The sequence below is a fragment of the Pan troglodytes genome, chromosome 1 (assembly GCF_028858775.2).
Source record: "Pan troglodytes isolate AG18354 chromosome 1, NHGRI_mPanTro3-v2.0_pri, whole genome shotgun sequence".
NCBI lineage: Eukaryota > Metazoa > Chordata > Mammalia > Primates > Hominidae > Pan > Pan troglodytes.
The window spans coordinates 37,423,662-37,495,226 of record NC_072398.2 but is presented as its reverse complement, the minus strand read 5'-3'; the positions used below and the strand labels follow the sequence as shown (position 1 = coordinate 37,495,226).

Below are 71,565 nucleotides of genomic sequence, written 5' to 3'. Positions count from 1 at the left end.
TAACTCATCCAATTTCCCACAGCACAGGGAGTGGTAGAGCCCAGAATTGAACTCTGATCTGTGTGATCCCAGAGGCTGAGCCTTTCACCTCTGCCCTGTGTGGTCAGAGGGTTGAGCTGAGGCCCCAGGAACCTAAGCAGCTGAAAGTCTGCTTTGTTACCAAGACACATTCATCCCCAGCAGGATCCTCTCACCCTGTCTGAATCCAAAAGGGATTCTGTTCTTCCACCAAAGGCCTGGCTTCTGGACCCACCTAGGCCCATGAAGACTCTGGTGTACAGGAGTCTCTAGCTGGAGAACCAAAGAGGAGGAAGAAGCTGCTGGGGGCTCTGTGGGCCAGCCCTTCCCACCTCCAGAGCCCAAACATACTGTATGTGGGGCTGAGAGGAAGCAGAGGCCTCAGTGGCGCAGGCAGTGGGCTTGATTCCTAAGGGGCCACACTGTGCTCTCAACTTCAAGGCAACGCCCTGCCTGCAGGCCAGTGTCCCTGTTGGAGCCTGTCAGGGACTCAAAGTCCTGACAAAGCTCAAAGGCGAATGTCTTCTATATCTGGAGAGGCTGAAACTGCCCTCACCAACAACAGTGAGACATATGCTCTGTTCACACTGGCGGCTTGGGGCCTGGGGTCAGCTCCACAGAGTCCCACAGAGTCCCACAGGGCCCCACAGGCAGTGACTACACAGTGCACTTGTGTGCACTTGCAGGCACACGCACATTCTTGGGATGGAAGTCAGAGGCAGAAGGCAAAGGCAGGAAGCCATCAGTCCCTTTAGCCACAAAGGATCCACTCTCTAGGCAATTGGAGAAAGAGCTCCAGAATGCTGGACCTTCCAGAAACAATCTCTGCATCCCACCAACCGTGGCTCCAGGGGAGCACAAGGATCAACTGCAAGGGGACTTTGTGGGGAACACAGGGCCCAGCAGGCTGGGGAATCTCCTCGCACACTCACACTCGCTGTATAGACACCCATTCACACCTACCCACACTCACCACACACAGGCTCACCTCCACACACTGCCGCACATAGGTCATGCACATACTGCAGACACCAACACGTGTGTTCACACACACACACCCCATGCTCACATATGTTCTCATGCATACATTCACACATACCCACACACACACGCACACACCCACACACACATTCACACACAACCCCACACTGGCTCACACATGGCACACATACACATTCACAGTCACTCATGCAGACTCAGCACAGGTTTGAGCCAAGGAGTGGCATAGAGACAAGACCTTGTTCATTTATAGTTTCTGTGAGCGTGGGGGAAGTAGGGCTCTGCCCCCTCCCGCCCTTGGAGGTGTTCAAGACAAAGGGACGCAGAGAAATACCCAGGAGGGCTTCCCCACACCAGCAGGGAGGCGCCCAGCCTTGGTGGGCTGGCCTGGGCCACCTCCAGAAAGGTCTCAGGAGCTGCCTTTCTCCCCGTTTGTCTGAGGATGAACTGGGCCTTCACTGCTGCTCCTGCCCCTGGGGCTCAGGTCGGGGCTGGACACCACCACAGTCACCCCCCGGTCACGGCTTCTTGGAATTGCTGGGGAAGGGGAGGTGGCACTGGGGAAGGGGAAACACCGATTTCTCAAGGGCTTATGAAAAGCACATAAATGGAAAGAGCTTCTCAAGTTGCTGCTCTTTTCCTGAAGACAATTCTGTCTTCACCACAAGGTCTCTGGGAGCCATATCCCTGTGTTCCCTTTATGGTCAGTCCTGCCCCCACCCCAATATGAGCCCGAGGAAGGTCTTCCCGCCTAATCAGCCAGAGACCCTGAGCCCCCAAGAGGTTTGCCACAGGAAGCCTACCTACCCACCTTCCTGGGGCCTCCCAAGACCCCCTCCCCCGCCCCCGCCACCCCATAAGCACAATGTTGTAAGCTTTGGGTGAGGTTGGGGGCTCTGGAACCAGGAGCAGGAGGTGCTCCTGGGCTGGCTGTGAGGCAGCTGGGCCTCCGGGTCCTGGCATCCACCCTCCAGACCATTTATTTCCTCAAGCTCCTTCCCAGGCAACTCATCCATCTGGGCATGCCCAAGCCACCCTGCGTTCAGGCCCCCCTGTGCTCAGGCCCAGCAGCCATGGCCCTACAAATAGGACCTGTGTATTTTGTATGGTCCCTGGATGTTCACAGGGCCACAGCCCTAGCCTCGGATCCCCCATGTCTGGGCCCATCCGCCCATTGTTCCTGCCTGACTGTGTTCTTGCCAAGAGCTGCCACAGGGAGCCAGTCGGGGGAGGTTCCCATAGCTTCTTCATGCATCCTGGAGGAAGCCAGTTCCGCTTCTGGATTCCCGGCCACGACTTCCCAGAACTCAGCATCTACACCTCCAGCCCAGCCCTGCTGCACAAGAGCATGGCTAAGAGAGGACTGATGACTTCTCAGAGAAGGGCCTCCCCACCTCCTGGGAAGCAAATGGGAGAACCTATGCTCCGACAGGCCAGTTGCTTCTGACAGGAGAAAGGGGGAATTCCAGTGTCACCCATCATTGGCCAGTGACTTCACAGATCAGTTTGGCTCTGGGACCGTGCCTGGCAGAACGCCCTGATGAAGCCCAAGCCTCCTCTGTGCTTGCCATAGCCTCAGCCTCAGAACAGGCAGCACAGACTTTAGGCCCTGGCCCCAATGTTAACATGTGTTTTTCTTTCTTTAACCCTATAATGGATCAGCAGCAACTCCTTGCACCCTGGAGCCTCCCTTCACCCACCCTCCACCCCTTTACTCCCGCTGCCCTCACCCTCTTGGGCTGGCTGTCTGGGCTGGTTGTTAATCAGACTTTGCATTTCTCATGCTCACTTTGATCCCAATTTTAACCAGCCCAGCCCTCCCCAGTGGGGTGCCTGGGTCTGGAGTCAACTCCTCCCTAGGGTGAGTCTATGGAAGAAGTAGGAAGGCTGCAGAGAATTTGGGTCTCTCTTTGCTTGCCATGGGTCTCAAACTCTTATTGGGATTCTGTGATACTTAGGGAGTTGGCAATGGGTCCCTTCAGAGTGCAGAAGCGGGGCATGTCCCACCATGCTAGGCAATGCTACTTATTCATTCATTCACTCATTCATACAACCAACAATATCTACTGAGTGCCAACCTAAGGAGGCAGTAGTCTAATGTGGGGACAGGCCCACAAACAGAGATCAAATTCAATGGAAGCACATGGTTAAGGAAGGTAAGACCCTGCTGCTTATTCCTGGAGAAATGTCAAATAATTTACTTACAGTCTCCCAGACTGTAAACTCCTGGAAGGTGGGCACCATATCTAATTTTTTGTTTCCAGAGCCTAGCACTACGTCTAACACACAAGATTTCCTTAATAAAGGATTGATGAACTGGGCATGGTGGCACATGCCTCTAGTTGCAGCTACTTGGGAGGCTGAGGCAGGAGGATTTCTTTTTCTTTTTCTTTTTCTTTTTTTTTTTAAGAAGGAATTTTGCTCTTGTTGCCCAGGCTGGAGTGCAGTGGTGCGATCTCAGCTCACTGCAACCCCTGCCTCCTGGGTTCAAGCAATTCTCCTGCCTCAGCCTCCTGAGTAGCTGGGATTACAGGCCCGTGCCACCATGCTCGGCTATTTTTTGTATTTTTAGTAGAGATGGGGTTTCATCATATTGGCCAGGCTGGTCTCCAACTCCTGACCTCAGGGGACCCACCCGCCTTGGCCTCCCAAAGTGCTGGGATTACAGGTGTGAGCCACCACGCCCAGCCTGCAGGAAGATTTCTTGAGGTTAGGAGTTCGAGGCTGCAGTGAGGTATGATTATACTTGGAGCCACTCATAGCAAGACCACATCTGTAGAAAAAAAAGATTGATGGCTGGCTGAATGAATGAATGCATGAACTAATGAAAGTATTGAAGTTGTAGACCCATGGGCCATGCCCTCTGGAAGGAGGCCTCCATCTAGGGAAGGGCAGATAAGTACACTCCTGCCCACCCTCCTTTTAAAAAATGATTGAGTACAGAATTACAGGTTTTCACACTTTACAAGGGAGAAGGTTGGATGCCAAGAAACTCCAGGCAAAAGTGAGGGTTTGTAGCTGTTGGAGAGAGAAGAGGCAATGGTGGCCTTGGTGTTTATTTAAATGTGAATGGAGTGTGAGCAGGATGGGCAGTGAGCTTGGGGTAACTCACATTCTCATGCTCCTCCAAAACCTTTCAGAAGAATGCCGTTTGGTCATGGTCTTTCTTATCCTTCCAGCAGCCCCCAGCACACCTCTACATCATCTGTGAGTGTGTGCATGTGTAAATATATCAACCATCACAAAACTCAGTTCAGTTCTATTTAACCCAAGAGTTATCAAACTTTTACCAAGGGCCTACTTGTGATAAATATATCAACAAGACACAGTCATGGTTCTCAAGCCCCTGCTCACAGCCTAGTGGGTCTGGCAGACAAGAAGCCAAAATGTTAAGTACAGGGTGGTCCAATGCTCAGCAAATCTGATCTGTCAGAATAGAGTCTATTGAGAAATGGAAAGCCCCATGAGGACGGGCGCTTGTCAACCTCATATTTCCAGCCCAGGCAAAGCACCCCACAGAGACAGAGTACAGGCTCAATGAGAGTAGCTTAAACAAATGAGTACTGAGTGTGAGCTGATTTCAAAGAACCAAAGGAAACAGTCAAATCAAGATAAGAACCAGAACAACTGGCCCCAAAGGAAATGAAGCTAATTCAAGGAACTCTATGATAATTTTAATTTGTAACTTCAGAGCAACCCAAGAAGATATGAATGGAGGCTATAAACCAAAAGCAGGTTGATGTGGAATAGGAACAATTAAAGAAGAAGAAAGTTTCTTGGAAATTAAAAGTATAATCGCTAAAATGAAAGATTTACTACAAGGGCTAGAAGAAAAAGGTGAATCAATCTCCCAGAATATAAGCCAGGAAGACAGAAATGGAGACAGAGAACCAACCTAAGAAGTCCAAACTCCAACAGAGAAAATAAAAGAGAAGAAGTTATCAAAGAAATAATGAAAGAAAGTTTTCCAAATCTGAAAAAGGACTGAAACCTTCCAGTTTGAAGGGGTCCATCCAACAAATACCATGAAAGAAAAATGGGTGGGGGGAAAGCCCACATCATAGGTATATCTTCATTAAATCACTGGGGTCTTCATATGCAAATACAAATGATATTTTGTCCACAGACCATTAGCAGCTCCCATCTGCCATACTTCTTGTGGTGGACAGTGTCCTGAGCCATTCTAGCCCAACAATAAGCTTTGTGGGCATCTCTGTCTACATGAAAGAGCAGACATATGCTTGTATAGACATCATCCCTCACCTGACTTGGTTTTTTCTAAGGGCAATAAAGCAAATAGGCTGCAGTTTGCTTATCTATTTATACTCATATTGTCATTTCCCTTGCAACTGTCCCCCCAACACTAAGTAACTTTCTATAACCTTCTTCTGAGAGGTTAAAAACATGGACTCTGGGCCGGGCGCGGTGGCTCACGCCTGTAATCTCAGCACTTTGGGAGGCCGAGGCGGGCGGATCACGAGACCATCCTGGCTAACACGGTGAAACCCCGTCTCTACTAAAAACACAAAAAATTAGTCAGGAGCGGTCGCAGGTGCCTGTAGTCCCAGCTACTCGGGAGGCTGAGGCAGGAGAATGGCATGAACCCAGGAGGCAGAGCTTGCAGTGAGCCAAGATAGCGCCACTGCCCTCCAGCCTGGGCAACAGAGAGAAACTCCATCTCAAAAACAAAACAAAAACAAAACAAAACAAAAAAACATGGACTCTGCAGCCACACTGTCTGGGTCTGAATCCTGTCTCTGCCTTTTACTAGCTTGGGCAAGTTATTTAACTTCTCTGTGCTTCAGTTTTCTCATCTATAAAATGAGAATGAAAATAGTACCTACCTCTGAAGGTCACTGTGAGGATTCAATCATTAATGTCTTAAGTGCTTATAACAGCCCCTGTTCTAACAATAAGCACTAGATAAGTGACTGCTATTATTACTTAAAAGCAAAGAAGTAACCAATAGAACAATTGCAAAATATCATCAAAATAGCCAGGTGGATGGAGGAGTGCGGTGGGGAGTGAGCAGTGCTGGAGATGAGCTAGGTTCCTGGTCTTCCAAGCCATGGCATTGGTGCCCCCTGTGGATGACAGACCAATATGTGCTGCTTTAAGTGCACCATTTGTAGCTATGGAAGGGATCTTCAGTAGAACTAAAACCAGAAAAGATGATTCCCTCTGGAGGTGGGACTCAGGGTGCCGGGGGAAGATTTCTCATTTTAGGCCCTCTGTGCTGTTTGATTTTCATATATATATATATATATATATATATATATATTAAACACACACACACACACACATATATATATATATAACTTGTATGCTTTAAAGACAAGTAGTCTTTCAGTTTTAAAGAAGTTGCTAACAAAGCCTTCCAGGGCCAGTTGTATGCTGCAGCAGGCTCCCATCGGCTCATGATTTGAAAATCCATGGGCCGTGGTGGAAGTATTTACACCAAGGGACTTAGCAAATGCTACAAGTCAGGGCTTTCTATACAGAGACTTGGTTTCTCAGCACATCACTAGAAAAGCCAGTTATCCCTATGGTAACTTAATCTTTTTGACACCTCCTGCTTAAAACTCCAAAGATCATTCAACCATTGTGGAAGTCAGTGTGGCGATTCCTCAGGGATCTAGAACTAGAAATACCATTTAACCCAGCCATCCCATTACTGGGTATATACCCAAAGACTATAAATCATGCTGCTATAAAGACACATGGACACGTATGTTTATTGCGGCATTATTCACAATAGCAAAGACTTGGAACCAACCCAAATGTCCAACAATGATAGACTGGATTAAGAAAATGTGGCACATATACACCATGGAATACTATGCAGCCATAAAAAATGATGAGTTCACGTCCTTTGTAGGGACATGGATGAAATTGGAAATCATCATTCTCAGTAAACTATCGCAAGAACAAAAAACCAAACACCGCATATTCTCACTCATAGGTGGGAATTGAACAATGAGAACACATGGACACAGGAAGGGGAACATCACACTCTGGGGCCTGTTGTGGGGTGGGGGGAGGGGGGAGGGATAGCATTGGGAGATATACCTAATGCTAGATGACGAGTTAGTGGGTGCAGCGCACCAGCATGGCACATGTATACATATGTAACAAACCTGCACATTGTGCACATGTACCCTAAAACTTAAAGTATAATAATAATAATAATAAATAAATAAATAAATAAAAATAATTTTAAAAAAAACTCCAAAGATCAGAAGGATGGTGAGCCCCTCTCATGGTCTGTGTTCATCCTGAAACTCAAGTGGACATAAAATTTCATCCTTCTGCTCTTCAAGGTGCTTCTGGTCAGCCTGAACTCCTGAGAATTCTGGCATGGCCAGTTGAGCCAAGGTGCCATCCTACTGACATTCTGCTCCTGTCATAGTAACAGAGATTTGGGACACTGGGTGCCATTTACTCATTTATCCAAAATACACATATTGAGTATCTATCACATGTCAGGTGCACTAGACCAAGGGAGCCCTAGTCCCAGCCACAAACCCCTTAGGGCTGCCTTCTGCCTCATTGATAGAGCAAAGGCCCGAGAAACTTCGTAGCAGCTGGAAAGTGATGCTGCCTCCGGAACATCGGAATCACCTGGGCTTGTTAAACGCAGATGGCTGAGCCCTACCTCACCTCCCACCCTCAGTTTCTGAATCGGTAGAAATCACAGGTGGGGCCAGAAAATGTCACATTTCTCACAAGTTTCCAGGTAATGGTGATGCTGCTGGTTTGGGGACTGCACTTTAAGAAATACCAGTTCTAGAAATTCCAAACCAGACTGTGATCCTCCAAGGCAGGAGAGAACAATGAGGGGAGGTTTGTGTTTCTACCCTTGAGCTAATTTACTTAATTACTGTCTCGGCTTAATTACTGCCCTTAGCCAGTGAAAGGATTGGTTGAGAGCAGTTCCTTGATGTGGACTACAAACACACTTGTGAAAATGCACACACATTTGCATTTACTCACAGGCAATTCCAGTCTTCAGCGATAATCCCTCCAGGTCTTTAGCACTGTGGTTAAGTGTGTGAGGCCTGCAGTCTCAAACCCTAAACTTCAGTCCCAGCCCTGTCACTTGCCAGCTGTCAGACTCTGGGCAAATCCTCCACTCTCTCTGAGCTGTCATTTCTTCAACTGTAGGCTAATAATAGTATCAAACTCACAGGACTGTTCTGGGGCATCTGCTGAAGTGGGCGATGCATGGAAAGCACTCGGTACTCAGAACATGTCCAGCACCTGGAGGCCAGCATTAGCCTTGACAGAAATAACAGTACTGCTGCTACTGATTTGTGTTTCTAACTAAATATTAATATTTGTACTAGAGGTAGTTTGGCAGGGGCGGTGTTCTGGTTTTTTTGTGTTAATTTTTTTTTTCTTTTGAGATGGAGTCTCGCTCTGTTGCCCAGGCTGCAGTGCACTGGCACGATCTCGGCTCACTGCAACCTCCACCTCCCGAGTTCAAGCGATTCTCCTGCCTCAGCCTCCTGAGTAGCTGGGATTACAAGCGCCCGCCACAATGCCCGGCTAATTTTTGTATTTTTAGTAGAGACAGGGTTTTGCCATGTTGGCCAGGCTGGTCTCGAACTCCTGACCTCGTGATCTGCCCACCTCGGCCTTCCAAAGTGCTGCTGGGATTATAGGCATGAGCCACCACACCCAGCTGGTGTTCTGTTTTTAATGTGTGCTCTGTGTCTGTCACCAGACTAGTATTGGGGGGCTAGGGCAGTCACCTTCTTCCTTCCTCTGTGTCCTCTGTGTTCTCAATCCAGTGCATGAGATAGAAGGAACAGAGAAAACTTGGAAAACTCAGTTGTTCTAGGTCCATGCTGCAAATGCAGAAGGAGTTAAGAATTACAGAGATGTCTCAGAAATTTCCTTTCTCTAAAATAGCTATTTTTTTAAAAAAAGGATGGGAGAAATTTAGTTTGTATATGTGTTTGTGTATTTCTTACTGTCTGCTCCCACTCACCATGTATACTGTCAAAAGAGGTTTTAAAATGTGTGTTGTAAATTCCATGTGGTCAAGGGCTATGTCTGTCCCATGTGCCACTGAATCCCCAATGTCAAGCACATTGCCTGGCACAGGACTGGCATTCAATGTATGCTGGGTGGCTTGAATGAATACTGACCCAAGGGAAGGGACTAGACACAGAAGCTTCAGGAAGAAAAGAATGAATTATGAATACTTGAAACTGGATTTCTCCAGCTGGTGACGAGGTGGTCCTGAAAGAAAGAGCTGAAGCAGTAGCTAAGAGCAACGGGTGTGGGCACTTGCTGGCAGGTGGTCTGTAATCCTGAGCTAAGTCAGGACCTCCCAGTGAAAGCAATCACAGCTGCTGATGGCCCAAGGCCCGGTGGAACCACTCCTCCTTCCCACAAATGCCATTTCTGTCTTCGCTCTTGCTGTTTCCTGGATCTAGGATTGCCAGATTTAGCAAATCAAAATGCAGAATGTCCAGTTAAATTTAAATTTCAGATAAATGATGAACACCTTTTTAGTATAAGCATGTCTCATGCAATATTTGGGACATGTACTAAAATTGTTTTACTGTTCATCTGAAGTTTAAATTTAACTGGGTGTTCTGTATTTCTTCTGGCGACTCTGCCTGGGCCCAGAGTACCCTCTTCAACTTGTGCACTGGGGGAACTTCTCCTCCTTTCAGGAGCTTCCTCTAATACTCCACTCCACCCTAGGCAGAACTCACCATTCTAGCCTGTGCTCCACCTCATACCTGGTCATCACACACAGATGGCCATCTCCCTCCTGTGGCCCCCTCTGCATCCCCTGCCTGTGGGTAAACCTGTCACTTAACACCCCAGAACATAGAAGGGTGAGTGTTGAGAAAAGGGATGGGAAAAAGTCAGAAATACATAGAGGATAAAGAGAGCAAGTCTTAGACTTTGTAGGTGTGTCCTGCCTTTCATGGGTGAAAGGCACTCTAGCACTTGATTTCCTTACATGATTCTTTGTAGATTCTCTGAATGGTGAAAAAGGGAAGATGGCTTACCAAAATCCAACGGCAACTTTCTTCCCTAGCAACTCAAGCCGTCCTTCAAGGTTATGTCATCCCATACCTATAAGCATTCTCTACCCTATGATGATCTGAACCTCCTGAATGATTTGATTAAGCAGAAGTACTCTCAGTGGGCACAAAATAGTAGAAAGAATGAATAAAATCTAGTATTTGATAGCACAACAGGGTGACTGTAGTCAATAAGAATTTAATTGTAGATTTTAAAATAACTAAAAGCGTATAATTGGCTTGTTTGTAACACAAAGGATAAACGCGACGGGATGCATCCCCATCTACCCTGTGATTATTACACATGTATGCCTGGATCAAAATTTATCATATACCCCATAAATATATACACCAACTATGTACCCACAAAAGTTAAAAAATAAAAATTAGGCCAGGCACGGTTGCTCACGCCTGCAACCCCAGCACTTTGGGAGGCCGAGGCAGGCAGATCATTTGAGATCAGCAATTCGAGACCAGCCTGGCCAACATAGTGAAACCCCATCTCTACAGAAAATACAAAAATTAGCCGGGCATGGTGGCACACACCTGTAATCCCAACTACTTGGGAGGCTGAGGCACGAGAATCACTTGAACCTGGGAGACAGAGGCTGCAGTGAGCCAAGATCGTGCCACTGCACTCCAGCCAGGGAACCCTATCTCAAAAAATAAAATTAAATTAAAATTAAAAAAAAAGAAATGCACTCAATGGAAAGAAGAAGATGGCCAAGGACATAAATCTCAAATGGCTTTGTCATAAGAGAATTTGGGAAGTAGGGGAGTAGCTGATGGGGAGACCACAGGCTGTGCCCATTCTCACACCTTCAGAATCCCGGAGGGAGTCGTGTGGCCACAGGCTATCCTTCTCAACAGGTTTCACAGGCTTTTCATAGGCAGCAGGCATTACTGGGATGTGTTCCTGCAGATAGAGGGCTCCAGGCGCCCTCCCCACACTGCCTCTCTCATGAGTCACCGCCTCCGGAAGGATAACAAGGCTACAGTATCGCCACTGCAGGGGGCCCCCCACCCCGGGACGGGGAGGCTGTCAGCTTATCTCCACAGCCCTGGTGCCACACACTGCATCCACAACTAATGGCCAAGAAGCCAGCATATGACCAAGCCGCCTCACCTCTGCACTGGGCAGCTCCTAGAGGACCCAGCAGCCAGGCTTCCTAGCCACAGGCCAGCCCCAGGACCCTCTCCGTGCCCGGTCGACATCGCTGAGGTTGCCCCCCTCAGCCCTGGGCTACTGTGGAGCTGGAGGGAGTTTCCAGAAGCAACCCCAGTCAGAGAACTGACTCCAAAGCCCCCTGCACACCCAGGTCCCCGTACCTCCTCAACCCTGCCCAGCCATTGACCCTGTTCCTTTGGCTGCCAGGGCTCTGTGTACCCCCACCCCACCCCAGCTGAGAATCCAGAGCAAGGCCCTTCTAGACCAGTGATCTCAGCTGCCCAGGCTCCAACCAGGGGATTGCTGGGTTTGGACCCAGTGGAGGATGCAGCTAAAAAGGGGGCCCTCCAGAGGCATTGGGGAATGGGGAGGGAGTCAAAATGATCTTCCTGGCCCAGAGCCAGAGAAGTCCCATAAATGTCTGTGGGGGTGGAGCGTGGCTGGAGGGCAAGGAGAAGAGAGTGGAGGGGGTGAGATAAGATGACTCTGTGATGTACTTACATGCCGACGTTCCCCAGCAGTGCCAAGTGTGTAAGGCGTTGCTCTCAGAGCTACTATAATTATATCCCAAATGGAAATAATAATAATAATTCCCTGATACATGTTGCCACTAGAGCCAGGCTGTTGAAAGAGTGGGAAGAGGGAAAGAAACTCCCTTTCTTCCAGAACAGCCTGTCACGCTCCCAGATCGTTATTCCTAGGCCCGGTCAGACCCAGCTTCTTTCATACTGATTCCCCCACTCCAATTCAGGAGACTTTCAGGGTGCAGGGGTAGGGGTGACAAGAAAGGAAGTTATCTACACCGGTCTAAGCACTCGCTGGCAGATCCAGAGGCAGGGGGCAGGTTCTCTGGCCCCATCAGGAAAGGGAGCTGTGAACTAAGCCCTTTGTGCTTTTTCTTGATCTTCCTTGGGACAGGGCTGGCTGGGTTGTGGCTACTGCCTGTGACTCCAAATCAGAGAAGGCAACTCTCGCCCGTGAGTATGGACCCCGGCCTCATCCTCTACCTCCTCTCATCCTCTCCTAACCCCAGACAGACAGCCAATGTCGAGAAGAGAAGCAGAGGAGGCTAAGCGGAGACAGCAGGCAGACCCTTGTCCCGACCCCTTAGTGACTGTCCTTACTCCTGGGTTGGGATGTCGAAGCAGAGGCCAGGAAGCCCTGGGAAGACACACACACATAAAATGGAAGTCAGCATCAAACCCTTGACTTTTGGTCCATCTCCCACGGCCAAGGCTCCTTGTAACTGAGATGGGCAAGGGAAAGGGAAGATTAAGAGAGGGAGGGGCTAGGCATTGTGGCTCACCTCTGTAATCCCAATACTTTGGGAGGCCAAGATAGAAGGATTACTTGAGCCTAGGAGTTCGAGATCAGCCTGGGCAACGTGGAGAAACCTCATCTCTACAAAAATTAGCTGGGCATGGTGGTGCACACCTGTAGTCCCAGCTACTTGGGAGGCTGAAGTGGGAGGATTGCTTGAGCCCAGGAGGTTGAGGCTGCAGTGAGCCAAGATCATGCCACTGCACTCTAGCCTGGGAGACAGAACAAGACTCTATCTCAAAAAAAAATGAGAGGAATGACCTCCAATGCCCTGATGGAGAGAGAGGAGGTAACCGCGCAGCCTACTGAGTTTCTGCTGCTGAGCTCATTGGCAAATTTTGACCTTGGCCTTGGCAGACATGCCTGCTGCGGGCAGTGGGGCCTGTGGACAGAGGAGGGCAGGAACAATAGTTTATAGCTTTGTTTTATGGGAGGAAGCAGCATTGGGCCCAGTTCCTGGAGACTGTCCAGTGAGCTAATAGCTGGGGCACATTGTTGGCTTCAGGGTAAAAGCACAACAGAGGTTTCTGTGTGGGCCCACCACAGAAACCACCGATAGTGCCCCATATACAGCTCTACAACCACATTCTCGCCCAAGCTCCACACAGTCCCCCGGGGCCTTGCTCAGAAAGGCCACTGCCAAGCAACGCATCTAAGCGCAGTGTGCTTTTGAGGCTTGGAAATTCATGGTGGCAGCTCTGCCACCCGCAGCCAGGCTGGTGGCTGCCGAGGCCTAGAAAGGACAGGGCATCCACCAGGCTAGGATGGGAAGGCTGTGAGTAGGGGTGAGCCAGGAGTCAAGGTTGGAGGAGCTGCTCCAGGCTGCGGTGGGATCAAAGCTACCATAGCCCCCCGACATCCCCGACCTGGCTGCTGGTCAGTAGAGGCTAAAGGAGGCTGCCCGACATCGCCTTCCTGTTCCTCCTCCCATGGAATTCCCCTCGGCAAGGGCCACCAACAGCACAGCCACCCCGTGCAGGGGGCACTGCCAGACAAAAGCGCTAATGGCTGCAAGCAGAAGTTGCTGCCAGTGGAGTCTTGTGCCAAGATAGGTACTGGCAGCCGAGGTACCCTTGGGCCACACCCTGTGCAGTGGGGATTGTGGGTATACCATCCCAAGCTGTGAGTTTTCTGTGGTTTTCCCTAAGAAACCACAGGCTCTGTTACAGGCCTGGGATTTTTTCCCCTCCTGCTGCAGAGTCATGCGTCAGAGGGGGTTCTCTGAAAGCCATCTCTCCCACCCCACCCAGAGGGAGCCACGTGGCCTGGTCCCGGAGGAAGACAGTGAGGGGGCAGCCTTCGTCGGGCTGTGCTCCGAGGCACGGGCCCGTATCTGTGGCTGGGCAGGAGAGAAGGTCTCCGCTGGCAGCTCACTCAGCCCCGCAGCTCCTCTCTCCCCACACGGGAAATGCAGCCAAGGCCACAGGCCTGTGCCTGGCTGGAGAACGCTCAGTGTTGGCAGCATGCTTGAGAAGCTTGGGCTGTTCCCCTCACCTCTGTCTTGGGAAGCTTCCAGGGGAAGCTATCTCTGGGGGAAGGGCTCCACAGACTGTGCAGTTGGGTTCAGAAGGTGCAGAGCTCAGCCATTGGGAGCTGGTGTCTCAGCCCAGCCACTTCCTACGTGTGAAACTTGGGTGAGCCACCTGGCCTCATCAGGTCCCAGCTTTGTCAACTGTGGATTGGGGAATGTCAGCCTGCACGGATTAACTAAAACCATACCTATAAAGCAGCCCTTAGTGCCTTGGCAGCACATAGGGAGGGGCAGGAGGAGGGAGATGAAGAGATGAACTCAGACAGGTCAGGAGATCAGTGGGTGGAGACTAGAGCCAGAAGGAGACGCAGGAGAGACCGTGAGCAGGAGAATGCAAGAGCTGGGAGATGCGGAGCGCATGGGAAGTGAGGCAGATGGGACGATCCTTCACGGCAGTCATCATTCATTCATTCACTCATTTAACACATATGTATTGAGTGCCAGCTGTGCAGCAGGCCCTCTGGACACTTGAGTGAATGTCCTGTGCAGCAGGCTCTGGACACTTGAGTGAATGAGGTAGTGCCCCTGCCCTTGGAGCCAAGGGCTCTGTGATCCACTGGACCCATAGAAGATGGGTAGCTCTTACTTCTGGGTCCCTTTCCCACCTACACACATATCTCCAGGGGAGACTATTCCTCTGGCATCAATAAATGGAAAACTATTTCACTAAAAAACTGTCATTACATCAACCTCTCCAGTGTCAATGTTTATTCCATGGGCAGCTCCCACGGCAGGGTGAGAGTGAGGCAGCAAGACCACAGGCAGCGTGGCCCCCAGGGCTGCCAACACGTGTCCCTGGAAAGCCTTGTCTCTACTCATAAGGATCTGCTCTTCTCCTGGCTACCCAACTCCCACCCCAAAATGCCCAGGGCCACAGACTGGAGAGCAGAGGGAGGAAACCCTCAGAGATCTAGGAACATGGCAGGAGCAAGAGCCCAAAGCTTGGAGACAAAGGCAGTATGGAAGATTGCGGAGAACTCTGGAGACCAAGACAAGGGTTCTTGGTTGAAATCTGGGCTCTGACACTGACAAGCTGTGTGATCCTGAGTATGTATACTCTCTGAGCCTCAGTTACTTCACTGTCAGATGAAGATCGCATTTCCCGTGGTAGCCATAGGAGCTGAAATGTCTGTGAGTGTGCAAGCCCCAGCATCAGAATCCAGCTCTTTATAAGCAGAATCAAGGGAAAGAAATCTGTATCTTCCTCCCTGAAGACACATGCACAATTAGCTGCTGCCACAGGCATTCAGGAGCCCATTTCCAGGGTGCTCGACCACTGCCGGGCCTAGCAGCCTGGGCTTCCATACTGTAGTCAATAGGGCTGGACCTCAAGAGTTGGAGACCAGCCTGGGCAACATAGTGAAACCCCATCCCTACAAAAAATTTAAAAATTACCCGGGCGAGGTCACATGCTTGTGGTCCTAGCTTTTAGGAGCAGGGAGGCTGAGCTGGGAGAGTCACTTGAGCCCAAGAAGTCGAGGCTGCAGTGAGCTAGGATGGCACCATATCACTGCACTCTGGCCTGGGCGATGGAGCAAGACTGTCTCAAAATAAATAATAACTATAAGAAGGCTGGCCTAGCTTTTTGTAAGAGTGATTACCACCCTCCCCCAGGCTGCTGAACTTGCATAAAAGGATGGGTTAATATTTTGCCCCCAGGAACCTTAAATCTGCACAGCTCTTTTCAGTTTCAAAGTCTTTTCCCATTCGCTACCAACACCGCAGAGTAGATAGGGTAGGTATTAGTAAACCCATTATACAGATGAGGAAACAGAGGCCCAGAGTTGTTAGATAGTTCCAGGGTCACTCAGCCGGGGAAGATCCCCAGAATTGCCATTCGGTTCAGGGCATTTTCTACCAAATTGTGCCGTAGCTCGGAGGAGGACTTCCACATACCAGCCTCCAGCTCATCCATCAGCTGAGGCAGATAGGGACATGTGACAGCCCTGGGGAGGCTTATAATTTGGTTCTCCATCTCTGCATATCCACACAGCCTTTATTCAGAGTCAGTATATGGAAACCCAATTTTTCCTTTCTTTTCTTTTTTTTTTTTTTTTTTGAAGCAAAGTCTGGTTCTTGTCCCCCAGACTGGAGTGCAATGGCGCAATCTCGGCTCACTACAACTTCCGCCTCCCAGGTTCAAGCGATTCTCCTGCCTTAGCCTTCTGAGTAGCTGGGATTACAGGTGCCTGCCACCACACCCGGCTAATTTTTGTATTTTTAGTAGAGACGGGGTTTTACCATTTTGGTCAGGCTGGTCTCGAACTGCTGACCTCATGATCCACCCGCCTCAGCCTCCCAAAGTGCTGGGATCACAGGCGTGAGCCACTCTGCCTGGCCAATAAAAAGCTTTCTTTAAAGGTCAAAATAAGGGATTTATGACATACATCGGGTATAACAAAACATTTTAACCTAATCAAATTTGTCTTTCTTTTCTGTTTTTCCTTCACTCATAAGATTAGTCACTCACATACATCAGGAAAAAAGTAACTCGCAGAGATACAATTACAAAATATTGCTTTAAAATTGCTACAAAACATACTTTAATTTTTTTTCCAGCATTCACATCAGCAAAATAATTCCCACTTCTCTGTGGTTCTGTTCATTTTTGTTTTCTTCTGTAATTTTTGAAACTGGGCAACTTCTCGGAAGATGCATCATCTAGGCGGCTCATAGCTGTAAGAGACCTAAACCTCAATTCAACAATGAAGAAACTCATTGCTTCACAGATCCACAGATCCACAAATCCAAAGGTTCGTGGATTGCCACCTTCAAAGCACCTCAGTCCAGTGGCCCAGCGATCCATGCAGCCGTGTTCTCCTTCAAGCCTTGCTTCATGCACAAGCTGGCTCATCTCAGAGGAGCAGAATTAAAATTAAAAACAGAATTAAACAGAATTTAGGCTGCAGTGACCAGCCTAAAAAGGTGGAGGTGATGCCCATGTCCATCGATAGACGAATGTATAAACAACATGTGATGTATACGGCCAGGTGTGGTGGTGTGCGCCCGTAGTCCCTGCTGCTCCAGAGGCTGAGGCAGGAGGATCGCTTGTACCAGGAGTTCAAGACCAGCTTGGGCAACATGGTGAGACCCCATCTCAAAAAAACAAAGAGGTTAAATGATAAATTTTATGTTATAAATATGTTACTGCAATTTTTTAAAAAATGGCTATAGTAGCCACAGAATTGCCACCACATCCCCCTGAAGAGAAAGACTCTCTTTCAAGGGAAAGGACACTTCTTTTCCAGATACTACTAACAAACCAGCCCTCTCATTAAGGTCACATTCTCTCACTCCTGAATCATCCCTGTGGCCAGGAAGCATGCTCTGCCCTGCTGGGCTCAGGCCCAGGTGCCTGCCCCAATCACTGTAACAAAAGGCCTGTGTTGACCTTTAGACCCATCAGGCCAACCCCAGTGGAGGAGTAGAGTCAGCTGGGCGCGGTGGCTCACACCTGTAATCCCAGCACTTTGGGAGGCCGAGGCGGGTGAATCACAAGGTCAGGAGTTCAAGACCAGCCTGGCCAACATAGTGAAACCCCGTCTCTACTAAAATACAAAAAATCAGCTGGGTGTGGTGGCGGCCTCCTGTAATCCCAGCTACTCAGGAGGCTGAGGCAGGAGACTCACTTGAACCCGGGAGGCAGAGGTTGCAGTGAGCCGAAATCACACCACTGCACTCCAGCCCAGGACACTGCAAGACTCCGTCTCAAAAAAAAAAAAAAAAAAGAGGAGTAGAGTCAACCGCCCCTGCACTATCTGGGACAGGGGCTCTAGGGGGAGGCAGAGGAGCATAGGGATCGGGGAGTAGGGCAGAGTGGACACCTGCACAAAAAAAGGAGGCAGTGAGAAGGGGCAGGGACAATGGAAGCTGGTGGGGAAGCAGAGACTGTGGGCCATCTGCCAACATCCGTTCTTCCCTCTTCCTGGACACAAAACCAGACCACATCTCCCAGCCTCCTTTGCAATGGAAGGGACCTGGATCCCTAAACAACTGTGCCCAAAACTAGGGCCACTCACTCCACCATTGTTACATAGAAGAGAAATTATCATCTTTAAGCTGCAGCAGGGGTGGGCAAACACTCGCGCTGCCTATTTTTGTAAATAGTATTTTATTGGAATACATCCACGATCATTCATCTACATATTGTCCATGACTACCTTCACTCTACAAGGACCGAGTGGAGCAGTTGAAGCAGAGCAGATATGACCTGCGAAACCTAAACTGTTTACTCTCTGGCCCTTTACAGAAAGTTTGCTGGTCCCTGCCCTACATCAGTATTGGATCTCTTTGTTACCGCAGCCTAGCCCTCCCTTGGCTAATGCAGTACACAACCAACACTGCTAACAAGAGGAGATACAACAAAGTGGTTTTGTTTTCTTTTTTCTTTCTTTCTTTCTTTTTTTTTTTTTTTTTAAGATGGAGTCTTGCTTTGTCACCCAGGCTGGAGCACAATCTCGGCTCACTACAACCTCCACCTCCTGGGTTCAAGCGATTCTCCAGCCTCAGCCTCCCCAGTAGCTAGGACTACAGGCATGCACCACTGCGTCCGGCTAATTTTTGTATTTTTAGTAGAGACGGGGTTTCACCATGCTGGCCAGACTGGTCTCCAGCTCCTGACCTCAGGTGATCCGCCTGCCTTAGCCTCCCAAAATGCTGGGATTACAGGCCTGAGCCACTGTGCCTGGCCTTAATTTTTTTTTTTAGAGACAGAGTCTCGCTCTGTCACCCAGCCTTCACCAATGGTGCAGTCATAGCTCCTGGCAGTCTCCAATTCCCGGACTCGAGCGATCCTCCTGCCTCACCCTCCTGAGGAGCTGGGAGTACAGGTGCATATCACCATGCCCGGCTATTTTTTTTTTTTTTTGTAGAGACAGAGTGCATAGCGAAAGCTCTCTCTGTGTTTTTTGTCAACTGTCACACCACAACAATCATCAACACAGAAGACTTCTGTGACCAAATGTGGAGGGTTTTCCCCCACACACCAAGCAGCAGACTCCAGCCGGGTGTCCTCTAATTCAGTCCCAACACAATCTATCCGGAGACAGTGTCAGACCCCACAGGTTGAGGGCTCAGACCCCCAAGACTGCCCCCTCGCCCCACCACACAAACTACTTGCAAGTCCAGGCCTCCAGAGCTTTTGACTGACCAGCTTCTAGTTCAGGTTCCCATGGCCCCCTCTTTGGGTTTGATTAATTTGCTGGAGCAGCTCACAGAACTCAGGGAAACACTTATTACATTTACTGGTTTATTACAAAGGATATCGCAGAGGATACAGACGAAGAGGCATGTAAGGCAGGGTATCAGGGAAGGAGTGTGGAGCTGCCATGCCCTCCCTGGTCACTACACTCCAGGAACCTCCCTGTGTTCAGCTATCCGGATAGAAGCTCCCTGAACTCTGTCCTCTTGAGCTTTTATGGAAGCTTCTTGACATCAGCATTCTTTCCCCCAGGGCATAGGGTGGGACCCTCACATGGGAGAGTCTTAAAATCCACAATCAGAAAGGCGAGGTAATGTTAGAGTGAAAAGAGCGTGGGAGAAGGTCAGAGGCTGCCCCTGAGGCCTAATGCACCCAACATTCTAACAAAAGACTGAAACAAGGGCTATGGGAGTTATGAGCCAGGAACCCTCTTGGACGAAAACCAATCTATTTCATAACACCACACCGGGTGTCCCTATGTTGCCCAGGCTGGTCTCAAACTGGCCTCAAGCAATCCTCCCGCCTTGGTGTCCCAAAGTGTGGGGATTACAGGCATTAGCCATGGAACTCAACCCATCAAAGTGTTTGTTTTTGTTTTGTTTTGTTTTTGAGACATAGTCTCACTCTGTCACTCAGGCTGGAGTGCAGTGGCGCGATCTCGGCTCACAGCAACCTCCGCCTCCCGGGTTCAAGCGATTTTCCTGCCTCAACCTCCTGAGTAGCTGGAATTACAGGCATGCACCACCATGCCTGGCTAAATTTTGTATTTTTAGTAGAGACGGGGCTTCACCATATTGGTCAGGCTGGTCTCGAACTCCTGACCTCGTGATCCATCCACTTCGGCCTCCCAAAGTTCTGGGATTACAGGCGTAAGCCACCACGCCCAGCCTCTCAAAGTGTTTTAAATTCAGTTAATAAACCACTTATTCCCTGGAAACAGCTCCTGTCATGGCACAACCCACTTCAGGAAAAGTTGTACCAGGCAGCCTGTGGGAACATTTTCAATAGAAATGAGTGGACCAGGGACAAATTTTATTCCTACTCAATGGCTGTGTTTTCTTTGGCAGAAGCTAGACCAAGTTTCACATCACAGTTGAGAGGAGACGTGCATAGAAACTGAGTCATCTGGTTCCACACTCGCTCCAGTGATGTTTGAGCCCCAGCATAGATCAGCATGCCAGGAAGCAGCCCACCGGACCCACCCGTGATCATGGCTCTGGACATTGTTTTCCGTGCTTTTCTCAGGCTGGTTTCTGCCTGTCCCAACCCTGGCCATGGCTGACAAGGGGCCCGGGGGCACTGGAGCAGAGAGACCTGCTGGTCCTTGGGGTTTCTTGCAAGGCAGGACTCTACATCCTCCCTTGGGGACTAATTGATCTGTCAGTAAAATGTAAACTTCTGACTCCATGGGTCTGTGAATCAGCTGCCTCTAAAGGGAAATATCCCAGGAGTGATGAAAACTTGAAGATCGAGGATTGGATATAAGCTCAGAGGTGAAGGAGGGAAATTCCTCGGGTCAACTTTAGCAGACTGATCCATGGGGTCTGCCAAGAGACAGGAGCTCGAGGGTTAAACCCAAGCACTCGGGAGTCAGATGTATGAATCTGAATCTCAGCCTCTTGGCTTGCTGTGTAATCTCAGGCAAGTGACTTTTCTGTTCTGTAAATCAGGCTGATAGCAGGGGAACCTCTCTCACAGGGCTGCTACAAAGATTGCATGAGATCTTGCTCAACAAATATTAGCTGTTGGCTCCAGAGTTTAATACCTCTGATCACTACAAGCTTTGAAGGCAAGATAAAATAACTTCAACATGTGAGTACCAGGAGGCCTTGGTGAAAAGCAAGCCTGCCGGGAGATAATGCCTGGCTGGGTCAGGATTCTTGGTGCTTATTGACCACTGGGCACTTCAGAGCAGAACTCATCAAAGCCTCTGTATTGGGACAAGGGCTAGGGTGGAGGGGAGGATTGGGAAGGGAGAGGGGAGACTGTCCTTCTTTCTACTAAAAGTTACTGGCAAGAGAATGGGAATTAACCAGGCCTGGAAAAGTAATTTAGGTATTAGAACTTTGAACTCTTTTTTTAAAAACAAAAGACAAAAACAGCTTTATTGGGATATAACTGACAAATAAAAATTGTGTATATTTAAGGTGTACAACTTGATGTTTTGATATATGTACATATTATGACATGATCACTACCATCAAGCTAATTCACATATCCATCACCTCATACAGTCACTATTTTCTTCTTTGTGTGTGTGAGAGATGAGAACACTTAAGATCTATCCTCAGCCAGATGTGGTGGCTCACGTCTATAATCCCAGCACTTTGGGAGGCTGAGGCAGGCGAATCACGAGTTCAAGAGATTGAGACCATCCTGGCCAACATGGTGAAACCCCATCTCTACTAAAAATACAAAAATTAGCTTGGCGTGGTGGCGCGTGCCTGTAGTCCTAGCTACTCGGAAGGCTGAGCCAGGAGAATCACTTGAACCGGGGAGGCGGAGGTTGCAGTGAGCTGAGATCGCACCACTGCACTCCAGCCTGATGACAGAGTGAGACTCCATCTCAAAAAAAAAAATTATCCTCTTAGCAAATTTCCAGTATATAATACAGAATTGTTAACTATAGTCCCACGCTGTACATTAGATCTCCACAACTTATTCATATTGCATAACTGAAACTTTGTACCCTTTGACCAACATGTCCCCATTTTCCCTCCCCTGAGCCGCTGGCAACAGCAATTCTACTCTCTGCTTCTATGAGTTCAACTTTTTTAGATTTCACATATAAGTGACATTTTACAGTATTTGTTTTTCTGTATCTGGCTTATTTCACTTAACATAATGTCCTCCAGGTTCATCCATGTTGCCAAAAATGTCGGGATTTTTTAAGGCTGAATAATATTGTATTGTACGTATATACCACATTTTTAAAATCCATTTATCCATTGAGGTACATTTGAATGGTCTACCCTCCTAACCAAGGCCAACCCTTTAGCCCAACCAAGCTCTTGGAAAATGCCCAAAGTTGCTGCAAAGCCCCTGGCTAAATCCTTCTCATCCTGAGACTCCGCTTCAGCGTTACCTCCCCAGGGAGGCCTGGGCTGGGTTTGATCCCTAAGTCAACCCATACGGCACTTTGCATTGTTAAAAGAAATACTTAGCCAAATTAAATTTAAAGGAGTTTAATTGAGCAATGAACGATCAGGCAGCCCCCAAATCACAGCAGATTCAGAGATACTCCAGCGCAGCCACATGGTGGAAGGAAATTTATGGACAGAAAGAGGAAAGTGACGTACAGAAAATGGAACATTTTCATATTGTTCAGTGAGTGTCAGGGGCCCCAAAGAATCATGATTCCACAGCATAATCACAGCTAACATGTATTTGGTGTTTTCTATGTACCAGGAATGGCATAAGTGTTGTCTAGTGAATTCACTCAACAACTCTGTGAAATAGTTTCCCTTCTCACTTGGTTTTTAGTTAAAAAAAAAAAATTTGTAGAGATGGGGTCTCACTATGTTGCCCAGCCTGGTCTCAAATTCCTGGGCTCAAGTGATCCTCCTGCCTTGGACTCCCAAAGTGTTGGGATGACAGATGTGAGCCACCATGCCCAGACCCCTTCCCACTTTTGCATCTCTAAGCTGCCACCTTGCTGACCCACACACAGCTGTGGGTGAAATCCAATGGGCTCAGCAGCCATGAGCTAATAGCACTGCTCCTCCTGCGTAGAGAAAGATTTATTGTTTCGAACCTTTTTTCTTAGCTTAGAAAACAAAATCAGTAGGCCCCACTCTTCAATGTTTTTAAGGTATGGTCTCCCAGGTGGATCCTGACACAGCTTTCATCTCTAGGGTTAATTAGGGTCTGGCCATTGCTCATGCGAAGATAGAAGACTAAAACACGCAAATCTAATGCCCCATCTTTGGCTTCCTTGGGAACAGGGGGAGGCTGGGGTGGGATGGAATGGAAAACACAGAGAAGCAAATAGCCCACCCAAGAAAATGTGAGCCCTCCTGCCTTCACTACCTCTGGCCACCAAAAGAGACCAGACAAAGGGGCTAGGGGAAGGAAAGAATTGGGTGGGGGTAAAAGTGGGGGTCTTAGTAAACTCTAAACTCTTAGAAATAAATGTAGAGTTCAGATTCCACCTGGGCTTCCAATGTCCTTCTCAGAGGCAGTCAGGGACCACCAACCAGGGAGCGCATATGAGGGCTCAGCTTGGTTCTAGAACCTTTGTAAACTCATGCTTGCTATTTTGATGATCACTTACATGATTTTCCAGAGGAAAACTAACCCAGGGAAGCAGGGAGGAGAGGCCCATGAGCCTGTGTTGGAGGAAGAGGAAGGGAGGTCAGCACTCCACCTTCAGCCATGTCCTAGCCAGAGAGGGGAGTGACAGCTTTCTCAAAGAGAGGAAACTGGGCAGATCCCTGGGGACTTGATCAAGGATGCAAGGCAGGGGAGCACAGGGGGGCTATGGGCTGAGAGGGGCCTGGAGGGTGGCAGTGGCTGGGCCTAGAGGTGGGCTCCGTAATGACACAGGGCTGGGGCAATGGAAGCGCCTAGCTCAGGAGCATGGTGGATGTGAGTGTATATCCGTCCACCCCTAGCTAGCAATTCACTAGCTGTGTGACCTTCCTCTATCTCCACTGATTGTTTCCAAGCCTGAGTTTCCTCACCTGTGAAATGGAGATAATCCAGCAATTGTGACGAGAAATGTGAGAAAATGCATGTCTGCAGCTATTACAGGGTCTGACCTGGAGTAAAAGCTCCATGAATACTGGCTGTCCTGTGGCCTCCCCCACACGTCCCCCCTGCTGGAAGGCTTTCCTCACCATCTCCCTCATAAACAAAGCCAAGGTCAAGGCTGCAGCCCATGGTGAGAGCAGGGAGAGCTTGTGGGAAGTTCACTGCCCCGCCACGCCCCTGAATGGTGAACCTCTTTCTTTGGTGTGGGCTAATATCCGTGGACTCAGAGGCCCAGAAAGTGCGAGACACGCCAAGGCTCGGTCCCTGGGCGTCTGTTTCCTGAGCAGCCTGGGACACAGGTTGCCCTGGTGAGATGACCCACAGTCAGCACCCTAGGCCTTGGCATTATGCGGGCAGCTGGTATGAGCCCTGCCTCACCCTGCACAGAATTTGCCAGCTTCACAGCATTCCTGCCAGCCCAGCCTGCTCCCAGACCCAGCCAAGTTTCACTCAGGCAGCCTGCATTCCCATTTTGTGCACCTTGTCCTGCCCAGAGGCACCGGCTGCTGAGGGAAGCATGAGGTCCTTGGAAAGGAGCTGCCCCAGCAGGCTGGTGTCCTGGGAGCCCTCAGACTCTTCTACACTCCCGCCACCCCCAGCCCTGCATCCTGCCCCAAGCTGGCTGCCTGCCAGCTTCTCGGGTCTCATTTACTTATTGCTGTTTGTTTTGGAGGCTTCTGGGAAGCAAGGCTCCACCTGAGGAATCTTTGGCTGAGGGGACTTGTGACACCTGAGACTTTGAACTTTCAAGAAAACATAAGGCTCCACTGGCCACTTCCCCGGGTGTGGGGACAAATGTCACTGCAGTGCCGTGGGCTTGCACCAGGCCCCTCCTCCTCTCCAAAGCAGCTAAGGCAGAGCTCATGGACAGGGACCTGCCTGAAGCAGCCGCCATCTGGGGGTCGACGGCTGCCTGGTCTCTTGCTCCATCTGGAAAAAGAAACCATAAGCATTTCATATTTATCTTATAATTCATTTGGATTTGTTTTCATATGAAAGTAACGTCTAAGGGAGGATTAGTCAAGTAAATTGTGCACATGTTCTTGTGATAACCTATTAGCAGATGCCACAGATTTACCCTAGTTTGAGAAACAAAGGTGAGAAGTATCTTTTGTAGGCCAGGTGCGGTGGCTCACACCTGTAATCCTAGCACTTTGGAAGGCTGAAGTGGGTGGATTACCTGAGGTTGGGAGTTCAAGACCAGCCTGGCCAACATGGTGAAACTCCATCTTTACTAAACAAAAAAAAAAAAAATTAACTGGATGTGGTGGCACTCACCTGTAGTCCCAGTTACTCGGGAGGCTGAGGCAGGGGAATTGCTTGAACCCAGGAGGCAGAGGTTACAGTGAGCTGAGATTGTGCCACTGCACTCCAGCGAGATTCTGACTCAAAAAAAAGGAGTATCTTTTGGAAAACCTCTGTTCAATAATTGACTTTTAAATGCACAAAAAATTGGAAATACACCAATTTTTACTTTTTTTTTTTTTTTTTTTTTTTTAGAGACAAGGTCTTGTTCTGTTGCCCAGGCTGGAGTGCAGTGACAAGATCATAGTTCACTTTGGCCTCAAACTTCTGGCCTCAAGCAATCTTTCCACCTCAGCCTTCCAAACCCCTAAGATTACAGGCATGAGCCACCCAGCCCAGACCTCAATTTTTAAAAATTGTAAAATGAACTTTTAAAATCCCTATTAAGGCTGGGCATGGTGGCTGACTCATGTCTGTAATCCCAGCACTTTGGAAGGCCGAGACAGGTAGATAAGGGGTTTGAGACTAGCATGGGCAACATGGTAAAACCCCATCTCTACAAAAAATAAAAACAAAACAAAACAAAAACACAACAATTAGCCCAGCATAGTGGCATGTGCCTGTAGTCCCAGCTACTTGAGAGGCTGAGGTGGGAGGTTTGATTAAACCTGGGAGGTCGAGGCTGCAATGAGCCAAGATCATGCCACTGCACTCCAACCTGGGCAATGAGGCAAGACCCTGTCTCAAAGAAAAAAAATCCCTATTAAATTTGGTAGAATTGTAATTTAAGCAGGTTTATTATAGTGAGTTTGGAAAGAATAAAGAAAAAGAACTAAGTTACTCCCTCACACAGAGATAACTCTTTTGGTGTACATTTTGGTATATTTAAGATATCATACAATATATACTTCTTTGGTCATAGTTAGCACTCTTATCTAAGTATTTCTTCCCAATCAATCAATTAGTGTTCAGCAAGATTTTTTATTTTTATTTTTTTGAGATAGAGTATCGTTCTGTCTCCCATTCTGGAGTGCAGTGGTGCAGTCTCGGCTCACTGCAACCCACCTCCTAGGCTGAAGCGATTCTCATGCCTCAGCCTACTGAGTAGCTGGGACTACAGGCATGTGCCACCATACCCAGCTAATTTTTGTGTTTTTAGTAGAGATGGGGGTTTCACCATGTTGCCCAGGCTGCTCTCAAACTCCTGGCCTCAAATGATTCATCTGCCTCGGCCTCCCAAAGTGCTGGAATTATAGGCATGAGCCACCGTGCCAGGCTGGTAAGATTATTTTTTATTTTTAGTGGCAGCATAGTCCACTGTGTGGACGAACAAAAGTTTTGTTTGTTTTTTGAGACAGAATCTCACTCTGTCACCCAGGCTGGCATGCACTGGCATGATCTCAGCTCATGCAACCTCTGTGATTCTCCTGCCTCAGCCTCCTAAGTAGCTGGTATTAACAGGTGCCCACCACCATGCCCAGCTAATTTTTGTATTTTCAGTGGAGACGGGGTTTCACCAGGTTGGCCAGGCTGGTCTTGAACTCCTGACCTCAAGCGATCTGTCCGCCTCAGCCTCCCAAAGTGCTGGGATCACAGGCGTGAGCCACTGTGCACAGCCTAAAAATTTTTTAACCGTTCATTTTTTGACATTTAAGTTGTTCCTATTTTTTGCTGTTATAAAAAACATTCAATAGCCACTTTTGCATAAACATCTTTGCACATTTATCTGAGCACATACTTAGGATAAACTTCATAAAATTGGAATTGCTGGGTCAAAGGATAAGGACATTTTAAGGTTGTTGGTACACCCTGCCTTGGCTGGTTTCTTCCTTTGCTTCTATGAAAACCATTGCCACCTTGAGATCAGGGACGTATTTGCCTAAATTTTCAGTAGTGCTATGATTTTGTCATTAGATGTTTAGATTATAATTCATCTGGACTAATCATAACACTAATAATAATATGAGGTAATACTTATTGGGTGGGGACTATGAGCTGCACATTGGGCTAAGAAATTCTTATGCATAATCTTTCTTCACCCCTACTATTATGATCAGGGAACTATTTTTATTTCATCTTACATAGGAAGAAACGAAGATTGTGAGTTTAACTTGGGATGAGGCAGGGATCTAGCTTTATTTTTATTTTCCTTCCTTTCTTCCTTACCTTCTTTCCTTCTTTTGTTTCCTTCTTTCCTTCTTTCTTTCTTCCTTTCTTTCTTTTTTTTTCTTTCTTTCTTTCTTTCTCTCTCTGTTTCTTTCTTTCCTTTCTTTTCTTTTTTAAAGACAGGATCTCACTCTGTCACCTAGGCTGGAGTGCAGTGGCGAGATCTCAGCTCACTGCAGTCTTGACCTCCCTGGGCTCAAGTGATCCTCAGCCTCCCAAGTACCTGCAACCACAGGCACGCGCCCCCCGTGCCCGGCTAGCTTTTCTTGTGTGTGTGTATGTGTGTTTGTGTGTGTTTGTGGGCGTGTATTTTGTAGAGATGGGATTTTGCCATGTTGCCCAGGCTAGTAGCTTTGTTTTTCCATATTATTCCAACATCATTTATTAAACAATGAATCTTTCCATCACTGATTTGAATATCCCATTCAGCATACACTACCAATTTCTTTTTATACATAGGATCTGTTCCTGGGCCTTCTCTTCTTTTCCACTGAGCTGCCTGTCCTTTTTCCATTTCACACTGTTTTTTGTTTTTTGTTTATCACTGAAGCTTTAAAATGTATTTTACTGTCTGGGAATGCAGAACCACCCTGTTCTTTTTCTACAAGAAATTTTATGATTCCATTCATACGTAAATTTATTTCCAGGTGAATTCATTTTGTCACATTAAAAGTAAACCTTAGATATTTTATTAGAATTGCATAAGACTTATGCATTTGGGCAAATGGCATTTGACAGTGTTGAGTTCTCGGTGTGGTGTGTTTTGCCTTTTATTTAATGTCCCTCAGTGTCATTCAGCAGATTTTTTGTTATGAGTTTTGCACAGTTCCTGTGTACTTCATTCCTTGGCTTTGCTATTGTAAGTGGGAACTTTTTGCATTATATTTTGTGGCCAGTTCACCCTAGTGTATAGAAAGCTATGAAATGGGTACTAGTGTTTCTCGTTTACAGATGAAGGAGTAGAAATTAAGGGCACAGTGCCAGGTGAGACTCTAGTTGAGGACAGGGCTATTCAGAGGTGCGGCCGTGTCTGAACCTGCCTCAGTCATAACCACCCTCTTGGAAGGAAGCTGCCTGTGCTCTCCAAAGACAGTGTCTGGTCAGACCCAGCTTGGTGTCTGCTGCCTGGCTTGGTGCTCCTGGCTTGGTGTCTGCTGCCTGGACAGTTCCAGATTCAAGGGCAGCCAAACATTTCTGGGCAGCAAGCTCCCTGGCCTGATCAAGCTCTGGGCCATGGCTGTGCCCCGCAAACCCCAGAACCCAATAAAAGGAGTCCCCATTAGGTGGGCATGGCTGCAGGTGACTGTCGCACAGTAGGACTTTGGACCACTTATTTGAAAGCAGCTGTTCTTACTGTTCAGCATCAGAGAGAATCTGATGAACTCTATGGACTCTCAGACAAATGCCCCAAATGCTGTTGACACTTTCAGAGGATGTATGGACAACCCCAAAACACACCCAAGGATCTTGGGTTAAATTAATATTCCTGTGTTAAAACAATGGCCCAGACAGGGATTCTTCCAGGTGGGAGGTGCCCAGGGATGGGGTCACGTTCAGAGGACAGAAGTCCTTGTGTCTGTGTGACCTTGGATGGGTCACTTCCCTCTCTGAATCATTATTTTCTCCATGAGAACAATATCTACCCAGTCTAGTTATGGTGTTGTTTGGGAATCGTCTGGTATCCTGTCTTGTGACAGTGCTTTGAAAACTGCAGTTAAGTAACACAAAGGTAAGAAATGACTCATGCCAGGAAAGGGAATAGCATGAGGCCCAGCTCTGATATGCAAAGGCCTCTGAGATTCTTAGAGAATATTATTGGCTCTCACACCACCAGCTGCTCCCAGTGAACTTGGCCTTCGACCCCAGGAATGGCTGATAAAGGCCTTCACTGCTTTCCACTTCTGAGCTGATGGGACTGTTTTAGCTGACCCAGCTAAAACCATGATTAAGTGGCTGGATATTGGAAAAGAAGTGTCGGGGCTCATGGTTCACAGATACGTTTCTGGGTTGTTATAAAAATTAATAATTAGGCTGGGTGCGGTGGCTCACTCCTGTAATCCCAGCACTTTGGGAGGCCGAAGCAGGAGGACCACTTGAGGTCAGGAGTTCAAGACTAGCCTGGCCAACATGGCGAAACCCTGCCTCTACTAATAATACAAAAATTAGCCAGATGTGATGGCTCATGCCTGTAATCTCAGCTCTTCAGGAGGCTGAGACAGGAGAATCGCTTGAACCTGGGAGGTGGAGGTTGCAGTGAGCTGAGATTGTGCCACTGCACTCCAGCCTGGGTGACAGAGTGAAAATGTGTCTCAAAAAACAAAATTAATAATTAATCCTCTCCTGCATGCTGGAGGGGAACTGCCAGCAGCCTCCGAGTTATGGAGAGCACTCCTGGTCACCAGGCTCCCAGTGAGTCCTGGCTCTGTGTGAGCCCAGGCCAGCCCTCCTCTCTACTCCCCTCCACTGGGTCCCCATGGTAAAATAAGGGGCTGCACTTGATGAAAGTGAATTTGCAACTGAAAAAATATGTAATAATAAAGCCAGATCCCTTCTAAGAGACTTTAAAGGTCTTCCAACTTGTCTTCTTCCTGCTCCCAGTAGATTATGTCCCCTGTCCTCATGCCCCAACGTGAACTTCAGGCCCTGGACACATCAGCTTGCACACACATGTGTGTTTGTGTGGGGGTGGGTGGGTGTGCATGTGTGTCCTTGGGGGAAGCTGGGGGAAAGGGGCAAAAGAGAACCCTCACTGGGAATGTTTTTCTAAATACAAATGGCTGCCCCCTTCTCCCTGGGAAATATCTGAATGGGGTGAGGGATATACTGCTTTGGTCTTCCGACCATCCAGATCCCCATCTCCAGACTCTCCAGCCAGAGGGCAGGGCAGTAGGGGGACTGGCAGGACTATTTTGAACGCCTGGTTCTCAGAACCACCTCCCTGCAGTGCTCCTGTTCAGAGGTCAGAGGTGTGCAGCGTCCTTTCATCCTCTCCTTGGAGAGCAAGCCTGATGAGGCAGGGAATATCTTTCTGACTCCCCGGTTCCTGGCTCCGTGGCAGGCATGCAACAGAAGCTCTCGGACAAATAAATGGGACCTTCCCCCATTCTTTGCCTAAACCTTCTTATGTCCCTTCTCTGCTCCCTCTTTACCAATGTGGGTATCTCCTCTCCTCCCAACTTCTGCTCAAATTGTAGCTTCTGGGGATGCCTCCAGCTGAACCCCCAGGCCTCCCCAGGTCTGTGGCCCCAGCCCTGTGTCCCTGCATCTTTGCTGATCCCAGCCAGAAGCTGCCAGGTATGCATTTTCATCAACAGCAGTGAGGACTATTTATTAATTTATTTATTTTTGAGACAGAGTCTTGCTCTGTCACTCAGGCTGGAGTGCAATGGCGTGAACTCGGCTCACTGCAACCTCTGCCTCCCAGGCTCAAGAGATTCTTGTGCCTCAGCCTCCCGAGTAGCTGGGATTACCGGCGTGTGCCACCACGCCCGGCTAATTTTTGTGTTTTTAGTAAAGACAGGGTTTCACCATGTTGGCCAGGCTGGTCTTGAATTCCAGGCCTCAAGTGATTCATCCTCCTTAGCCTCCCAAAGTGCTGGGATTACAAGTGTGAGCCACCGTGCCCAGCCAGTAAGGACTATTCGTTAAGCAGCATTATAGATCACCTTTGTATGTCTGCTAAAAAAAAAAAAAAAAAAAAAAGGGCACCCTCTCTACCCAGATGAGCAAAGGTATTTTTTCTGATACCTGTAACAAATCTAATATTGCCACAATTGCTACATGATTAGTGAGAGAAGCATTTGATAGGCTAATCAATTGATTCGTCTGGGGTAAATATTCAGTGAATCCAAAGTTCAACTCTAATGAGCCACTTCACTTCTCCTGGGCCCTCTTGGTAATGTGGTACCAGGAACTCTGGAAGTCCTCATGGCATTGCTCAAGGGAGTGGTGGGATGGGTCCCCAGCTGCTCCTTGCACAGCTCTCTGCTCTAGGTGACTGTCTGGTCCATGAGCTGGGCTGGCCCAGTCTGTCTCTGGCAATCCTGGGAACATCTGCTGTTGACATCCTTGGTGAGTGTAACCTCCAGCTTACACAACCCATTGGACACCTCCTCTGCTCTCAAAAACTCTGCTGACCCCCGAAGTATGGTTGTGACTCCCATTAAGCCCAAGACCCACGTAGACCCTATGCCCCCAGCCAGATCCTCATTGGAAACCCCCATGGGAACATGCAAGAAAGTGGATCTCTTCCAGTTCCTCCCACATTACGTGGCATCAAGGGCTTTGGGAATGTCAAACCAAATACTCCCCTGTCCTCAGCAGAGCACCCTCCCCTTTCCCAACGCCCCCCCGCCCCCACCACCACCGGGCTAACGAAGTTCTAAATGGGGGTCAGGGCACAAAATACTCTGTGTTTGCCTTTTCTCTCAATCTATTCAACTGCTCACCCCACCCAACTCCCACCAATCCAGTCCTCTACCCTGGGACTTTAGCCTGCAGTAGGAAGATCAGCCCACGAGTGTGACCACCCAGGTCCCCAACCTCAGCCCATCTTCTTCCCAGTTTCCTGGGCCTGGAGGGGAGCTCTAATCCCTTTAAGTTTTAGCCTTGATATCCTTAACATCTTTGCCACTAGACAGTGGGCCACGGACGAGCTGCATCAGTATCCCCAGAGCTTATTAGAAATGTAGACTCTCAAGCCCCACCATGGACCTGCGGAACCAGGGCTTGTATGTTAACAAGGTGCCCAGGTGATTCACATGCACATTAAAGTCAGAGAAGCGGTGCTGGCTTGCAGCACATCCTGGCGGCCTGTTCTTAGCTTATGTCAGACTCCAGGATCTGGTCCGCCAGGCCTGGTTCTTAGTATGTTAGTGGAACTCAGCAAATTTAGGAAACCCTTCTCTCTCTTGTCAAAGCTTGACTTCTAGATGCTGCAGACTCAACTATCTTGCCTCCATGCCTTGGATGTCCCTGGCTGTATAAGGACATTTTCTTTCTCTTGACATTCTTGCTGTAACAATCCCAGTCCTCCTCAGGGCATTCTTCTTGAAAATGGCACTGGGGAGAGAGGCAAATATACAGAATGGAGAAAGAGAGAAACACATGAACATACTTGAAAACTACTCTCCCAGCTACAATAGCTTTTGCTGACTTGAGCTTGGGGTGATGCCAGCAGGCTACATGGAGGGTAGAGGTGAGAAGGGGTGGCACACACTTCACAGATGTCACAGAGGAGGACGCTCCTTCTACCACACTGTCCCTTGTCTAAGGACACAAAGGAGAAAAGCCTTGCCTTAGCATCCAGAGTGGTTCAATATTACCTGAGCAAGTGAACTGCCTTTATTTTACAGGCCTCTAGGGCATAACTATCCATTGGCCCTTTTTTGTTTTGGCCACTAGGAAGCTTAGAGACAGATTTGTGGTCCAACAACGGTAAGTGTTTGATCATGTCTAATTCTCATGCTGGACTGATCCCTGGCTTCACCCTAGCTTGTCTTCTTCCTCCTTACTTTTAATATATGCATTTTATTATAACCATGTATTCGTATAAGCCACTTTAAATCTCTCCTGAAGCCAAGTGAAATAACTTTATAAGTAGGTACAGTTCTAGGTCCATGACTATGGCGTATTCCCTCTTGATCTTTGCCATTGTTACCATCCCCATTGCACAGATGGGGACACTGAAGCGCAGAGAGGTGAAACAAGCAAGCCAGGCTCAGGGCAATGGTGAGTGTCCAAGCCAGGGTATCTCAGCTCTCTGTGTTCAAAGTTTGGGCCCCAGAAGGGACCACCTGGATCCTGTCTTGGCAGCAGGCAGGCCAACACGGCGCTGAGAGGGAGCTGAGGGGAGGTGTGGGTCAGATTTCTGGCAAGCCCTGAGGCTGTCAGTGAACCGCTGTGGGGTACCCCCAGCATGTGCTTTGGGGCCACACCCTAATGGGGGTCTTCTTTATGTTATGACCACTCCTGCAGTTAATCAACCACAAGGTGGTTGTTGTTGTTGTTGTTGTTGTTGTTGTTTTTGTTTTTTTTTTTTTGAGACAGAGTTTCAGTCTGTTGGTCAAGCTGGAGTGCAGTGGCACAATCTTGGCTCACTGCAACCTCCATCTCCCAGGTTCAAGTGACTCTCCTGCCTCAGCCTCCCGAGTAGGTGGGATTACAGGCGTGCACCACCACGCCTGGCTAATTTTTGTATTTTTAGTAGACACGGCGTTTCACCATGTTGGCCAGGCTGGTCTTGAACTCCTGGCCTCAAGTGATCCACCCGCCTCGGCCTCCCAAAGTGCTGGGATTACAGGCGTGAGCCCCCGAGCCTGGCCTTAAGCACGAAATTCTTAAGGATAGCACTGGGACCAGTGATTCTGTGACTGGAGCTGATGAACTGCTTTGTGGGAATAAGTAGGGGCTTCAAAGATGTGTGCCCATCTCGGCTGCCAGGCCCTGAGTTCTTGAGGTGGGAGCTGACTCTCCACCTTTCTGGCTGATCTAGGCAGGCTAGTTCCCTGAAGACTCAGGGTAAGCTGCCTTCTAGAACGAACTTGGGATGAAGGTAAATGATGACACAGGGCAGCTGTCTGAAAAAGAAAGGTTTATTTATCTAAACCAACAAGAAAGGATTCTTTTTAATTGGAAAAACAATTAAAGAATAGTGCATGTATTCAGATCCTATTTTTCCCAGTGTGTTTTTGTTGTTGTTGTTGTTGTTTTTGAGATGAGGTCTCACTCTGTCACCAGGCTGGAATGCAGTGGCGCAATCATAGCTCACTGCAGCCTCCACCTCCCAGGCTCAGGCAATCCTTCCACTTCAGCCTCCTGAGTAGCTGGCACCACAGGCACACACCACCACGCCCAGCTAATTTTTTGCATTTTTGGGTTTCACCAGTTGCCTAAGCTGGTCTCGAACTTCTGAGCTCAAGTGATCTGCCCACCTCAGCCTCCCATAGTGCTGGGATTACAGGTGTGAGCCATTACACCCAGCCTACGTGTGTTTTAAATACACATACTCAGATGGATCCACTCAGACACACACACAGACCCCCATGCACAGAGACACTCTATCCCCATCCCGCAACACACACACACACACACACACACACACACACACACACAGAGTCTAGAAAGGACCACCAAACACCAAAGTGTTAATAGCTACTTCCGAAAGCAGAGATAGAAACTAGGCTAATGGGTGAGGAATGTTTACCTTTTAATGTTCACTATATATACTTTCCATATTGTTAGAACTTTTTACAACGATGTTGTCACTTCATGATTTAACTGTTTTGTTTTGTTTTGTTTTTTAATAGAGTGAATCATCTGTGAACACTTCCTGTGAATGTGTGACTATGATTATGGAACACTCTGTTGCATGAAGATGGCCAGAGATTGTCTCAGAGTCCGGGCAGTGGGAGGAGGGGGGATTTGTTTCCTGGCTGGGTGGTCGTAGGGCATCAAGGGATGAGCAGCTTTGGTTGTCTGGGATTTCAGCAGCTTGAGGGGAGCTGTAGGGCCCCAGAGCTGTCGCTGTGGCTGTGGTGTCAGAAATGTAAGCAAGGTGCCTCCATGGAGGTTAGCGAGGGTGCCCCTCTGAATGCAGGGTGGAATGCAACCTTTTGCATGGAGGAGGCCCTCAGCAGCTGACCTCTGTCTTCCCTGTGTAGAGGGAGGGAGGCTGAGGCTGGCGCTGAGCGAGGGGTAAAGTAAGCCACGTGTCTCATCAGCTAGCCAGCAGCAAGCACAGCCCTCTGGGAGGGCTGGTTCTATCCTCCTCCTTGGTGTGAAATCCATCAATCTAATAGGGATCCTTATTTTCCCAGCCACCAAGTCACAATGAGCAATAATCTCTTCTTGTTGGTGCATATAAATTTGCTTCATTCTTTTTTAAACAGCTGCCTTGTGTCGCCTTTTGCATTCAGCCCAAGTCCAGCCTAGGAGGACAGCCTTATCTTAAGTCACTGAGGGAACTAGCTTGCCTAACTGAAAGGGCTTTGCCCTGGAAGGAGAAGGGTCTTCTGGAAACATAAAACGTTTCAGGGGAGGGCAGTCCTGAATGAGATGGCTCTAGGGGGTGGGGGACATTGGACCGCCTGAAGGTACTGGGCATCTGGCCTGGGCTTTTGAGGAAATGCAAAGCCATGCTATAGATGATGCTGAGCAAAGGCGGGAGAGAGACGTGGGGGTCCTACCGGGGTCACTTGAAAACCCCTTCTCCGGCCTCCCCCACGCTAACCCATCTCTCCTGGCACGCAAGTCTGGAAAGGCCACTGGCCCTAACCATGCTGGCTCTGCGTCCACCTTCCTCTTCAATTCAAATGGCTTGGATAAAGCCATGGGTTATGACGCTTAACCCATCACTGTGGGAAACTGGATGACTTGGGAAACAAAGCCAACCTTTTGCTGTCTTGCGGAGGCAGGCAGTGGAGGGTTATTACCAAAAGCCTGAGCTCCGGAGCTGTGATCTCTGAGTCTCAGTTTCCCCGTGTAAAATGTGATTCGAATGATACCTACTTCACAGGGGTATTGTAGGGATTGAAGGAAATAATGGGGAGAAGGCATTTATCCAATGCCCGGCATAGACTCTCGCAGTAACTCCCAGTTGCTCAGGCTAGTCGGGGAGGGTGGGACTGCGGCTCTGGCAGAGCCATGGCGCCACCTTGCGGTTCTGTCGGCCAGGACAGTCGGTTAATCAGATTCAAATCCAGTGACCCTTTTTCAAGCGCCTGTGAGTAGGCCTGTGCTGGGTTGAACTCATTATTATTTAAACATGTAAACTGTGTAATGGTAAGTACAGTGCTAGTGTCTAGCAGAACATCTTGGAAAGATCTTACAGTGTGATGCTGGAGAAACATCGTTTGGAAGGAACCCGCTCTCCACGCCCCCATCAAAGGGACCCCCTTCTAAGCTACCATGGCTGCTCAAATACCCCAGACGTTCCCAGCTTCCGCGACTAACTGGAAACAAGGTTTTGTTAGCTTAAGAGCAAGGAGAGGGGATTCATGATCAGATTTAAAATGTCTCCTCAGTTTCCAAGTCCTGCCATATTGCTTCTCCCAGTTTCACTCAAACCCCCGCTCCCCTCCCCAGCCCCCTAGCCCACCACTGGTCTGCTGTCTTTCCTCTCCCCGGACCCGCTCAGGTCTCCCATTCCCTTTGCTTTTCCCCTCCACCCCCACCTCCACTGTAACCTGCTATGGTTAGTCTCCCCCTCTTCCTGCTGCACCCCTCATCACCACCTCTTCTGAAATTGCAAGCCCCCACTCCTGCTCCTCTTTCCCACTTTGCTCTGCTCCTTAACGCTTATTGCTGACATGCCCTGTGGCTGATTAGTTGCTGACTGTCACGCCCCATTTGAAGGGGGCAGTGAGGGCAGGGATTTCAATGTTTCTTCATGGCTGTATCTTCAGCACCTTAGTGCCTGGCTCATAGTGGGTGCTCAATAACTGCTTGTTGGTTGAATTAAGCCATGAATGAAAATAAAGGTGAAATCTGGGATGGGGAAAATTACAGAAGTTGTCCAGCATGCCTCAGGTTTCAAAGTGAGAAGAAAACGTATTATTTTCTAAGGTAGAAAGGAGTTTCCTAGAGAAAGTGGTGGTTTCACAGCCGAGTAACCTGCACAGCCATACAGGACCCCACATGTAGAAAAACCTGGTATTAGGAAGGGCCTGGCACCTGGAGTCTAGTGCTCTGAGGTTGAAGTCTTGAAATTCTTAATACTTGTATCTTTATATTTATTTATTTATTTATTTATTTTTGAGACAGAGTCTCACTCTGTCAACCAGGCTGGGGTGCAGTGGTGTGATCTTGGCTCACTGCAACCTCCACCTTCCAGGTTCAAGAGCTTCTCCTTCCTCAGCCTCCTGGGTAGCTGAGATTACAGGCGTCCTCCACCACGCCCAGCTAATTTGTTTTATATTTTTAGTAGAGACAGGGTTTCACCATGTTGGCCAGGCTGGTCTCAAACTCCTGACCTCAGGTGATCCACCCCGCCTCGGCCTCCCAAAATGCTGGGATTACAAGCACGAGCCACCACGCCTGGCTACTACTTGTGTCTTTGAATTTGCCTTTTGTAAGTGGAGTCCAGTGGGACAATGGGAGCCTGCGTGGTGGCTCAGGGCCTCTCCTCATGCATGATCCCACCTCCCATCAGCCCCATAGACTCCCAGGATGATTCTCAGACCCCTCCCTACCCTCTAGTGCACTGGGCCCCACCCAACCTCCCCTTCCCATGACCAAAAGGGGCCTGGGCACAGGCAAGGGAAGGGTCAGCATTGAGTATCTAGACTCCAATGCATCCCCAGGCAGGTCATGGCAGCGGCTGTTCTGAAGCCATTTCCCCTCTCCCCCATGGCAGCCCCATGGCATGTCTGGTGGCCATGTCTTGACAAGGGCCATCAAGGTACCCTGATCCAAGTATAAAGTCCCAGCTTGGAGGTTTAAAGATCCTTGGAGGTGGCCAAACTGCCATGGGCTGGGGCTGTTGGCCTGTGCAAAAGGAAGATGCCAGGCTCTGCTCCTCCTGGCCTGGCATTGCATAGGTCTGGTGACGCGAGGAAAGGGGAACTGAGCAGGTGTCAGAGTCAGGGGTTCCCAGATGCCTGAGGGTCTGGTGTGTCTGTCTCCTCTGGTCAACTTGAGGCACCCGCAGAGAAGAGTCACAAAATATGAATTGTGAAATTCATTCCGTATCTCAGCTGAATGCTCTGCTATTTGCATTTAAAATCTGCATTGCACGATATAAACGGTAAAATTCATGCTAATCATTTAAATTTTTAATTTTTCTTCACTTAGAATATTAAATAGCAAATAACATCACAATAAGCAGAGAAAGAGAGAGAGAGAAACCTTGGAAGAAAGAGAAAAGCATTGTAGGTACCTTTCAGGGTACTTGTTTCCTGCTTTTCGAACAAGAGTCCCACATTACCATTTGGCACTGGGTCTTGCAAATTTTATAGCTGGCCAGGAGTTATACTCAACATTCATGTCAAGGTGATTCTGTTAGGATTAAAGGTCTGGTAATCAGTTTCTGATTGTGTTTGGATAGTATCATTTGTACTTGATGGAACTATGCTGCCAGCTGTGTAATAATCCTACCTATATAAAGGAGCTATTTCCTCTCATTTATTGTTAACCCTTTAAAACTTGGTCTTCTTTCATTAAGCTAAAAGGACTAGCATTGCCAGGAAAATCTCACAAAGGAAAAGGCACAGCATAGACTGCTAATTTATACTAAAAGTCAGATATATACATATTTAAATATCCATCAAAATCCAAAATAACTTTCCTTCAAGGCTGAGATATGTCCCAACAAGTTTGAGCTTAGATCAGGTTTCTCAAAAGTGGCACTATTGACATTGGGAGCCGATCATAGTCCCAGGAGATACAATTTTTAATGCCATAATCCCGAATGTCATAATCCTGAAGTCCCAAAAGGTCAAAATCCGTAAAGTCTAAAACCTGAAAATCATAATCCTGAAAGAGCAGAATTCCAAAAATGTAATTCCGGAAAATATAATTTAAAAATTCTTTAAAAGATAGTTATTTACTTTTTTTTACATTTACATGTATTTACATTTTTAAAGGGAATTTATTTGAGAAACATATGAAAACACAGAATACTTCATAGGTCACTTTATGCAATAAAATAGGCAATAATAACATACATTTTTGTGCAAGCATAAACATTTATATATACTAATGAAAGTTGCATAATTATATCAGTAATGAACAGACAAGCCATATTCATAAAGAAATAGGTCATAAAAGGGCTGGGCGCAATGGCTCATACCTGTAATCCCAGCCAAGGTGGGAGGATTGCTTGAGCCCATGAGTTCAAGACCATCCTGGGCAACAGAGTGAGACTCCATCACAGGAGGCTGAAGTGGGAGGATTACTTGAGCCTACGAGGCCAAGGCTACATTGAGCTGTGATCACACCACTGCATTCCAGCCTGGGCAACAAAGTGAGACTCTATCTCAAAAAAAAAAAAAAAAAAAAAAAAAAAAAAAAAAGAAAGAAAAAAAAAAGAAATAGGTCAAGAAGGGAAATGTAAATGCATATCCCCATGGTTGGTAAATGTGTGCACCCAGCTTTATGCCTTTGGTCATCTGAAATACCATAACAACCTAAGATTCTTTTGATGAGATCTATCAAAAACAGGATGGGTCACTACTGCATATGCAGCCACCTAAAGAGCCAAGATGTTCAAACATTTTGCCTTTCACAAATGCAGATGTACAAAAAGGACACCTCTTCACTTACTGAGGATGCTTCAATGTTTTTATGTACAGGAACAATGCTTACACACAGTCAATGCTGTGACAATGTACTTTCATGGAGTCAAATTTGCAAAAAAACAGAACTTTCTAAGTCTCTACACAAATTATGCCTCCAGTATCAGAAATGATTTGAAGATGAATTATATAGCATAGCAAATTGTAAAAAAGAATGCCAACAATTTTAAATAGTGAAAAAAAAACATAAAACAGAAAAAAAGAACAAGATAATTTGACATACGAAAAAGTGTATTACAGGAATGTATTATGGGCAATTGCATGGAGATAGTCCATAAGAGCTGGCCAACCTCCACAATCATTAACTATATTTTAAAGTCTTGCATCATGAGGAATAGCTGCTTTTTCTCTTTTAGGGCATGGCTCTACTTGGAGAATATGTTCACATTCATTTTCTACATGGTGCTGTTCTTCCTGGCATTCTTCTATGATTCCATATACACTGACATGAGCATTCCCTACTAAATTTCCCTATTTTCTGTGTCATGCTTCTGTGTTGTTTTGGGTACTCAGAAATCTGTTCTGCATGCACTCATTAGGCCACAAATTTGACAGAAACAATACTGGTGATCAAACAGCAACACCATTGTGTATTTTCTTATCCTACCATGTACATATTTATTTGCAAAACAGTCAGTAACTTTGCTGGCGTCTTCAGGCAAATGTGGCTTTAATTCATTAAAAGTTTCTAGAATGTCATCAGCTGGAAGGAATTCCAAGGCAGGCAAATGACACATTTTTTCCCCATCTCTTAATACATACTGTACACAAGGAAACACTCTTCCCCCACCCCCCACCCACCCGCCCTTTAAGAGACAGGGTCTCTCTCTGTCTCCCAGGCTGGAGTACAGTGGCTTGATCACAGCTCACTGCAGCCTCCACCTCCCGGGCTCAGACAATCCTCCTGCCTCAGCCTCCCAAGTAGCTGGGACCACAGGCACACGCCACACCTGGCTAACTTAAAAAAAAAAATATTTCTAGAGACAGTGTCTCACTACATTGCCCAGGCTGTTATGAAATTTCTAAGTTCAAGCGATCCTCCCTCCTTGGCCACCACGCCCAGCTGGAAAGTGCATTTTTAAACTGAAGTTTTTTGTTTTGTTTTCAAGGTTACACAGTAATTTATTGAGAGCCTCCTCCCCCTGCCCTTGCAGTCTCTAGGTCACTTTTTCCGCTTGTAGATTTTGCACGCCAGCCCCAGAAAGATGGCTGGGAGCAGCGGCATTGCATACTGTTCAATGAGACCCATAATGTGGCTGTAACTGTCATCCTCATACTGCAAGAACACGGCCAGCAGATCTAGCTCCTCATATAGTGCCTTCTCCTGGACCACCTTCTTGGCCTCCTTCTGCCCATAATTCTCCTTCAGGATCTGGTACTGTTTTGGAGTGGCCCATTGCAGACACTGAACCACCAGCCAGCTGCATTTGTTGTCCTAGATGGCAATGCCAACTTTGTCAGTCACAGTGGAGTCCCCAAAGAGGTCAAAGTGATCATCCTGAATCTTAAAGAACTCTCCCATCTCCAGCAGGATCTTCTTGGCATTGGTGTGTGCCTTCTCACCATCAATGCCTGCCATATGCATGGCTGCAGCTATAGGAAGGTAGAAAGAGTAAAAAACTGTCTTGTACTTGACAATTTGTACTTCTTTTCCTTGAATCTGCCAAGATCCACATTGCCCTGGGGGGCTGTGATGGGGTCCAGGGTCTGCCCAATCTCAGTCTGATAGGAACTCTGCAGGAAGAGCTCAATCAGGTTCAGGTAATAGGGCTGCTCCCAACAACAGAGCTTCAGCAGGCAGTAGACACATGCTTCCAGAAGTATAGCATCATTGACGGCATCCAAACCCACGCCCGGCTTCTGATACCAGCAGATCTGTCCCCAGTGGGTGAGGGATGAATCCGTGATGTCATCTACCACGAGGAAGAAAGCTTGCAGCAGTTCCACACGCCAACCCACCGTCAGGGCCCACTGGAAACTATCAGCATCCTGTTTCCTTGGCTCCACCAGCTCCCGGAATGCTAAGCACCGTCAAACCCCGGTGATAACTTGCCTCCGATGGCATTGTACTCCAGGACCTCCTTGAGCCAGGCGATAGCATCTCCTGTCTCTGGGTGCCCCATCTCATCCTCAGTCAGCACCCTAACAATCCGGGAGAAGTGCTGAATGAAATCCTGTTTTTCTTGGGCATAAGCATCTGATTTTTGGTCTCCATTCATTCTGAGGGAGGAGCAAAGGGCTCTATTGCTTCTAAACTGAAGTTTTTGTCATTGCTGTATCTCATGGCCTATCTACTCATCTAATTTTCTATCAAATGCATTGGGCTGAATGGAAAAAAAACAAACTTTATTGGTAACACTTTGAAATTCACTTTTAGAAGCTTTGATCACACCTAATTCCAAATCTGTTGTTATGGTTTGGGGATTCAATCGAAAGCTATTTTCTTCTGCAAAGTGCAGCAAATCTTCAAATAATTGTTTAAATGACTAGATAAGTTCTAGAATCTTCAGAACCAACAGGGGCATGAATCATGTATAGTTGATAAAAACCAGTGGGGATAGTTTTGAAAGTGCCGTTCACTAGCCAAAATGAAACATGCGATAGTTTTTCTGTTAGATTTAGTGGTAAATATAAGCAGTCTATCTTCTTCGACAGTCAAATCCCTAACCAAGAACAGTTTGGTTAATGAGTTTTGTAACACTGGAGGAACCTCAGTATCAGCAAGTGTCTTTGGTTCACAAGGTTGCTCAGCTTGTCGAATTTTATTCTCTGACAAAGGGCATTTTTTGAAGGCAAGCGTGGCACTATTCATGAAGGAGCAGAATTTGTACATAACTGAATAATTTGGCAGGAGAGATTTCTTGTACTTTTCACCTGAAAAGTCACTTTTATGATCTTCAAAACACTAAACATTGAGGAAAGATATTCCCCACCTAGTCTACTGAGACTCACATATTAACCTCCTCTGGAAACACCCTCACAGACACATCTAAAATAATGCTTTACCAGATTTCTAGGGATTCCTTAATCCAGTCAAGTTGACACATAAATCAACAAGTTCACCCCTTATCAACTCGATATCCATCCACATCTCTTAAACCATACTTAATTTCCAAATGAAGACAATAACAAGGTAATAGTTCTGCCTAACATGATGCAATTATCCTGTATACAGCTGAAACGGCACTAATCCCTAACCTCAAATTTGGCTTTCAGGATTTTAACATCTGGGATTTTAATCTTTCAGGATTGTGATTTTGGAAGTTCACACATTAGGGATTCTGATCTTTTGGGATTTAAGACATTAGGGATTTTGGTCTTTCAGGATTTTCGCATTTGAGATTGTATCATTCAGGATTATGATCCAAACCCATTGACATTTTGTTGTCAGCGGCTGTCCTGTGCATTGTAAAATGTTTACAGTGTCCCTGGCCTGTACCCACTAGCAGCCAGTAGCACCCTATCCCAAATCATGACAATCAAAAATGCCCCCAGACATTGCCAAACGTCCCTTGAGGAGCAAAATCACCCTGTTAAGGACCACTGGCTTACATACATGGATTAATGAGATGGGAGGTAAAGCGCCATACAGTTTAGGACTGGAATGCCACTCCCTTGAGCATCAGATCCATGTTTCCTTCTGTACCCTACAATGAAGACCTACAAATCATAAACACAACTCCCATCAACTAAGAGACCAACAAATGCAAGACACATAAATACAGGGAAACTGAAGAATTCTTTTATTTAGTGGGAAAGAAGTAGGTAAATGACAGACAGCTCATATTCTGTTAAACAGAAAAAAAAAAGAATACAAACATCACAGTGATGAATTTTCACAAAGCTAATAGATTTGAACTACAGAGCAATGGAATATTTATAAGCAAGATGTCATGGTATTAATGATCAAATTGCATCTAACTGGGTTTTCTAAGCTCAAAAACATTTAAAATCTCAGACTTAAAATTTAAATCTAGACATGACAATTGTAAGCATACCACTCAGTCATTTAAAACTATTCGGTGAGTGCTACTCCTCCTGCATAAATATTTTTTTCCTAACATTATTTTTTCTCCCAAGATTTAGAATGTCACATCTCATGTTCCTACTAGTAATCACGCACAGGATTAAAAGCCCAACCAAGAAAGTATTCTTTTTATAATATGTTCTTAAAAGAAGAAAGAAAAATTAAATGTGAACATTTTGTACAATAGTTGCTGAAGAACAGTAAAACCAATTCCGAAATATCATGTGTACTATACAGAAAGGCATGGCTCATGGAACCAAGTATTCAACACTACAGCATTTGAATATCAGTCTTTAAAGGTTGGTAATATTACATCCTGTACACAGCTCTGTGTCTCTCTACCAGGCTAGCGCATGCCCAGGATCTGTCTGCTTTTCAGTTGGTAATTTTTCTCAATATCTGACAGGGCTTGAGCCCGCAGCTGGGCAGCGTGAAGCCTTTTCTTCAGGTCCTTGCACTTGGACTTAGATGTGAGCTGACTCTCAGAATTCTCACTCCTCATGATGTTCTCTTTACTTTCCCCACTGAAATGAACTTTCTTCTTAATTACTGAGGATGGAAGATTAAGAAGTTCTTTAGAAGGAAAAAGAAAAAGGGCTTTGAGTTACTTGAACAGAGTTCAACTCCTTCATACTTATACTTATCAAAAAGTATTTGCTCTTATGGCTCACATTTGAAATCTAGGTGCCTGTTTTATTTTCTCTGGGATAGGAGGTTAGGGGTGTAGGACTAGCAGAAATCAGCCTTTTAATCCACAGCATTGAAAAAATAATATTGGAATGTGCCAAAATTCAAGGAACATAAGTTTTATTCTCTTAACAACCAACAATCAATTTTACTCTTAAACACACTGAGTATTATGGACAACATAAAACTTTTGGAAATCAATGTTATTTATCTCTCTGTCCTTGAAAATAACTGCCATTCTATGCAGAACACCTTACCTACAGAAAAGTATAGAAGCAGAGGTTTTTTTTTGTCTTTGCTTTTTTTTTTTTTTTTTAATAGAGAACACCTACAGTTTTGGTTAAATGTTCAAGAACACTTAGTTTAAAGCATCTTAATGGACGAGAAATCTGTTTCCAAAAAATCTAAACAAATTCAGTGTGGAAAAGGTAAATCAAGTAAGAGTAGTAAAAACTGTAAACTATTCTTTACATGGAAAAAATAAATAATAATCATATTTACTTAAAGTGGCAACACTATTAACTGCTGACAGAATTACTGGGGGCTGGAGGCTTACAGATTCTAGAATCCTTTTATTTTTCCTTGGTGTTAAAGGAAATATGTTCGAATATTTACTGAGCTCATAGGATGGGCCACTGTGAACCAAACAAAGGCCCTATTCTAGTAGGAGGAGATAAACCAAACACAAATAAACAAGTACTGGTGGGGAATATTTGATGGTAATACGTGCTATTAGGAAAAATAGCCCTGGAAACAGGGACATGCTGGGTGGTGGGTGTAATGATACAAAGCCTCATACAGCATTTCTGAAGTAAGAAGCCACAGGGCTGTCTGGATGAAGAGTGCTCCAGGCAGAAGAAATAGGAAAGGCTGGCACACAGATGCACTGCCTTCCAAGGGTCCTGTGACTTCCCGCTTCATACGTCGCTTCCGCTTCAAAGCAAACTGGATTGCTTTTAGACCTTATCTCCACTGTTTCAACTCTATCCACCTTCTTATTACCACAAATACCTTTACATTTGTAAGTGAACATTGTCTTACTAATGGCATAGTTTTATTTTGTTTTTGTTTCTGTCTGAGATGGGGTCTTGCCATGTTTTCCAGGCTGGAGTGCAGTGGCTAGTCACAGGTGCAGCTGTAGTGCACTACAGCCTCGGACGCCTCGGCTTAAGTGATCTTCCTGCCTGAGCCCCAGAGTAGCTGGGACTATAGGTGCACCACCACACTTGGCTCTTAATGGGACAGTTTTATAAGAAAGAAAGTGTTTTAAAAACATTTTTAAAATTCTTCCATTAAATAGAAGAATGAATATTTCATCAAGTAAGAAAAGAACAGCTTTAAAAAAAGACACTGCTGCCTGCTGTGATGATTTCAATATACTTGTGATGGCTTCCTCATGTGTGGATTTTATAGCCCAAGGATGGGGAGAGGATATTTCCAACTGCCCTGAGTTCAGAATGGTACCCGCTCCCCACTGCTATGATGCTTATCTTATAGCTCTGATGTGTTCACTACTTTCAGCACTCAATACCCTAAAATGTCTGCTTGCCCCAGTGGATACTTGATTCCTATGGCTCATTTGAAATATTTGCCATGATTCACATATAAGTAGATTCCCATACTTATCTGTGTATCCTGTAAAGTAAAACACATCATCCTTACTTAGCTATTTTCATCTTTTGCTCAAAGACTATCAGGGCAAATGTAAATAAACTCTTTAACCGAAGAGCCATCCCCAACAGGGTCTTAAGTAATTCTCTGCAATGGGTTTGATGCATGAAATTCATCCAGGTAAAATTTTCTCCTCATTTTATCACCTAATCATGATTTAAGTCTATTTTGTCTTTATGGATGACAGTGTGGAATCTATGAAAAGCCAAAATAAATATTTTTATAATATTGAAATGGTAGACTGCAATATTGGGAAAAAAGAAGGTATTTTAACAGAGATGAAGCCAAAGTTTCATATAATCCTTGTTTCATTTACTTCTATCAGTAGTTTCATTTCTTTCCATCACTTATTCACTACAAAGTTATTGTGATCATCAATCTAACTTAAGTAGGGTTTTTTGTCTGTTCCATTTACAAAATGCTGCCAATGCTCACTAAATTGATCACATTACATCTCAATTTATTAAAGATGGGAATAATAGCTTTCATATATGCTGTCCTACATGGAATAAGGGAGTTATAAAAACTCTAAATTTTATTGAAAATTCAGATGCTCGATTTTTGAAACCAACAACTTTTAACAGTTAGTTTGTGTCATAAATCAAGCAAAAAGATGTTTCACAGTTTGCATTTTACATAATCTTAAAGAGTCGATTAAATTAGATTGAGGGTTTCTATAAAATGGAGAATGTTAGACAATGGTTCACTGGTATATACGATAACCACATCTCAGTGCGGCAGAGTGAAGGGACAATGCCACACAAAGGCAGGGCCCTGAGAAAGCTGAATATCTACATACCAGACTTTAAATAAAGAAGGAAATGCAGAGAACATATGTAGATATTAAACAATCAAATTTCAACAAATATGTCTTTCAACTTGAAAGGGTGTTAGCAAAGATCCAAACGTGACAGCCTATTCTGCAGGTGGCTTATCATGCCTTTTAAGCCATGCTTTCTATGAAAAATGAGGCATGGCAATATTAAAATGTTGATTTTTACTTGAAATGCAGTTTATCTCTCTGAAATCTGAAACATACAATAGTTTTGTAAATGCCCTAATTTTTAAAAATAAGTATCGGCCGGGCACGGTGTCTCATGCCTGTAATCCCAGCACATTGGGAGGCCGAGGCAGGCGGATCACGAGGTCAGGAAATCGAGACCATCCTGGCTAACACGGTGAAACCCCGTCTCTACTAAAAATACAAAAATTAGCCGGGCTTGGTGGCAGGCATCTGTAGTCCCAGCTACTTGGGAGGCTGAGGCAGGAGAATGGCGTGAACCCGGGAGGCAGAGCTTGCAGTGAGCCGAGATTGTGCCACTGCACTCCAGCCTGGGCTACAGAGTGAGACTCCATCTCAAAAAAAAAATTTTTTTTTAATGATAATAAAAATAAGTATCAATTACTAAACATGTAGTTTGATAAGGTAAAGAAAATCAAACATGAAATTCTATGACTCACTGCCTCAGGTCTATGAACCCAGGAAATAAATCATTGCTATAACAGAATTTTGTTTCCATTGAAATGCATATATTCAATGAAATCCATCTTAAAATTTGAGATTTGTAAATGAAAAGGGCTACCTAAGCCACTTTGGGAGCAACACTGGTGCACATTTCTTCATTTGTAGCACCAGCTTCTGTTGACCAAGTTGATTCTCATACCTGGATTACTTGCCAGAGACAGGAACTTCCGTTCCTTTAGCAAGCTGTAGTTCTTCAACAGATTTTCTGCTCTAGCCAGTTTGTCCTCTGCTAGTCTCTCACGAACACAAAGCTCCTGTTCTTTCTCTTTAAAAAGAGAATGGAAAAAGAAAAAAAAATTAACAACTGACCTTGACTAAAAAACAATTTACATTTGGCAATCTTATCACTACTAGCATGCCTGATACTGATAAGCAATGTTTGGGGAAAGGATTCTCACTATGCCTCAGTCAACCTGATTATGTTAGTTTTTAATTGAGTGTTTTAGTAGGCTGTATGTTATCTTAGATTTTCTTGAAAGGACTTGTTTAAACAAATACAAAGTTAGCTTCAACCTTTGGTCATCTTTTGTGGGAGTAACTCATTTGGGAAAACAAAAAACTAAAGCTATCTCTGCTCTTCACTGAAGATAAGCAACAGCTAATTTTCAGGGCATGATCTGGCCTCACAGTACAAAAATCTCCTTCTTCTGGTTGAATGACCACACCCAAACAAAAGAAAAAAAAACACAATTCAGTTAGGTGGTAGTTCATAGGATTAGTATTAATAACAAAGGTTACTATTTATTCATGGCCCCAAATTCAGAAAGTATTCAGATTTCAGTTGCTATATGAAATTATGGCTGGGCACAGTGGCTCACACCTGTAATCCCAACACTTTGGGAGGCCGAGGCAGGTGGATCACCTGAGGTCAGGAGTTCAAGACCAGCTGGGTCAACATGGCAAAACCCCATCTCTACTAAAAAATACAAAAATTAGCCAGGCATGGTGGCAGGTGCCTGTAATCCCAGCTACTCAGGAGGCTGAGGCAGGAGAACTGCTTGAACCCGGGAGGTGGAGGTTGCAATGAACCAAGATGGTGCCACTGTACTTCAGCCTGGGCAACGAGAGTGAAATTCCATCTCAAAAAAAAAAAAAGAAAAGAAATTATGAAACACTGGGGAAAGCTATAAGAAAAAGCTTTCTTATTTTTTACAGAGGTTTCCAAGTAAGTATAGGTTGTACCTATACAGTAAGCATATCTCACAGGACTATACAATATTTCATTATTTAAAGCCTGGATTGGGCATAAAGCTGCAGAAGTAAAATCAGGTGAGTCATGAGGGTGACAGGTCACAAATACGACCCCATCTCTCGTCTCCTGATGTTAAAATGAAGAACCTCACTCTGTAGCTACCTTGCATAACCCTAAATGCTTGCTAGTAGCTCTCATCTTGGTGGAGTAGACACACTTTCAATATCAAAACTAAATTAGCATCTAATCAGTTAATACTCATAAGTCAATGTTAATACCCACCAGAGTATTATTTATAGACTTAAAATATCTTGTATCTAGATCCTCTATTGAACTGCCTGAACAGACCAGATGTGGTAGGTCACACCTATAATCCCAGCACTTTGGGAGGTAAGATGGGAGGATTGCTTGAGCTCAGGAGTTCAAGACCAGCCTGGGTAATATAGTGAGACTCCATCTCATTTTCAAAAATAAAAAGTTAAAAAAAAAAGAAAAGAATTGCCTGAACATATCTCATCTACATACTGTAGGGTTTTAGACCTGGAATTCTGTTGGAGTGGCCATTTCAAAAGACAAAAGTCATGGTTTTTTATTATGGAAAGCAGCAATTTTAAGACCTTCCTTTACAGTGGGAAAACATTAGGGTATTCACAGTAGAGACGAAAAAGAAAAAAGTAACTCTAGAGTAAATACAAGGCTATCGTATTAGGGCCATCACAGTTAAGGCCCAATAATATATAACTAGCAACTGATCTCAGAGAAAGATGTCCAACATGAAGATGCCAGCAAGCCTGATTATTAAAAAGTCTAAAATACATATTTTGGTTTCTCAAGTATTTTTCAAAAGCTTCTAATAAGATCTGTATGTATAAAATATTCTGCTCAAAGAGATATTCAGACACATCAAAATAACCCACTTGGTAGTTCTCCTTTGCTTTGACCCCCATTCAGACTTACGCTCCAAGCTTTCTTCTCTTGCTTTGAGAGCTCGCTCTCGCTCCTGTAACTGAATTTCCTTCAGTTTCAGCTCACTCAATACAGGGCTGGAATCCTGCGATTTTTCTGGCTCTCCTAATTGTCGCCCTCTTCTCTCAAGATTTCTTCTTTGCTCGTCTGCAACCAAATCTGCTATTAAAGGGTTCTCGAGAATTTCTTCAACAGAAGGTCGATGGTAATCCTGGGGAAAAAAATACTCAGTATTATAGTCAGATTGCATAACAGAATAGTCCTCCTAAGACAGCAGTTAAAATAAAAGGACAAAAATGTGTTTCCAAGACAAAAGAAAGGACTCCTTTATGGCTAGGTCTTAAACACTTGGAAAAATAAGTTCACTGGTGGTTTTAACTCATGAGGTTCTGGGTCCACAAGGTAATGCAGATGTTAACTTACCTTTTTTCCCTTTTCCCCTTTTCACCTTTCTAAGAAGGTTCAATCCCTGAAGATTGGCACATCTTGTGCTGGGGCTTGGTAGCATTGCTAGGGTCTGTTTTAGGGGAAGTACTGCCCTTGCATTTCTAAACTACATTTAGCAAGATACTCTCTCACTGACTCTCAATCCTGTCACTTCATCTGTATCCTTGTCTGTGATCCTACGGCATTTTCCTTCTTCTCTCATGTCAGCCTGATCCCCAGAACATCTCCTTCCCCATTCTATAGCCAGAGTTTTTTCACATAATCTCTTTATTGATTTTCCCTCTGCTTTTTAGCTGTCCTCCCTCCGCCCTCCATCACCCCTCCCCTTCTTCTGGTCTTTAATCTCTCAATTAGAGCTAGAGGCAGAGTAATAAACTCTTATTTCTGGCCCATTCCCTCACTACCTGCCACTGTGAGGTAGGCAAGGACAAGGGGAACGAGATTTTGAATTCTTTTTGCAATCTTTCCTTGCTACCAACCATCTGTTAGCATGACAGAGTGGGAGGAGAAATAAAGAAAGCGCAGAAGGTGGGCCAGCAAGGATGTGCAATTTGCCAAATTTACATATGTTTTCACTTGTGTTAACACAGTAAATTTAGCTAAGAAAGTATATTTAACGTTTCTTCAGTCTCCATTGATCTACAAGAGAGAATATATGCTCCGACACTTAACTGACAGCTAGAAACAGACAATATATCATCTTATCATCTTTACCTTTAAGTTTAACATCCTCGTAATAATTTCATTCAATTCATCAGAGTAACGGTATGGAATTCGCCTGAATTTGCCTTCTCTGATTTTCCCAGCGAGTTCTTTCTGGCTAAAAGCTGTAAATGGAGGCCTAGGATTAAAAAAGAAGAAGAAGACAACGAAGACATTTTCAAATTGTAAAAATGAAAATATACAATAGGAACTAAATCAAAAGCACAGCTTAAGCTCCAGTTTGTATTTAAGTTTCTACTTCTGGGATTTTCTTCTTATAAGTTTCCCAACCTTGGCACTATTGACATTTGAGGTCATATAATTCTTTGTTGTGGGGGGCTGTCCTGTGCATTATAGGTATTTTGTAGCCTCCCTGCCCTCTACCCTCTAGATGCCAGAAGCACTCCCCAGCTGTGATAACTAAAAATATATCCAAACATCATCAAATGCCCCATAAGAGGCAAATTTGCTTCCCTTATCCCTAGTTGAGAATCACTGCTCTACAGAATAGTTTCAAAGGGAAAAAAAATGAAAAGAAGAACAAAGGAAAAGAATTGGAGCTCTTCCCTGCTCTACAGATCCCCAGACCTCTACCCGAGTCGTTTCATTTCTTCCACATCCTTACAGTAGCTTTAACTTACCTGCCTGACCTATGTGCTCTCCCGTGAGCTAAGTGTCAATCTAATAAGAAAGCGCCTAACCAGCCAAGACCCTTGAACAGTCAAGACCCAGCCTCATGGCTTATAGTTTTAATTTGTGAATAGTTTCTTTTAGCCTGTTCATCTACCTTAATTTTACCCAGGGTACAATTCTTTCAGACTTGAATATACTTTCGTTAGCACAGAGGCTCAAAAAACTGAACCCAGTGAAATGTGACAAACAGTACAAACCTTAGACTAGGAATCTGTCTTCATCATACTTACATTAATGCACATAACTCATACAGCAAGCAGCCCAATGACCAGATATCTGATTTCTCATTGTAGGACATGCGATTCATTTGTTCCTATACAGGGAAAAAGGGTAAGAAAGTGGAAGGTGTTAAGAGTTTATTTTGTTTTGAAACTTAAAAAACACATTAAATTACTCCTGAGATAAAAACAGAACCTCAAAGTTTTTAGCTTATACTTTATCTTGAAATTTATAATGGAAAAAAGGCAATGATCTTGTTCCAATACACTCCATCATACATAATTCATTCACTCATTTTCCATTCACAAATGAAAGTGCTTAGTATAGACTAGGCACTGACAATACAGAGGTGAATATGAGAGACTTCTACTCTCAAGGCAAATTAAGAAACACCATTTTAAAAGAACTAGAGGAAATTTAAGAATAGTCAAAATATGTATCTAGTCCACATTTAAATTGATATAGACATAAATAGCTAATTAAATTATCCATTTATATTTTGTCTTAGTCCACTCCATAAATCACAGTAGTAACTAATATTATCCTTACCTATTTTATTGTTTGCCTTTCTTCCACATCTACAGTAACAACAGCCTACCAGAGCTCCTATTCTCAACAGAGGGAATAGAAGCAATCTCTAGTGGCTGGTTAGTGTTTTAAAGTCCAACTGGTGAGTCTGATGCCACTTTTTGACAATCAGTGCCTTAGGAAAGCTGAACCACTCTAATTACAAGGGCAGGAGGGAAAAGGAACAAAAGAATAGGTTTCAAATTTCCCAAGAACCACTTCTGGATAATTGTCCTTTATGTTAAAAACATTCTATTTGGAATTTGATACAGTGAGAAAATGGTACTGTTCTGGCTATTTTTAGTCAAAACCAAAATCATTAATTTACAAAGTTTTATACTATAGTAAGATCTGTTAACATAATTTATAAATATTTGGAAAATCCTAGAAAGGTGAACTACTAAAATACTAACAAATATTTCTTCATCTTTATCTGTTCAGATGTCATATACTAACACATTAGTGCTATCACAATTGACTTAAACTTTTTAAAAGCCATCAGGCAATATCTAATAACAGCCATAAACATTTACCCCAGCAATTTCATTTTATGAGCTACACTCCAAGGAAATAACCAAAAAGGAAGAAAGAATCATTCATACAAAGATATGCAGAGCAGTACTTCTAAGAATGGTGAAACATGTTGGAAACAAAATATCCAGCAATAGAGGTAATTGGTGAGTGGACTCAGCAAGATATTTCAGGGATAGGCCACAAAAAAATAAAATGTACAAAAAGTTAACGTTGTAAAAACATGCTATCTGAAGTGAGCAAACTTCCTGAGCTCTGATTCTGCATGCACAAGAATCATTTACAGAGCCTCTTAAATGCAAAGTCTAAAATAAAAAGTAAAATATTAAAAAAAAAACAGACTTCAAGAACCCACCCAGAGATCGAAATTCACTCGATGGATTTGGGTTTGGGTTTGAGACCCAGAACTCCGCATTTTAAACAAACACTCCAAGTGAGTCTGATGCAGATAACCAGGACCTACACATTGGGAAACAACTCTTGAGGGCAAGGACAAAATCCATTTCATTTTTGTAATCCTTGAGTTTAATGCATCATAGTCATTCCATAAAAGCTTGAACTGAATATGCTTTAATTTGCATGAATGCTCAAAAAATTGAACCCAGTGAGAGATGACAAACGGCGCAAACCTTAGACTAGGAATCTGTCTTCATCATACTTACATTAATGCACATAACTCATGCAGCAAACAAAAACTGATATAGACTTTATTGGTCTGGTGGTCCATGTGGAAAAATATAACAGTATTTTCAATTCTTGGCTACTAGATATTACTAAACAAACAGAAAACTCAATTTCCCTGCTTCAGAATGCTTAACATTAAAAGATGTTTTGGCTGGGCATGGTGGCTCACGCCTGTAATCCCAACACTTTGGGAGGCTGAGGTGAGCAGATCGCTTGAGGTCAGGAGTTCGAGACTAGCCTGGTCAACATGATGAAACCCTGTCTCTACTAAACATACAAAAATTAGCCAGGCATAGTGACATGCACCTGTAGTCCCAGCTATTCTACTTAGGAGGCTGATGCAGGAGAATCCTTTGAACCTGGGAGGCAGAGATTGCAGTGAGCCAAGATCACACCACTGCACTCCAGCCTGGGCAACAGAGCGAGACTCTGTCTCAAAAACAAACAAACAAGAAAACAAAAATAAAAGATGTTTTAAAAAGTAGCTAAATTCTGAAATACTTACAGGAGACATGTAATAAGGTGTGCCAACAAATGTTTTTGCAAAACTCGTGTCGTGGTTTAATATTCTAGCTAGCCCAAAGTCTCCAAGCTTGACGTTTTGCTTGCCATCCAGGAAAACATTGGCTGGTTTCAGATCCCGATGCAATACGGTATGACCACCATCACTTCGTCTGTGGCATTCCTTCAGGGCCAGAGTCAACTGAGTCATCACTCGAAGAACAAACTCTTCATCTAAGTATTGCCTGAAACCAAAGCAGTTATACAGCATATAACTTCTAAAAAAATCATTGCCAAGATGGGATGATATAAATTATCCAGTGTACAAATAGGGAAATTATTTATTTATTTATTTATATTTTTTGAGACAGGGTCTTACTCTGTCACCCAGGCTGGAATGCAGTGGCACGATCATGGCTCACTGCAGCCTCGACCTCCCAGGCTCAAGCAATCCTCTTGCCTCAGCCTCCCAAGTAGCTTGGACTACAGGCACATGTCACCATACCTGGCTAATTTTTGTAGAAACAGGGTCCCACTATGTTGCCCAGGCTGGTCTTGAAATCCTGGGTTCAAGTGATCCTCCCGCATCGGCCTCCCAAAGTGTTGGGATTACAGGTGTGAGCCACCACACTCAGCCTATAAATTGTTATTTTGATATAAAATATGGGTGTTGATTCACTGGGAATTTTCTGAAGTACTATGGACCTACCAAACAAGTACAAGTACACTCTTCCATATTACTGATCCCAAAACAAGATGCTTAAAATAAATGAAACTAGACCAATTTCAGCTTACATTTTTAAAAGATTATGCTTACCTTTCCTTGGTTCCCTTTGTAATTACACTAGCCAGATCCCCTCCTTCACAATATTCCATTACAATGTACAGTGTTGTATTGGTCCGGTCAATAATCCGATCATAGTAACGAACGATGTTTGGATGTTTCAGTTCACGAAGCAAATTCACTTCAGAAACAAGCATCTGTTTCTCAGCTTCTGTCATGGAGCCATAGTCAAGTTCTTTCCAAACTAATATCTGAAATAAGAATTTCCAAGGTATGAATGAACTCATTATGCTCAAAAACAAAGAATGAAAGTTCCAAGATTTAACAAATTACCTCTCTTTTAATTATATCCTACAATCAAGGTCATTATCTAATTTAGTTCAATGAACTTAAGGAGCTGTGAGTTTACTTCCATAATCTTCCTCCAGTTCTAAGCAGTAAATGATGTTGTGGGGAGATAAACGGGAATGAGGCACATGAGGACTCCCCCAACCCCTACCCTCAGTTGATTAGTGGGAAGTTGGCTAAAAGGTTTGACTATAGTCAAAATTGGGGTGAAGGTGGTCAAAGTCCCTGCCCCATTCCACCCCAGTCGTGTTTCCCCAGGATGAGACACCTTGGTAAAGATCCCTCCATCAGCAGCCAGGCAGTTTCCTGTCCAATGTTACTTTCTGTAAAAGTTCTACCTATATACATTGGGAAATATGAATCCAATAATCCTAATAATGGATATTTTGAGGGAGTCTGACTGCAGATACAAAGCTTCGGGTTCTGGTAGTCCTGCCCCTTTCTTGTGCCTGAGAGAGGGCCACTCTTAGAGCTCTAAAAACAGCTCAGGAATTAGTTACGTGTCACCAATGGAAGGTCCTTAGCAAGCCAAAGCAGGAGAAAGAGAGAAATGGGGAGAGAAACGGGAAAAGATGGAAATACATATATCAAAAGAAGCGGTCTCCCATCCTTTAAGCCACCCAGGACAGGCTGTCAGATGCAGACCCAGGAAAGACGGTTTAGTCTTCCGGGCACCCATTTCCTCAGCCCTCTCGGTTCCCTTCGGTGGCGCAGGGCGCTCGCCCCGGGGCGACGAAACCTAAGCAGGGGCAGGCGCAGGGTAGGTCCCACGCTCACCTTGCCATCACTCTTCCTCCGGATCTTCTGGCAGCGGCCGTAGGAGCCTGTGCCAATGGTGTACAACACTTCATAGTCCTCAGCCCGGGAAGGCATGGCCGGCCAGTCGCCAGAGTCGCGCTGCCTCACGCAGGTTGCGCCCCCAAGTGCGGAGCTCCAGGGACCAGGAGCTCCAGGGACCTGGACGGAGAAGCCCCCGAGCAGCACTGACCCGCCACCCCTGCCTTGGGCCCCGTTTAACCGTCGCGGGCCCTGATCTTGCAGTCTATTGGCAGGCGGTGGGCCCTCTTCGCCTCTCTGATTGGCTAAGAAGACCACAACAATACCCTAGGCATTTTGGGAAAAGTGTCACTAGGCAACCGCGTCGGCGTCTGCTTTTAACCCGTGGGAGAACTGGGCGAGCTAAGCCAAACGGAGGGCGGGAGAAAGGAAGCGGCAGCTGGCGCCTCTCGGCAACTCTAACCCTCTGGTAGAGATCGCCAAGGTAACCGAGATCTAAGGACCTCCCCTCAGGCTTCTTTGCACACCGCTTCCACCAGATGCCTTCTGACCTTTGCACTCTGGCCCCTCACACTACCTACTCTCCCCGGCACACGACTTCCTCGCTCAGGTTCCAGTACCCTGAACCTGGGTGGGGTCACGTTGAGGATATGCTGAGAGCTGAATACAAATTAGAAATACAGACTCCCGGGTGGGCGCGGTGACTCACGCTCGCCCGTAACCCTAGCACTTTGGGAAGCCGAGGTGGGTGGGTCGCTTGAGCCCAGGAGTTCAGACCAGCCTGGGCAACAGGGCAAACCTCGTCTCTACTGAAAATACGAAAATTAGGCCGGGCGCTGTGGCTCACGGCTATAATCCTAGCACTTTGGGAGGCCGAGGCTGTCGGATTGCTTGAGGCCAAGAGTTCAAGACCAGCCTGGCCAACATGGCGAAACGCCGTCTCTACTAAAAATGAAAAAAAAAAAAAAAAAAAGTAACAGAGCATGGGGTTGCAGGCCTGTAATCCCAGCTTCTTGGGAGGCTGAGGCATGAGGAATTGCTTGAACCCGGGAGGCAGAGGTTACAGTGAGCCGTGCGCCACTGCACTCCAGCCTGGGCGACACAGTGACACCCAGTCTCCAAAAAAAAAAAAAAGAAGAAATACAGTCGCTCTCCTACCAAGTACTTTACACGTCTTGTCCCGTTTATGTGTGCCAAATACATAATTAACCCTATTGACAATACTTCATTGAACACAGATTCTCTTTTACGCACCCACACAAACCAACGTTCTCAGCTTACCCAGCCAAATGAACAGCCCCATATTTACCGGGGAAGGAGGACTTAGAGGCCTCCATCCAGGGCTTGTTAGAGGAATATGTACATTACCAGAAAGCTAATAATTTGGAAATGCATGAACAGGCCAGTTTTCTTTAAATATCTGTTCAGCAAAGGATTAAAAGACACCTGATTTTCTATTAATAAGAATTTAAAAGCTCTTTATGTAAAAATAAGGGACTTATTACATGCCCTGAATATAACATAAGATAATTGGAATTGCCAACCAGGAGAATTTTTAAATTAACATTCAAGGGCACTGTCTTACCTCAGGGGAATAGGACCAATTTAGGTTTCAAAAGTTATGTAAGGAACTGCAAGTGGCTGTGTTAATTAGCATCATTTTTTTTATTTTTGTGCCTCTTACAGATTGGTATCCATAGAGCTTGCTGTGGTTTGAATGTATCCCCCAAAGTTCATGTGTTGGAAACTTTATTCTTAATGCAAAAGTGTTAAGAGGTGAGACCTTTAAATTGATTGGGTTATGAGGGCTACGCCCTCACGAATGGATTAACGTAATCACAGGAGTGGGTTATCTTGAGAGCCGGTTGGTTATAAAAATGCGTTTTGGCTTTCCCTTGCTGTTTCTCTTACCATGTGATGCCTTCCGCTATTTTTTGACCCAGAGAAAAGGCTGCTGCCAGATGCTACCCCTTGATCTTGGACTTCCTAGCTTCCAGAACCGTGAGCCAAATAAACTATTGTTTATAAATTGTCCAGTCTGTGGCATCCTATTATAGCAACATGAAACTGTATAAGACAGAGCCCTGGCCGGGCATGGTGGCTCACACCTGTAATCCCAGCACGTTGGGAGGTCAAGGCGGGTGGATCACGAGGTCAGGAGTTCAAGATCAGCCCGGCCAACATGGTGAACCCCGTCTCTACTAAAAATACAAAAATTAGACGCGATGGCAGGCACCTGTAATCCCAGCTACTCGGGAGGCTGAGGCAGAAGAATCGCTTGAACCCGAGTGGCAGAGGTTGCAGTGAGTGGAGATCACACCATTGCACTCCAGCCTAGGCGACGGAGTGAGACTCCGTCTCAAGAAAAAAAAAAAAAAAAAAAAAAGAGCTGTTTGGTTATCCTGCCCCAAATCCAGTCCTGCACCTTCTCTCTGGCCACTTCTGCTTTTGCTCTAAACGCACACTTTCTCAGTTCCTCACCACCACCATCATCTTTGCACCTGTGATTGCATTTGTCTAGAATACTGTCCAACCCACTCCACTCCCTTATCCACTCCAGTCATGTCTGCCCAGAGGACATAACGTGTCCTTCAAGATTCAATTCCAACTTTCTCTCCTGTAATCTGAGAAGCCTCTCTGGCGTACTTGGACAGTCAATCCTCCATCTACAGTGTTCATAGACCACTTTATACATAAATCAAAACTTATCATTATTTGTTTACATGGCTCTCACAGTAGCTGAACTCCGAACTGCTTATAGCCAGCATAAGTCCTGTAATAGAGAAGGCATGCAATAAAGCTTCGTTAAATAAAAATCTGCGAAAGCCCCTTATTAATAATTATGCAAGGATTTTGAGTGGGCGCTCAAGTACTCAATTGCCAAATGCCCCAGCTCTAGGCAGAGACTAAATATCTGGGAAGGAGCCATCCCAAGAGTATGGAATGTGGCTCCTACGCACATATGCTCATTTAACAAGTATTTATTGAGCACTTGCTATGGCCCAGGTATGATAGGTATTGACATGCTGGCTTTTCATTTAAAAAAAGACAGTGGAGCCACAAAGACAATAATAAAGAGTAGCACAGGAGGCTGGGTGTGGTGTCTCATGCCTGTAATCCCAGCCCTTTGGGAGGCCGAGGCAGGCGGATCACCTGAGGTCAGGAGTTCAAGACCAGCGTGGCCAATATGGTGAAACCCCGCCTCTACTAAAAATACAAAAATTAGCTGGGTGTGGCCAATATGGTGAAACCCTGCCTCTACTAAAAATACAAAAATAGCTGGGTGTGGTGGCACGTCTGTAGTCCCAGATACTTGGGTGGCTGAGGCAGGAGAATCGCTTGAACTTGGGAGGCAGAGTTTGCAGTGAGCCAAGATCGCACTACTACACTCCAGCCTGCTCAACAGACCGAGACCCTGTCTCAAAAAAATAAAATAAAATAAAGGCCGGGCACGGTGGCTCAAGCCTGTAATCCCAGCACTTTGGGAGGCCGAAGTGGGCGGATCACGAGGTCGGGAGATCGAGACCATCCTGGCTAACATGGTGAAACCCCGCCTCTACTAAAAATACAAAAAATTAGCTGGGTGTGGTGGCAGGCACCTGCAGTCCCAGTTACTCGGGAGGCTGAGGCAGGAGAATGGCGTGAACCCGGGAGGCAGAGCTTGCAGTGAGCCGAGATCGCGCCACTGCACTCCAGCCTGGGCGACAGAGCGAGACTCCGTCTCAAAAAAAAAAAAAAAAAAAAAAAAAAGGGGGTAGCATAGGAATCACTCACATGACAAACCCTAAAGTTTGGCCAGAGTTAGCCCGCATCATGAGTGAGGGCAGGACAGCCCAGCAGAGACCACTAGACACCAGAATAGAAAGAGACACTGGGAGATGAGAAGCATGTGGGAGTCAAACAGGGACAGGTTACAGGGAACATCCTTTCCCCTATAACTTCTTTCCTTTTTCCTTCATATTCCATCCATTCTTTAAGTCTCAGCTCATGCCCAATTTCTTCTCTGAAATTTTTCCTGATTGACTTCAACCCACTATGATCTATCTTCTAATTACTCTTAAGAGTAATCAACTGTGTTTTTACTCATTTAGAATTATACTAGGCCATATTACTAGCTTCTCATGTGCATGTATCTTATCTGCCTTATTAAATGGAAAATTCATCCTGCAACAAGTATAAATAGAGGCTCAGCCAGGTGCCAGATGCTGAGGATACCACAGTGAATAGGACAGACATATAGTCCTGTAGGTGGAAGAGATGGATGTAACCTAAGTACACAGAGAAACTCCACTGTGACAAATTGTGGCAAGAATTAAGAAGAAAAGAAACGAAGAACTGAGATGATTCCATTTAAACAGAGAAAGAAGATGAGCAACTCTATAAGAGTGGGGCCAACCCTTGAACTTCTCTATAACCACTCTCCCCACACCCATGGTCTAATTCACTGTCTTCACACTTTTCTTGCTAACTGTGCTCATGTTGTCAGTTTTCATTTAAATTTGGTGAAATCTCAAATAAGAGAGTATTTGCACTTGCATTTTCTCCCACAGGCACTCTGTACATGTCCATAGAGACACTGATTACTATTATTATTATTTTTTGAGACAGGGTATCACTCTATGGCCCAGGCTGGAGTGCAGTGGCACGATCACAGCTCACTGCAGTCTCAACCTCCTGGGCTTAAAGCAATCCTCCCACTTCAGCCTCCTGACTTAGCTGGGATCACCGGTGCACACCACCATGCCTAGCCAATTGTTTTAACTTTTTGTAGAGATGAGGTCTCACTAAGTTGCCTAGGCTTATCTTGAACTCCCGGGCTCAAGCCTCTCGGCCTCCCAAAATGCTGAGATTTCAGGCGTGAGCCACCACGCCTGGCCTGATTAATTTTAATTTTAATTTTCTTTTTCTTTTTCTTTTCTTTTTTTTTTTTTTGAGATAGAGTCTCACTCTGTCACCCAGGCTGGAGTGCAGTGGCGCCATCTCGGCTCACTGCAACCTCCGCCTCGCGAGTTCAACAGATTCTCCTGCCTCAGCCTCCCGAGTAGTTGGCACTATAGGTGCGGGCCACCATGCCTGGCTAATTTTTGTATTTTTAGTAGAGACAGGGTTTCACCATATTGACCAGGCTGGTCTCAAACTCCTGACCTCAAGTGAACCACCCGCCTCGGCCTCCCAAAGTACTGGGATTACAGGTGTGAGCCACTGCATCCGGCACCTAATTAATGTTTAAAAGAAGCTACTTGAAGATTAATGAGCATCCCAGACTTAATGTGCCAAAAATCAAGTTCCTGATCTTCATCCCAAATTTGTTCTCCTCTCCATCTTCTTAGTCTCCAGTAACTAATGTATCTGATTTTGTTGCTGTTTGTTTGATTTACTGCAGTATTCCCAGCACCTAAAATGTGCCTGGAACAAAGCAGAAACCCAGCACTTGTACATCAAATGAATGGATGAATGAACAAAGCCATACTTCATTGCCCTCAGCTTCGTTTTTTTATGTTGCATTAAAGACCCACTAGAGGGCTGTACATCACTGCATAATAAACGAGGAGCTGGCGCCTGCGCGGCAGCACTACTCCGCCTGTCCCTACAGGAAATCCCCAGATTTGCATGTGTAGGATTTAAAATCAGACAAGACATTTGTGTATAAGTCTTATCTCCACAATTACTTGAAGCAATTTGAAGTCAGGGATTATGGCAATTCTTTTGAGTGATTAAAAAACATTTCTAGAAAGAAAAAAGGAGAGATTCTTTGTTTATAACAATCAGAAGCTAAGAGATGCTTTTAAAAAAAAGATGCATGACATACTATATGCTCAACAAATAACCACGTTCTAGAACAAAGAATGAGGTGTTAGGCAGACTGTTCTTAACAGCCACATACCACGTGAGATAAACAGGACAAGATGTAGACTGAGAGACAGCTTCAGCTAAATGGCAGGCAGCTGGAGGATATGATGAGAAGAAAGTTATCTTTGAAACCAAACAGTGTTTAGTTAAGAGCTCCATCACATTTTAAAAGGGAATAGTTTTGAATTTATACCCAAGGGTACAAATTAGGGAAAAACATATTTCTTTTCAATATAAGGATAAACTTTCAGACAAAAACAGACATTCATAATTTTCCATGTTTTTTCCTGTTACTTGTAAATTCAGGATATTTGTTATCTCTAAGAATATTCATCACCTAAATGTGATAAGACAAATGTTAAAACTAATTATGGACGGCGGGGCCTGCTAGAGTCTGAATGCTTGTGACCTCCCTAAATTCGTATGTTGAAAGCTAACCCCCAAGGTAATGGTATTAAGAGTTGGAGCCTCTGGGGGAGTGATTAGTGCCCTTATATTAATACAAAAGGCCCCAGGGAGTTTGTTTGCCATGTGTTTGCCCTACCATGATGTGAGGACACACAGAGCATGCCATCTGTGAGAAACGGGCTCTCATCAGACACTGAATCTGCTGGCACCTTGACCTTGGACTTTCCAGCCTCCAGAACTGTAAGCAATAAGTTTCTGTTATTCATAAATTACCCAGTCTAAAGTATTTTATTATAGCAGCCTGAACCACCTTGCACAGGACCATAATGTGTTTCTAAGGGACTTAGGAGGTTTTAGAGAACACGCCTACCTTTTCCATCGGGGGGCAGCACAGTGATGGTAGGAGCAGTGAGCTTGAGCTCCAGGTTCCCAGGCTCTTCTAGTTCTGTCTTCTTTGTGTGTTTGTTTGTTTGTTTGTTTGTTTGCTCGCTCTGTCACCCAGGCTGGAGTGCAGTGGCGCCATCTTGGCTCACTGCAGCCTCTGTCTTCTGGGTTCAAGCAATCCTCCTGCTTCAGTCTCCCGAGTAGCTGGGATTACAGTTACCTGCCACCATGCCTGGCTAATTTTTGTATTTTTAGTAGAGGTGGGGTTTCACCATGTTGGCAAGACTGATCTTGAACTCCTGACCTCAGGTGATCCTCCTGCCTTGGCCTCCCAAAGTGCTAGGATTACAGGTATGAGTCACCGTGTCTGGCCTAGTTCTGTCTTAATGAGTTATGTGACCGAGGGAATCCATTTCACCTCACTGGAACACTGGGCTGTTTAGTCATTGGTCTGACCCTGAATGACAATTTTTGTTAAGTAGCTATGTCTGCATTAACTTTTCAACATCCCTTCTCTGGGCTCTGTAAAATGAAGTTGTTGAACCCTTCCTGCTCTAAATGTTGTGATTCCATCCCCTCTCACCAAAACTTCACTGGAACTGCTATGTAAATCAGCTCTCTCTATGTAGTATGATAATTGCTCTGAAAGAGCTTTGCTTAAAATGCAAAGAGGAGGACCCAGATTCTGATAAAGATGGCAGGGCATGGGGGTCAGGGCAAATGTTCCTGGGGAGGTGACACTTGAATCCCATCTAAAGGAGCAGTTGGAATTAGGAGAAGGGAAACTGTGGGTAAAAGCATGGAGGCCTGCTGTGACCTGCAGGTTGGGTTGGTGGACCAAAGGGTACCTGTGGTTCGTTACCTGTAAGACAGGTGGATGGACAGGTGAGCAGGAAGACCCAAGAGTTGAGGCAGTCTTCTGAAGGTGATGGACTCACAGTGGAAGCTTTGAGCAGACGAGCACTACTAGATGTGTGCTGTAGAAAGACTTCTCTGGTAAAGAGTGAATGCAGGGCATAGGAATACAGCGTGGGAGGCTATCGCAGCAACCCTGGGGAAATGACACTGACTAAACTGAGGCAATGGCTGTGGAAATGAAGAGGGGAGTCCAGAAATGCCTGGAAGGTGGGTTAGATGAGACATGGTGATCAACTGTACATAAGGTAAACGGAGGGAAATTCCTGGCTTGAGTGACCAGATGGATGGTAGCGTAGTTCACCACAGGAGGAAATGCTGGGGCAGGAGCAGCTTGGGTAAAGCTGATACTGAGTTCATGTTGAGCCCCAAAGGCCTATGAGGAGCTAGCTGGCCACCACACAGTTGGATACAAGGTCTCAACAGATTGGTCTAGGCCAGAGACAGCTGGGAGGTGATAACAGAAGCCACGTTTGGAGATGAATATGCCCCAAGAGTGGCAGAGCAGGAAGGGAGAAAGGAAGGAACCCTGGAGGTTATTCTGTGCAAGCAGAGGAAGAAAACTCAGTGAAGGAGACCAAGGGAAGCATCCAGGGGAATAGGAGAGAATATGGAAAAAAATTGTCACACAGGTTCCCATAGAAGAAATGGTTTCCAGAATGCAGAAGTGGGCCATGATGCCAGATGTTGCAGAAAGAGCAAATAAGGTAAGGGCAGAGTTGTAAACACTCGCTTTGGTCATTTGGAGAGTATAGCAACCTCCCTAAGAGCATTTGCAAGTTGAGTGGGGCTGAAGCCAGCCAGCAGAAGTTACAGGGGGACAAGATAGTGAGGGGGGTTGATACAGTGTGTGTGGACAGCCTGGTCAGCCTTCCAGAGCAGCTGTGGGACCTGCCCTTCTGCCTGTTTGCACCTTGTTGCTGTGCCCCAGGAGAACAAGAATCCTGCCCAGGAGGCCTCCCACCCCGACATAGGAGGGCACCACCCACATGGCATCAGCCTGCAGCTGATTTCATATTCCATGCTCATGATATAGTACCTTATAGGACATGTCACAACTCACGCCTTCCCATTATCCACCATCAGTGAGTTCCCCAAGCAAGCTGTGCCACCATGAAAGTGGTGATCACACCAATCTGAATGCAACCCAGCCCAGACCTTGGGAAGGGCTAAGGGAGTGGGGAAAAGGCGGCAGGTGGCAGAGCATTTGCTTAGTGTGAGGAGGGTTCAGAAGGAAGTCAGTGATACAGGGCAGGCAAGGTCGAAAGTGGAGCGTAGCCTGCTGGGTTCCTGGCTTTGCCCAGGAAAGAATTCAAGGGCAAGCCAGAGGTAGAAGAAAGCTTTATTGAAGAAGCAGTGTTACAACTCCATGACTGCTCCTGCGGAGGAGGGCCAACTTAGGCAGGGAGTAGCGGCTCAGGGCAGTTTTGCAGTCATATTTATGCCCACTTTTAACTGCATGCAGATTAAGGGGCAGTTTATGCAGAAATTTCTAGGGGAGGGGTAGGCACTTTTGGGTCATTGGGTCATTACCATGGAAAGGGGTGGTAATGCCCAGGTGTTGCCATGGCTACAGTAAATTGACATGTCTCAGTGGTGGCATGTCTGATTCAAAGCTGCTTTCACCCCGGCTCTGTTTTAGCTAGTCCTCAATCTATTCTGGTGTCCAAGCCCCACCTCTGGAGTCGAGTCCCACCTCCTACCTCAAGACAAGAAACTTTTGTTTTGACTTTCAGGGGATAGAACAGGAAGACATAAGCACCGGCATGGGCCTATTCCACAGCCAAGGCAGGTAATGAGCTCTCAGGAACTTGCAACAAACTCGAGTGTGCATTCGGTCCAGGAGGAAGAGCCCACACCCTTTTTTGTTGCTGTTCAGTGTTAATCCTTCGGTGGAACCCACCAGGACAGCAGTCTCAGTGCTGTTGTTTTTGACAGGGAGAACATCCCAGGGCAGAAAGGAAAGCCTAAAGCTACAGCCTGTTCCTCTAGTTCTTAGAACAGCTGGTTACTGAGCTCTCAGGCCAGACACTGGGTAAGCATCATCTTATTCTGTTTCACAACAGCCCATAGGAATTTACCAATGAGAAACTTGAGGCACAAAGACCTTAAGTATTTGACTCAGGGTGGTGAGTGGCAGATACAAACTGAAGACCAGCTGGGATCTACTCGAGATTCAAGATCTTGAAAGCTAGCTTATGTGGCTTACCTAGTTTAAGATGTTGGCCAGGCGCAGTGGCTCACACCTATAATCCCAGTACTTTGGGAGGCTGAGAGGGGCAGATCACAAGGTCAGGAGTTCAAGACCAGCCTGACCAACATGGTGAAACCCCGTCTGTACTAAAAATACAAAAATTAGCCAGGTGTGGTGGCGGGCGCCTGTAGTCCCAGCTACTCGGGAGGCTTAGGCAGGAGATTCGCTTGAACCCGGAGGGCAGAGGTTGCAGTGAGCCAAGATTGCACCACTGCACTCCAGCCTGGGTGACAGAGCGAGACTCTGTCTCAAACAACAACAACAACAACAACAACAAAGATGCAGGGGATTTTTAAAAAAACAACAGCAAAAACCCAATTTCCAGTTTAGGTTCTGTTGTGATAGCTGTGCTGTGAGGCCTGGCATCTACCCTCTGACCGGACTTCACCATCCTTGCCAGATCCCGGAGAGCTTGTCCACTGCAACAGTGCAACACGCTAAGGGCTGTGTGGTGGCACAGGGGCTCTGAGCTCCTGACCTGAGTCATGTGGAAGGCTGACACCCAGCCCTATACCTACAAGCTGGGCGAGACCCCTGGCAGTTGCCTACACCCCTGCTGAGACCCAGTACCTCCCTGTAAAATGGGGGAAATAATGCCTGCCTCACAGGGTTTCGATGAAGGGTGAGTGAAATAAGGTATGTAGTGTCTGACCTGCTTAGATGCCCCAGACGCAATAGCTACTATGGTTTTTAGTATAATTATTTTGGGGGAGGAACGAAGTCATAGAGGAAACCTAACACCCCAAGCTTTCTGCTGACTGTTGAGGCACCATGATGGGCATTTTACACAACCTCCAGCAGGGCCGCCCAGCCAGCGTTTCTGAGGGTGCACACTTCCCCAGCTGGCCTGGCTCTGTCACCTGGCTTCCGCTCTGCCTGTCCCCATGTGGCATCCTGCCCCAGGAAGGTCCTCAAACCTGCATTTAGGGGCATTTGAGTGTATAGCTGTCCTGTCAGCCCAAGACAAGGGGAGCAAGGCCAAGGCATGAGCCTTCTCAGGGTGGTTTTCAATACACTCCCCAACCAAGAAGCAGATGTGAGCTGCTCCTGAGTGCCCACACTCTCCTGCTGCTGCTCCTGTCTTCTCTCTCTCCCTCTCTCTCTCTCTCTCTCTTCTTTCTCGTCCCCCTTCAGCTACCCATTTAGGGCAGAGAGGCAGTAGAGGGGCAGCTGAGGAGAGGACAGGCCTTGGTCCCTGGCTCTCGAGACCTAATTTCTTCCCCAATACGCCACAAGTTCCAGAACTGGCCTCACTCAGATCTGAGACACGATGCAGAGACCTCTCTCTCCTCTTCTTTTTCAGGAAACATCTGGAAACCTCTTGGAGGAGATCTGCCACGTGGCCTCCAGTGAACTGTAGACTCCTGCATAGCCTTCCAAAGTTCTTCATTTGGTGAATATTATGAGAAATGACACGTATGACTTTCTCCCAAATACGTGGCTTAAACCCAAAGTACAGTGAAATCAGAACTGACCACACAGAGTAATTGGGGGAAGGGAGTTATTTGTGACACAAAGCCCTCATCACTTTATAAAAGTACTTGCTACTGATTACATTGAAAACCAGTCTTCCTGAGTAAAACATGTTTTTTGTTTTGTATTGTTTTTGTTTTTTTGAGACAGAGTCTCACTCTTTGACCCAGGCTGGTGTGCAGTGGCGTGAACTTGGCTCTCCGCAACCTCTGCCTTCTGGGTTCAAGTGATTCTCTTGCCTCAGCCTCCTGAGTAGCTGGGATTACAGGTGCCCGTCACCACACCAGGCTAATTTTTTTGTATTTTTAGTAGAGGCGAGGTTTTGCCATGTTGGCCAGGTTGATCTTGAACTCCTGACCTCAGGTGATCCACATGCCTCGGCCTCCCGAAGTGCTGGGGTTACAGGCATTAAGGGAGGAGACCACCCCTCATATTGTCTTATGCCCAATTTCTGCCTCCAAAGAAAGAAAAAGTAAAAACTGAAAGGCAGAAATGAAATCCACAAGCAGACAGCCCGGCGCCACACCCTGGGCCTGGTAGTTAAAGATCAACCCCTGACCTAATCGGTTATGTTATCGATTACAGACATTGGAGAGAAAAGCACTGTGAAAATCCCTATCCTGTTTTGTTCAGATCGAATTACCAGTGCCTGCAGCCCCCAGACACGTACCCCCTGCTTGCTCAATCAATCACGACCCTCTCACACGCACCCCCTTAGAGTTGTGAGCCCTTAAAAGGGACAGGAATTGCTCACTCGGGGAGCTTGGCTCTTGAGACAGGAGTCTTGCCAATGCCCCCAGCCGAATAAACCCCTTCCTTCTTTAACTTGGAGTCTGAAGAGTTTTGTCTGCAGCTCGTCCTGCTACATTTCTTGGTTCCCTGACCAGGAAGCGAGGTGACTGGCACATGGTCGAGGCAGCTGCTTAGGCAGCTTAAGCATGCCCTGTGAAACATCCCTGTGGGGGACTCCGACCAGCCCAGGCGACGCGGATCCTGAGAACGCTCCCGGGTAGGCATCTGCCCCGGTGGGATGCCTCACCAGAGCAGTGTGTGGCAGACCCCCGTGGAGGATCAACACAGTGGCTGAACACCAGGAAGGAACGGGCTCTTGGAGTCTGGACATCTAAAACTTGGTAAGACTAGTCTTGAGAACTTGCCCACTCCATTTGAGTGGAAGCGTGGCCTGATCACCCATGGCATGCGTTTATCAGCACTTTGGTTTTGGTTTTGGTTTTGGTTTTGACTTGGTTTGAATTGCTTGACAGGACCGGTCTTAGGAACTTGCCCACTCCATTTGAGTGGAAGCGTGGCCTGATCACCCATGGCGTGCCTTTATCAGCACTTTGGTTTTGGTTTTGACTTGGTTTGAATTGCTTGACAGGACAGGTCTTGGGAACTTGCCCACTCCATTTGAGTGGACGCGTGGCCTGATCACCCATGGTGTGCCTGTACTGGCACTTCGGTTTTTGTTTTTGACTTGACTTGGATTGCTTGATACTTTGGTTTTGGTTTTGGCCTGTCTTGGGTTTCTGGACACTCTGATTTTGGTTTTGATTTTGGTTTGATGCAAACTGCAGAAGTGTGTGTGTGCCCTTTTTACCTGTTCTTTGTTTTGTGGTGTGCTTGTGGTGTGAGCATGGTGTTTTGTCTCGAGGAAGCATAGGTCAGGCACAAATAAGCCCACCCTACTAGGAACTATGGTGAAAAATTTCAGAAAAGAATTTAAGGGAGACTATGGAGTATGGTGACACCAGGAAAACTTAAAACTTTCTGTAAGACAGACTGGCCAGCATTAGAGGTAGGTTGGCCATTAGAAGGGAGCCTGGACAGGTCCCTTGTTTCAAAGGTATGGCACAAGGTAACCTGTAAGCCAGGGAACCCAGACCAGTTCCCGTACATAGACACTTGGTTACAGCTGGTTTTAGACCCCCCCCGCCCCCAACACACAGTGATTGAGAGAACAGCAGAATAAGCGGCTGGCAGAGGCAAGGAAAGACCAACAGACAGAGAGAAAGGAAAGAGACAGACAGGAAAAGAGGCAGAGAGAGGAAGAGACAGAGAGGAAGAGAAAAAAAAAGAGAGAGTCAAGGAGAGAGAGAGAAAGAAAGAGAGAGGCAGAGAGAGAGAGGAAGAGACAGGCAAAAGGGAAGTCAAAGAGAGAGAGACAAAGTCAAAGAGAGAAAGAAAGAAAGAGAGAGATATACAAGTAGTTAAGAAAAAAAAAGTGTACCTTATTCCTTTAAAAGCCAAGGTAAATTTAAAACCTGTAATTGATAATTGAAGATATTCTCCATAACCCTATAACACTCCAATACCACTTTGTTGTCAGTGTAAACAAGGGCGTATCCCGAAAGCACTGAGGGCTTCCTATCAAAAATCCTTAACCCAGTAACCCGCAGATGGACCAAATGCATTCAATCTGTAGCGGCAACTGCTTTGCTAACAAAAAAAAAAAAGTAAAAAAAATAACTTTTAGAGGAAACCTCATTGTGAGCACACCTCACCAGTTCAGAAGTATCCTAAGGAAAAAAAAAAGGAAAAAAAGGAGGGGGTGGAATTTATATAAAAAGAGTATTATATGGTAAATTCTTGTCCTGAAATAAATTAACTGGTTGTTTAAAGAAAGAAATATTTGTAATAAGTCAGAAAGTTGAGGCATGTCGAAGAATTGTCTGCGAAAGTCATGAAAGAGAAAAATGTTATAAAAAAGAATTTATGCAAAAAATGTTGTATAATTTAAAAGTAACTAGGCCTCCTGAATGTAAAACTATTAAAAAAAACAGTTTATGTGCAAGGTGTATCAGAAAAGTAAAATATACCTTTAGTAAAAGGATTATAAGGAGGCATAAGAATGCACATTTTTACCTATATTAAAAAGTTTTTAAAAAATTATTGTTTTGAAGATTTAAGCAAGTTTTAAAACGTTAATTGTAAAGAAAATTCTGTGCGTAAACATATTAGCTAAAGTTAAAGAAGTATCATCCAGTTTTTCTGTGAACTGGACATTAAAGTAAAAGCATAACAGGTTTTTCTTAAAGCACTAACCTGCTCTTTCACAAAAATTATAAAAGGTTAAAAAGAGTCTATAAAATCTTACCTTATGGTCAAACATTAAAAATTAGATAAATATGTCTACAAGGTTTTATTAAAATTAGGTTTAACATTAATAACACCAATATAAAGATAAAATTTAGCTTATCTGGTATAAAAATCATATGAGAAGCATTGTTAAATGTAAAATGGTATTTGGCTTTCTTTGTTTTAAAAACTAATAAAAATAGATGCTAAAGGAAATTTCTCACTTAAAAGGCACTAAGGATTATAAAGTCCACTGCCAAGGTCCCCACATATAAAACAAAAGGTCAGTTTCTTAAAAATTATATACTTGGTTTATCTTCCACTTTCCTTTCTCTCAAAAACTAAAAGTCTTTTAGCACATGTACCACCCCTAGAATTTCTGGTAAACCAGCACCAGCCTGAAGATCACGTTCTCATCAAAGGGTGAAAAGAAGAAAAACTCGAGCCAGCCTAGGAAGGACACCACCTTGTGCTGCTAACCACCAAGACTGCTGTTTGTACAGCAAAAAAAAAAAAAAAAAAAAAAGGATGGACTCATCACACCCGAGTCAAGAAAGTGCCACCTCCTCCAGAGTCATGGGCCATAGTCCCAGGGGAAAACCCTACCAAACAAAAGCTAAGAAAAATTTAACTCTTTTCCTCTATTCTATTACTCTTTCTTCTTTCCTTGTTCTATTGCTGACCATCTAGTTATTAACATAACCAAGTCAATTTTGCCTCAAACTATTGCATTTAATGCTTGCCTTGTTATACCCTGTGGGGACTTGCCAAGTCAAAGGCAGCTTTCTTCTTCAGAAAAGTACTTCTGTCCCTCCTGACTCTCCTCAGACTGGGCACTAGTAAACTAGGACCATTTAATCCCAGGAGATTTCGATAAAGACCCCAGTGCCAACCAGGAGTCTTGCCCCCTAATGTGCAGCTTGCATGTCATAGTTGGACCAACGTTCTGTGGACCACTACAGAACAAGGATGGACTGCCCCAACCGGTTTTTGTAATTTCCTAAAACCATACATTCATTTTACTAGAGGATCATAGCAGTTAAAGACTTAAAACAAACTTTAGCAATTAAGACGGGATACCAAGATGCAACTGCCTGGTTAAAATGGATCAAATATTCCATCTGCATGTTAAACAAAAGCAAT

The 71,565-nt window shown here is 45.7% G+C and overlaps 1 protein-coding gene, 2 long non-coding RNA genes and 1 pseudogene across 5 annotated transcripts; 2 read left to right on the top strand and 2 right to left on the bottom strand.

Annotated features, from left to right (window-relative positions):
- Nucleotides 1-20,542: 20,542 nt before the first annotated feature.
- Nucleotides 20,543-35,332, top strand: LOC134807697 (uncharacterized). The gene is made up of 3 exons (XR_010148795.1): nucleotides 20,543-20,624; nucleotides 20,954-21,095; nucleotides 34,754-35,332. It is a non-coding gene; the product is annotated as an uncharacterized LOC134807697 (long non-coding RNA).
- A 2,872-nt stretch (nucleotides 35,333-38,204) lies between these two features.
- Nucleotides 38,205-56,607, bottom strand: NEK2 (NIMA related kinase 2). 3 transcript variants are annotated; one of them, XM_054660372.2, is made up of 8 exons: nucleotides 56,061-56,375; nucleotides 54,969-55,186; nucleotides 54,156-54,396; nucleotides 51,880-51,962; nucleotides 50,969-51,095; nucleotides 49,799-50,018; nucleotides 47,789-47,914; nucleotides 38,205-39,416 (listed from the first exon to the last, which is right to left on the bottom strand). In XM_054660372.2, exons 1-8 carry the CDS (start codon nucleotides 56,154-56,156, stop codon nucleotides 39,361-39,363), a joined length of 1,167 nt encoding a protein of 388 aa, XP_054516347.1. In that variant the 5' UTR covers nucleotides 56,157-56,375; the 3' UTR covers nucleotides 38,205-39,360.
- LOC469673 (farnesyl pyrophosphate synthase-like) lies at nucleotides 40,660-42,070 on the bottom strand (annotated as a pseudogene).
- Nucleotides 56,608-64,236: 7,629 nt separating the features above from the next.
- On the top strand, nucleotides 64,237-65,640 carry LOC104004709 (uncharacterized). Its single transcript, XR_008537178.2, has 3 exons — nucleotides 64,237-64,324; nucleotides 65,354-65,409; nucleotides 65,556-65,640. It is a non-coding gene; the product is annotated as an uncharacterized LOC104004709 (long non-coding RNA).
- Nucleotides 65,641-71,565: the final 5,925 nt, after the last annotated feature.

Coding starts and splice junctions, on each gene's coding strand:
- NEK2 (XM_009441339.5), bottom strand. CDS start 56,156: ATGCCTTCCCGGGCTGAGGACTATGAAGTGTTGTACACCATTGGCACA. Junction 51,963..54,155: donor CACCTTATTACATGTCTCCT/GTAAGTATTTCA, acceptor TTCCCTGTATAG/GAACAAATGAATCGCATGTC. Junction 44,316..47,788: donor GTCTCTGGCAAGTAATCCAG/GTATGAGAATCA, acceptor TTCCATCCTCAG/TAATTAAGAAGAAAGTTCAT.